This window comes from Carcharodon carcharias, chromosome 13, assembly GCF_017639515.1.
Source record: "Carcharodon carcharias isolate sCarCar2 chromosome 13, sCarCar2.pri, whole genome shotgun sequence".
Taxonomy (NCBI): Eukaryota; Metazoa; Chordata; class Chondrichthyes; order Lamniformes; family Lamnidae; genus Carcharodon; species Carcharodon carcharias.
Window position 1 is genome coordinate 122,920,329 of NC_054479.1, and position 60,948 is coordinate 122,981,276.

General features: G+C 43.5%; 1 protein-coding gene across 1 annotated transcript; it reads right to left on the reverse strand.

Moving 5' to 3' along the window:
- Nucleotides 1–6,971: 6,971 nt before the first annotated feature.
- On the reverse strand, nt 6,972–54,711 carry chkb (choline kinase beta). Its single transcript, XM_041202576.1, has 11 exons — nt 54,045–54,711; nt 28,752–28,860; nt 26,409–26,522; nt 24,805–24,938; nt 22,356–22,460; nt 22,061–22,119; nt 20,165–20,252; nt 19,863–19,971; nt 16,472–16,578; nt 12,166–12,247; nt 6,972–9,695 (listed from the first exon to the last, which is right to left on the reverse strand). The coding sequence occupies exons 1-11, from the start codon at nt 54,338–54,340 to the stop codon at nt 9,639–9,641; spliced, it is 1,260 nt and encodes a 419-aa protein (XP_041058510.1). The 5' UTR covers nt 54,341–54,711; the 3' UTR covers nt 6,972–9,638.
- Between the last annotated feature and the right edge of the window lie 6,237 nt (nt 54,712–60,948).

Sequence of the window (60,948 nt, forward strand, 5' to 3'; positions counted from 1 at the left end):
TGAAGGCGCTGTAATTCCAGTACGGACCTCCTGGTGGCACTGCTGAGACTAAGTGTTCCTGTACCTCAACAGCATCATCTTCAGGTCTCTGGCAGTACTACAAGTGCACTGAATTGGAATCATCGAACTTTACGGCAGCAAAGTAGACCATTCAGCCCATTCTAAGTCTGACAGTTCTCAGAAAGAGACATTCAAATAGGGCTGAATTATCCTGCCTTCATGGAGACTGATTTGGAGCGGAGAGCTGGGAAAATAAAATAAAATAAAATAATTATATCTTCCTGACATGGATGTGGCAGAATGAGGGTCACAACCTTCCTGGACCCAGTCAATTAAGAAGCTGCCACCGAGTCCCCCATTCACTGAATGATGGCGGGTACATGAGGGAAGAGGGACGCCCAATACTTCCCAACCTGGTCCCACTTCCAGAGGAATTTCCCAGGGGCAGGTTGAGAATAAGTTTGACATTAATAGGGAATAAGTAGGGGCTGGTTAGAGGTGATGGCAGTTTCCCGCTGCCATAGTGGTTCCTTGCCACATTGGAGCCTGCCAGCTCCTTGGAGGCAGCCTCTTGCCCGGAAGTTCACAGGAATGAGGGTCACAGCCTAAGGGGCCAGAGGCAGCAACAGGCATTCTTCCGGGGAGCGGGGTTAGCCCTCTACCCTGAGGCCTCTCACACTAACTGTGCCTCAGCAGAAGAATATGGCCTCTGTTGATGTCTCCATTTTGAGGTACAGCCTCAGTCTCCCTCATCTCTCTGGGTGGGACTGCCAGCTGGGCATCACTAGAGTCCCTCGTATTGGGCGTCCCTCTTCCCTCATGTACCCGCCAGTGAATGGGGGACTCAGAGGCAGCTTCTTAATTGACTGGGTCCGGGAAGGTTGCGACTCTCATTCTGCCACATCCATGTCAGGAAGATATAATAATTTTATTGGAATTTATTGTGAAGTAGAGTAATCGTGGTATCTGTGATTACGTCTGTGTGTGTAACTTAATTGAATTAAAGGTAACTGGTCTGAAGGCTTTGATGTAACAGAAGATAAGCTAGGTTTGAAATGTTAAGTAGGTAATCATGGGGGTAAAAGGGACATTTGCATTTTAAATAAGCCAGACTAGCCTGAATTCAAAGAGAGGGAGTGAAATATTACACCTAGCCAGGAGAAGTTAAGAAACAGTGTGTTTATTTTTCACAAAGGTTACTGTTAAGATTGGTACGATGATAGATTTTATTATTAGAGAGGTAAAGCCCAAAGACATTGTGAAACAATGGGAATTTGCATTCAAAAGAGAAAATATGGATCAAGGAGAGAAGGCTGTGTGCAAGATAAGGCATTCTAAGATCTAAAACAAGTTTGAAAAGCCTTCAGCATCCAAGCGTCAAGCTGCTGTCTACAAAGAACTGAAGTTAAGAAAACTCACTTTGAATTCGATTGGTTCAGGGTATTTTGTGTTACTTTGCCTGGGTCTTTTAAAATCTGTGCCTTAACAAAGGCATAACCGGGAGTTCGATTAATTAGGGGATTTAGAAGTTATCAAGGTAGTAATTTGTAGATCTATGTGTGTGCTTAAAATTATTTCTAATATTAATAAAGGTTTAATTTAGTTTTGTAAGAAACCTATAAGACTCAGTGGTATTATTACTACTGAATTCAAGGCACGCATCTCGAAATTTATACAGATTGCAGAACAGTTGTGGCAGTTGTTTCAAGTGTCCCTCTGGGATTTGAGCAGCTCAGCATTTACCATCGGCTGTGTCATAACAATCCACTTCATGGTTCCTGACCCAGAATTAAGGCCGATGTCAGGATCATAACCCTGCACCCAACAGAATTCAACCCATGCTCTCATTGCCCTGCCCTTTTCCCCATTCAGCACGTCCAACCTATACTGGCTCCATAAAGCTGCAGTTGACTTGGTTCAGTGGTAAGTTTTACAAACTCAAATTGAAGGCATTCTTCGAGGTTTGATCATTGCCGCTTTGGTAGCACCGACCCATCATTGGGCCTTTTTCCCGGGGGGAGATCAGGGACAGAAGAGCTTAGTACTTTGCAACATTTCTGTTCTCCAATAAATGTGGAATGTTGCAATGCAAGAGGGATCCTTCCATTTCTTCAACAGGACGCTGGCTCCCTCAAAAGCCACACCATATGAGGTTGTGCCTTACCCATGCAGTCCAATGTCTTACTGGGCGTAGGGAAATGGTAAGGACAATGAAGGAAGCAAATATTCCTTTTTACTGTTTGTGTATCTGTAGCCCGGGTCCCTTTGTTACCTTATTTCATTTGGTCTCTTGCTTTCCAATGACTTAGATACCAACTTTTGCTTCCTACCAAAATGGACCACATCACACTTATCTATATTGAAATTCATTTACTAATTAGATTTACCATTCTGCAAGTTTAATGTCTTCTTCCATCATATTGCCATTCTTCTCAGTATTATTTATATCCCCAATTTTGTATCTTCTTATTTTGAAACTTTACTTTTGATTCTTGAGACCAAATTATTGATGTAAATAGTGAACAACAATGTCCTAGCCCCTGATCCTTTTGGAGCAGCGCTTCCCACCTTTTGCCCATTTGTTTTGTAGCCAGTTTAATATCCATTCTACTGCTTTACACCAAACCCCAAGTGCTCTGATCATGAGTTGACTATGTGTCACTTATATATCTATATTACCCTTGTTGTTGCTGTTACTTCCTCAAAGAAATTCATTGAGTTTGTTCAAATGTGACCCTCCCTATTTATATCAATGTTGCCTGCTGTATTTGGGGTTTTAGAGATTTTTCTAGTTCATTTTTCAGTGATGATCCCATTATCTGCCCTATCACTGACAATAAGCTAACTAGTCTATTGTTCCCTGGACCTATCCCTCTTTTTAAAAATGGAAGATAGAACAACAGCTTTCTGACATTATTCCCTTTTCTAATCAATTGATAATATATAAAATACACACACACAACACCTATGTAATAGTGCCTTTGCTAATTCCAGCCTAGCTTCCTTAAAATGCATGGATGCAAACTATCTGGACCAATAATTTTATCCTGTTTTATTATTTTCAGTTATCTACACCACCACCACCCCCCTCCCACCCCCCACCACCTCTCTAAATGCCATTATACCTAGATTTCTTCTTCCACTGGCGTATTGCCCTCATTGTTATCACTGCTAAAAAAAACGAGGTAAAGTAACGATCAACATCCTGCTATTTCTCTGTCATTACCTGTGAATTTACTCTGTGTATTCCTAAGAACATGTTTGCTATCCTAAAATTTACTTGGTTATTTATATGTCTGCAGAAAACATATTCTTTATTCATTTAATTGCACAGCTGCTCCTTGCTTTCCTAATTTTTGATTTAACATCTTTGCATTCTGCTTTCATATTGTCGCCTTTGTAGTCTATGAACATAGGGAATGTCTTTTTCTTTAGTTTCAGTTGTACCTGGTCAACTGAAGGGGATCCCCAGCATGTAGTACTGACACCACCAAGGTGTTTCAACTGATGACCACATGAAAGGGTAAAGGGTCAGCGCATGTGGGAGGCTTCTTGGCTTACAAGGGCCCTGGCAATGATCCTTGCCTCCCTGCTCCTGCAAGATTCCAGGGGCATAGAGGCAGCCTGGGGTGCCCCTGCAGATGGCAGGGGTGTACAGTCTTAACAACTATGAACCGCAATTAAACTACATCAGACCTCATTAAAGTACAAGTGTAGTCTTTTTACAAAAGTGTAAGAACATTAACAATTATAGTGCACCCATGCCACTTCTCCTAGGTCCTCCCCTGACATTCACAACAGCGGTTGAGGCAGCTGCTGATTAGTTTGCCCTGTTGTCTGGAAGATCTTGGTGGGCATCTTCAGGAGTCCTGAGGTCTGGAGGACCCAGCTTACTTTGGCTGTCCTGCTGTGGGGCAGCAGCTCCCTCTGTGGTTACAGAGGATGAAGCTGAAGGGGGTCACGGGCAAGGGGAGTTGGTAGGGCTGGACACCCTGAGAGAGACCTGAGTGGAAGTTCCAGAGGTGCCCAACTGCCGCTCCTCCTCAATTTGCATGCCCGAGAGCCCCTAACTGACTCCTTAAGGAGAAGGGAAACCTGAAGGGAGGTCAAGGTGCCACAGCAAAATCGCACCTCTGGCTACAGCAACGGAATGCAGATCTGTGCGCATCTCCAACATTGACGTTCTGCTTGACAAGATTCTCCATCCTCCCTATGGAGACCTCAATGTACACACAGATCAGAACCATATCACTGAGTTGGCAGGTTCTGCCTCACAAACCCACTCTACTGAGGGCCTCCAACACTTCTGTGTAATGTTCCCCCACCTCTCGCTGCATCTCCAGCATTTCATGCAGGGCCCATCCCAGAGGCTTGTCATCCAACTGGAACGTCGCAGATGCTGGTGAATTTGGATGGCCCTACCTCCTCCTGCTGCAGACATGTGTCCATGCGGTGACCACCAGAAAGCGAGACCCTGCCTGAACTAGATCAAGTTTCCACCAGTTATTTGTCTCTGGGATAGCGGAGGGTGCAGTTGTCTGCTGACAGCTCTACAGGTGCACTTTCTTCATCCTCTCCAATATCCTCAGTCCTCTGTGGGGAGGACTTGGACAGGGCTGCTTCTTCATGCTTTCCCCTCTTCCTGTTGGCACCTGTAAGAGAGGAGCGAGCTAGTGACTGCATGAGCTGCTCCAACATGGAGGAACCCATGACACATAGGTTTCTATGTAACTACTTTAAACATGGATCCTTACTGGATGGATGGAGGTCACAGTCAGCATCTCCATCTGCACAGGCTCCCAGCTCAGCTGCCCGCTCTTCGAAATTTGTTAAGTTCCTCAATTCAGGAGGGATTCCCCCCCCCCCATCTTCTGTTTCTCCTGTTGTGCTGTAACTTTTCCAGTGTAAAGAGAGATGGGGTTGAGAGCAATTGGGTTTCAAGTACTTTCCTTGAGCTTCCACTCAAAAATAAACCACTGAGTTGCGTGGCATGTGATTGATGAACTGCAGATTGTCCACAAGTGCTCTGGACCAGTACCCTCCAGAGCAGTGAGCCTATGCAAATAGGACAAGGCTCGCAGCGGCATGTCATTAGCAGTGCTTGCTGGTACCCTCTCCATGCCAACTCCCTCTCCCCCCACCCCAAAGCCCCCAGGTAACATCTGAGCTCTCTTTGCGGAAGAGTCAAAGACCCACAATGGCCTCTCCACATACAGACTACATGCAGTGGGGCTATGAGGCATCACCTCATCACGTTGAGGTAGCCCTTTTATGCACTGTCGCACTGTTATAACCACATCCGATGTTAACTGCTGCGCAAACCATATCCCAGAGGGAAACTTGGATTACGGGCTATACCTTTTTTTTGTATTCTGAAAATGAGAAGAAAACGTACTGATCTCAGCAGCAAGAAGACCAGTAACACTTCTGGGATTTTAAAAATTAAAAGTTTTATTAACAAGAATAAAAGAAAACTTAAGCACACAAGGTCACAGTTGCACAATTAAAATTAGTCTTACAAAACATTCCCCCAAGACTCCCTACTTGGTCAGACCCACAAGTAAACACCTTCCAGGCAACTCCCTTATAGAAGTTTAACTATAAAAATACAGTAATATTACCCAAGCTTTAATAAAGGCATACCATATGACATCTCTCTTCCACTCTGCTGTGAAAATCCAAGACTTCAGAACAAGACTGCTTGTTGTAGCCCAAGACTTCTCTGGCTTGACTGGATGACTGATTCAAATTGCATCTTCCCCAGCCTACAGCTAACAGTTCCAATTACCAATAGCTCAACCCCTAAAGCTCTCGACAGTAACTCCCTCACCCTGTCATCTCAGATTGTTCTCATAACCCTTTGAAGCTCAAATCCTTTCAAGTATAAAATCTTTCACGCTTCTATCTTGTCTTTGCTTTCGGGTCAATAAAATGTAATATACCCTTTCCTATTTACCTAAGGAACTCCTGCAAGATGTAAATGTGTTTGTCACCTCTGACTTCCCTTTGATATTCAAAGGAACACACAACTCAACTAAAAATGCAAATGTCAGATCCAATCTATTCACTTGTACCTAAAACTTAAAACTTCTATCCTTTCATGTTTTAAACCCGTCTTCTTGTAACCTTAGCCCAGCTTAATTAAATCATACGCACACAGTCTTCTTCACAAATATTCCCCAAAAATATTTTTTTTTAAAAAATTTCTCACAACACAGATGGTGTCCTTGCCACTGAGGCCCATGTCCTCACTTGCGTTCAGTGAGATGAGTGTGAGCAGTTTATTTACCCTGGTGGCACGGATGAGGTCATTCATCCATTTCAGGCACTGCAGTGCAGTCCTCTGGCGGAGGCCGTTGACATTGACCACCGTGACAACTTCCTCCATGCAGGATTGGTCACAGGGCTCAGCCTCCTCATTCCACCGTTGGGGTACAGGAACCACCTCCTGGTCTCCATTGCATTGAGCAGCACATCGAGGAAAGCATCACTGAATCTGGGGGCCAAAGCTCCCTGGGATCACCAGGCCATCTCCTCCTTCCACGCTGGGTTTGCGACAAAATTGCTGACATCCAGGCACCTTTCAAATATGGAGCTGGGATATGAGGGCATGAGGGCAGGGCGCACATGAGCCAGCCTGTCCCTATTGCACAATGTGTCAGGAAATCCCAGGCAGCATACTTAAAGAGCTCAGCATCATGTGATTCAGCACAAGTTCCCACTGGGCTCCGCAGTGGGAAACACTCCCGGTTTCTGCCCACGCCACAGGACGTAAGCCCAGAATGGAAAAGCTCGGCAACAGACTTTGCTCCAGTTGTGTGAAGTCTCCGCATGGGGGAGGAGACTGTTTAACTCTGGTGGTGAGGCCTTGCTGTTCACCCCACACAGGAAAATCCAGCCCAAGGTAAACTCAGCTCCTTCACGCAGGAACTGTCCAAAATATTGTCAGTAACACACACACACACCGATTAGACACAGGAAGTGCCCCATTTTATTTACAAGGTGAAGTCATGAATCAAGATAAACGTAAAATTTATCACAGACACAGACTCAAACAGATTGATCTATTGCAAATATTTCAGAAATAGCAGCCCGATTCAGAAGGGTAAATGTTTGATTCGATTTTTCTTTTCCAGCGATTATTGGTGGATGGAATGGTCTGCCCTGTACTCAGCTCTTGCCTTTTGTTTGTTCCCACAAAAGTCTCTGATGTTAAAAGAATTGGTACTTGTCCATGGTTCTTGTTCAGGAATGGATTCAGTGACTTAGTCTCTCAGCAAATAAATATTACTTCATGATCTATGTATTTGATGCTGTGTGAGTCTAGTTTATAGCAACCTTCCTGTCCCACTGTAGCTTCCCACCTGCCTCTTCACTCTATACTACATTAGGAAGGTGAGACAGATATTATCAAATTGACTTTCAATGGCTACCAGACATGGTTTTGGGGGAAGGATATAGTTTTATTAGAATGTAATTGCTCATCCTTGAGCCAGTCAGGTAGATAAACTGGGGAATCCCAAAGCTGTTCTCCTTGCAGCTGAAAAGACTAACAAGAGAATTGGAGGTGTTTAAGATCAGAGTTTACATAGAATAAATGAAGAGAAACCTTTCCAATGGTTGAAAGGTCAATAACCCGAGGACATAAATTTAAGGTGACATAAGGAATTTTTTTTTTTTTTTTAAACACAATTAGTTAGGATTTGGAATGCACTGCATGTTGGAAGCAGATTCGAGAGCCTTCAAAAGAGAACTGGATAAGTACTTGGAGAAAAAATTACAAGGGCATGGGGAAAGAGCAGAGGAACAGGGCTAACCCAATTGCTCTTTGAAAGACCAAGCATAGACTCAAACAAGTTGAATAGCCTCTGTGATATGCTATGCTAGGATTCTATATGTCTTTGAAAGACTAACTTCATTTAGTTTAATTTCACCCCTTTAAAGTAAATATTACTGAAAGGACTCGGTCAACAGAAGATGCAACAGTTTTAAACCTGTATTATATGGAGTGTAGAAATGTATACTTCCAAAATTAACTAAGCTAAAAAAAACTCTGTAGTTTGTCAACAGGACAATTAAAATGGGAAGATCGATCAACAAACCATACAGGATTGCATGGAAATAGGAGCCCTAGGACTAGAACAATTTACTGAACGGGATGAAAAAAGAGATGGGGATAAATTAATTAAAGAAAATATTAACAACAATACAGCTCCAGTGCCAAGTACTGGAAATATGCACTTGTCAGACTTGATATCCTTTTATTCACTGAGCAGTGAGTCAATTCTCCAAATTCAGTCATCAAACTACAAACTCACGCCAACACAGAGTCCGGCAGGGGAACACCCTATACGCACATTGTCTGGCCAGGGGAGCACCCCACATGCACGTACAGAGTCTGCCCAGGATAGCATCCCACATGTACACGCAGTCTGGCCAGTGGAGTAGCTTTTTGTACTGGCTCTGGATCAGTGGGCCCCAAGACAGCACAAACTGAGAGGCAGTGACAGCTGGGCTGTTATCTGCCACACACATCAAAAAATAAACCCAGGGGAGACCTCCCTAACTGGTCAGTTGTGTCTTTTCTAACTCCAGCTTTATCTATTTAGTTCAAGCACTGGCCTCTCTCATGTCGCTTTCCAGGCACCAGTCATGTTATCCTTCTTCACCCATTAGCCCTGATAGCAAGTGTTGGTGGAATATTTGGCCACTCAGGGGTTTATCAGAGGCCCAATTTTATCTTTCCTCGTCATTCCCTATGGATCACCAGCGATCAGAAGCAGGAACCCGGGCTGATTTCCCCTCTTGCTTACCCAGGGGGGCACCGGACAATGATCAGGAGAACGCCAGCTGATTGCCACTCTCCCTAGGCCAAGGGAAAATCACCCCCCACCGCCCCCCCCCCCGCCTCCGAGTTCAATCAGCAGACACCAAGCCTTAAAGCAAAGATCATCCTAGTTTGTATGACTCAGATACAATATGAAGGTATCATGCTACTATGTAGGGTGTGGTTTTATTAAAAATCTCCTTATTTATCATATACCTGGATGGTTATGTGTCACCAACAGTAGAATCCATTTTAAATGAATCTTTAGAAGGACATGAGTGATGCAGCAGTTAATCTTAGAAAGCCCTCAGGGACTGCCCAACACAAACCATATTGGTCATGTGTTGCCATTAATATTTCACCAGTAAAGTACTACAATCAGCTCAAAATTAATCTGAACAATAGATTGCAACTTTTAAAAAACCTGTTAAACTGTACTTCTCTGCCAGTTAGAAGACTGATGGGCATAAGGAGGATTGAGGTAAGCAGTACAAAAACAAATTACACAAGCATAGGAACACACCAAGGATCCTTGAAGAGCAGCTGTGGCCTTGGGCAGTTATAGAAAAGATATTTTTCCTTTCTAGTCTAAAAAATATTCATTGATCTCGACACCTGATTGGACTTTGAATTGAATGCTAGTCTGTGGCTGAAGGAGACGTATAGGTAAAACTGATCGGGTGTGAAATGGTCGCTGACCAATTCTGAGTGAATGAAACGTACAGTATTTTTTTTAAAAAGCAAAGAAAGAATAATGGAAACATTTTAAATTCAAGTATGAGGTTTGCGGGTGATTCCCATCTACAAGGAGTTAAGCGAATATTCTCTTCTGTTCAAAGTAGGCTTCCAGTCTGTACAGGGCATAATCCTGAAACACACACACACAGATTTCACTTCAACACCTCTCTTTACATAGGGCACAAACCTAGAATGACAGCAAGTAAACATTTACAGTTTGTCCATTATAAAACATTATTTATTGTGGTATTAAACCATACAACTGTATAGAATGGGAACAACTGGCCCTAATGGAAGTGTGGAAAAGAGGATACTCTCCATAATATCACCAGAGGATTACAGCTTTCATCACCAACCTGTTCAGAGTTAGCGTAGCTCAGCTGGGTTCGCAGTCATAATTGACCTCAGTCACCCTTGGGATGGTGAACATTACAGAAGAATAAACAGATCTGCCAGTAATCCTGCTTAGGATCCAGTGAATCTTGCTGGAAATTGTTTGACATCTGCATGTACAGTAAGGGTGGATGGAGCTCAGTGACTCAGTATCAGGGGCCTGTAGCACTCAGCACTTTCACCAGGAGGGCAGGAAGCTGGGGAAATAATACTATCCAACTAAAATTAAAGTCCCATTAGCACCTGACTAAACTCATCTAAGGAAGTAAATGTGAGGGGAGGGCCTACTGAGGTGGAGTTGACTGTGGGGCGCTGCCAGATGAGGATTCTGGATGCCTGCATATAGAAAATGAGAACAGCAAGCTTCTAGAGCCCAATGCCATCTTGGGTCCAAGCAAGTAGCTCATTTCTATCAAACCACCACAGAATAAGTCAAAGGAAATAAAACCCAATGGACTACCTGGTGTTGTCCATGGTACTAGATATGGCAAAGGGACACCCAGCATAATTGACTCTGCAAAACCCTTGGATATTAGTAAGGAGGGCATGCCAAAATTGGAAGAGCTGGCCCACAGACTAGTAAACCAATAGTAAACTAATAGCTATACTCAGAATGTTGGCCAGCATCCCAGACAACTCCATCACCATCCCTGGGAATGTCTTAACCGACTGGCAGGGCAGGCCAACAAAAGGTGCGAGGCAGTGGTATACAGTCAGAAGGGAACTTGTGTGCCCCAAGCCAAACTGCTCCAGCATAGCTGCAACACTGGCATCTACCAGACAATATTGAAAATTACCCAGATATATCCTATCCTTAAAAAGCGGATCAAATCCATTCCAGCCAATTTTTATCCCAACAGTCAACTTGATCAGCAGCAAAGTGATGAAAGGTATTGTCGACAGTGCTTTCAAGCAACACTGACTCACCAGTACCCTACTCACTGGTACTCTGTTTAGGCTTGGGCAGGACCACAACTCCAGATCTCATTCCAGCCTTGGTCCACACATGGACAGAAGAGCTGAATTCCAAATGTGAGGTCAGCGTGACTGTCCTCGAGATCAAGGCAGCATTTGACCAAGGAGCCCTAGTAAAATTTAAGTCGATAGGAAGAGAGGAAAAACTGGGAGAAGTCACATTCCGCAAAAAAGATGGTGTTTGTGGTTGTTGAAAGCCAATCACCTCAGCCCAGGTCATCGCTGCAGGAACTCCTCAGGACAGTGCCATAGGACCAATCATCTTTAGCTGCTTCAATGACCTTCCCTCCATCATAAGGCCACTGATGATTGCAGAACGATTCACAACTCCTCAGATAATGAAGCAGTTTGTTACTCACATGTAGCAAAGCATGAACATTACTCAGGCTTGGGCTTAAGGGTAACATACATGCCACAGAAGTGACAGGCAATGACAATCTCCAATAAGGGAATCTAACCACACCCTATTGACATGGAATGTCATCACCATCGCCAAACTCCCCAACAGCAACATCCTAGGGGATCGCAATTAATCAGAAAAACTGGACCAGCCACAAATACTGACTACAAGAGGTCAGCAGCTGGCATTCTGCAGCGAGTAACTCACCTGCCAACTCCCCAAAGCCTTTCCAATGGCTACAAGGCACAAGTAAGGAGTATGATGAAATACTCTCCAGTTGCTTGGATAGGTGCAGTTCCAAAGCTTGACAACAGGACAAAGCAATCTGCTGAACTGACAGCCAATTCTCCACCTACACACATAGTACACACTGTATCCAAACTGCAAGATACAATGCAGTAACTCACTAAGGCTTCTTCAACAGCACCTTTTAAACACAGATACCTACCACCTATAAGAACAAGGACAGCAGGTGCATGGACACCACCACCTACATATTCCCCTCCAATTCACACATCATCCAGACTTGGAAGTACTTCATCATACTCCTCACTTGTGTTTTGCATACACTGGCAAGGCTTTGGGGACTTGCCATTCCTTCACATCCTCTGGGTCAAAATCCTGGAACTCCCCACCTAGCAGGACTGTGGGTGTAACTGCAGTAGTTCAAGGAGATGGTTCACCACCACCTTGTTCAAGGGCAATTAGGGGTGGGAAATAAATACTGACTTTAACAGATAAGCCTCCATCCCAGGAACGAATTGGGAAAAAAAAAAACACATGAGCAGAGTAGAACGAGAGAGTGATCCACAACGAAACAGAGGCAACTCACCAGGTAACCAAACTCGATAATGGAAATCTTCGCCTGTAAAATAGCCCAGAGCGCCCACAGGTAGTGAGAGGCCAGGGCATACCTTAAAAAGCAAAAGCTAGATTAGTAACTCAGCCAAAAAAAAACATTAGTAGATGGTCAGGCAGCAGCTCTATCTAAACGGTTTCATTTTATTTTACACAAGGTTTAAAAAATAAATTCAACTTGCTAAACACTTAGCTTCTTGAATCAACCACTTATTTACATATATACAGGCCTTGGATCCACAGGATTGGAACAGCTCAGGCAACAAGCAACCAGCCCCAAGCACAAATCTGCCAATCTCAAACAGGTTGGAGGGATGAGAGGATAAAAAAAGAGACCGGGGAGCTGGAGTGGTGTCAGAAGCCAGAAGCGTGAGAAAGCTGCAATTTAGGTACTCCTGATGTAGGGATCACCGATCAAGGCAAGCTATTTATTCCAGCAAAAGAACAGTGAGACAAGGATTTAAGGAAAGAGATGGATAGTGCAACAGGGAGATGGGCGGGGGCGAAGAGAGAAACCTCAGAAACACTGAAGCAAGTAGTAGCATTAATATGGAAAGAGACAGGAGAAAAAGTCAGGAGGTGAGAAAGGAACAGTTATCGTAACAAACTGTTCCTCATTTCATGTTCAGGAAAAAGTTAACACTTCCATCTCCTGCAGGCATTACCTGGCTCACTGGTAATTCTGTACACATCTCCGCCCCTCGACCTTGCTTTCCTCATTTAAGAAGCTCCTTAAGATCTGCTACTTTAACCAAGCTTTGGGTCATTTGACCCAATATGTGGCTCGGTGTCATACTTTGTTTTATAATACTCCTGTGAAGCAACTTGGGACACTTATATTACATACAAAACAGAAGCAGGCCGTTCGGCCCCTCAAGCCTGCTCCAGCACTCAATAAGATCATTGCTAATCTGTTTGTGTTCTGAATTCCACATTCCCAGCAACCACTGATAGGCAAGGGGATCAAAGGCTAACAAGAATCTGTCTACCTCTGTCTTAAGAATATTCAATGGCCTCGCCTCCACTGCCTTCGGAGGCAGAGAATTCCAAAATCACACAACCCTCAAAAGAGTTCTCCTCACCTCTGTCCTAAAAGTGCTCCTCCTAATTGTAAAACCATTCTGGGCTCACCCACAAGAGGGAACATCATTGCCGCATCCACCTTGTCAAGACCATTCAGGATCTTATACATTTCAATCAAGTCGCCCCTCACTCTTCTAAACTCCAGTGGAAACAAGCCTAGTCCGTCTAACCTTTCCTGATTAAAACAACCTGCTCATTCCAAGTATCAATCTAGTAAACCTCCTCTGAACCACCTCCAACACATTTACATCCTTCCTTAAATGAGACAACAAAAACTGCACACATTTGAGATGTAGTCTCACCAATGCCCTGTATAACTGAAGCATTGCATCCATATGTTTATATTCAATTCCTCTTGTAATAAAGGATAGCATTCCATTAGCCTTCTTAATTACTTGCTATTTCTGCATACTAACTTGTGACTCATGCACGAGAACACCTAGATCCCTCTGCACCTCAGGATTGTGCAGTCAATCACCATTTAGGTAATACTCTACTTTTTTTTATTTTTCCTGCCAAAGTGAACAACTTCAGATTTTCCCCAAATTTCATTCATCTGCCAGATTTTTACCCATTCACTCGACCTATCTGTATCCGTCTGCAACCTCCTTATGTCCCCTTCACAACATACTTTCCCCACATACCTTTGTGTCATCTGCAAATTTAGCAAACATGCCTTCGTTCCCCTCATCTAAGCCATTGATATAAATTGTAAGAAGTTCAGGCCCCAGCAGGACTCCACCTGTCACACCCTGCCAATCAGAAAAAGACCCATTTATTTAAACTCTGTTTTCTGCCAGCCAGCCAATCTTCCATCCACGTTAATGTTACCCCCTACACTATGAGCTTTTATTTTCCACAACAACCCTTGACATGGCATCTTATCAAATGCCTTCCAGAAATCCAAGTGCAGTATGTCTACAGGCTCCCCTTTATCCACAGCAAAGAACTCCAATAAATTGGTTAAACAAGATTTCCCTTTCACAAAGCCCTGTTGACTCTTACCGACTGCCTTAAGTTTCTCTAAGTGCCCAGTTATAACCTCTTAATGATCGATTCCAACACCTTCCCCACGATAGATGTCAAGCTAACTAGCCTACAGTTTCCGGTTTTCTGTCTCCCTTTCTTCTTGAGCAGACGGGTTATACTTGCTACTTTCCAGTCTGATGGAACCTTCCCAGAATGTAACAAATTTTGGAAATTAACACCAACACATCTGCTACCTCATTAGCCACCTCTTTTAAGACTCAAGGATGAAGTCAATCAGGGCCCAGGGACTTGTCAGTGCGTAGCTCCGTCAGTTTGCTCAGTACCACTTCCCTAGTGATTGTAATTTCTCTAAGGCCCTCTCTCCCTTCCACCTCCTGATTTACAGCAATTACTGGAATGTTTTTTGTATCCTTTATAGTGAAAACAGACGCAAAATATTTATTCATGTCATCCATTTCCTTATTATCTACCATCAATTCCCCATTCTCACTCTCTAGAGGTGCACTCACTACTCTTTTCCTTTTTAAATACATGTAGAAACTCTTGCTTTTTTTTAATATTTCTAGCTAGCTTCCGCTCATACTCCAATTTCTTTCTCCTGATGAACCTTTTAATCATTCTCTACCATTCTTTATATTCTGAGCAATCATCTGACCTGTCGCTCATCTTTCAGCATTAACATGCTTTTTCCTTAAGTCTGAAGCTTTCCTTAACTTCTTTAGTTAACCACAGATGGTGGGCCCTCCCCTTAGAATTTTTCTTTATAGTTAGAATATACGTATTGAGTATCTTAAATGCCCCCTTAAATATCTGCCACTGCTTCTCTGTCGACCTATCCTCTAGCCTAGTATCCCAGTTCACTTCAGCTAGTTCAGCTTTCATGCCCACTAGTCTTGGGCCCACTCTTCTACCTTTCAACTGGATGTAAAATTCAATCATATTGTGGTCACCGCTACCTAGAGTGCCTTCGCTCTGAGGTCATTAATTAATCCTGTCACATTACACAATACCAAGTCTAATATAACCTGCTCTCTGGCTGGTTCCAGAACATGCTGCTCTAAGAAACTATCTCAAAAGTATTCTATGAACTCCTCATCCAGGCTACTACTACAATCTGATTTTTCCAATTTATATGTAGATTAAAATCACCCATGATTATTGTTGTCCCTTTATCACAAGCACCCAATATTCTTCTAGTACATTTTGTCCTACATTGTGGTTACTGTTAGGGGGCCTGTAGACCACTACCACTCCTGACATTTTTTCCCTACTAATCCTCATCTCTACCCAAACCAATTCTACAACCTGATCACCTGAACCAAGGTAATCTCTAGCTATTGCACCAATGCCATCCTTGATTAACAGTGCTACCCCTCCACTTTTACCTAGCTTCCTAATCTTCTTGCATGTCATATAGTCCTCAATATTCAGGACCCAATCCTTGTCATCCTGCAGCCACATCTCCGTAATGGCTCAGACCATATTCATTTACTTCAATGCGCACTATCAATTCGTTAAAGGTGCTTTTTAAAATAAATTGACATTCTGTGAATTAAGTTCTCATCAGGTTGCTGATTGATGCCAGGGGATAGAACGTTTCAGCACAGGCACCCATTGCCAGCAAGTATGGTTCGAACATTGTTGCGATGAAAGCACATGGCAGGGAGATTAGTTTTGGATTGTTCTAGTAAAAATGCTGGTGTAGGCATGATGGGCTCACTGGCCTCCTCCTGCATTACATGCTTTCATGATTCAAACAGCACTTCGAAGTAGAGCACAGCATGGACGAGATACAGTAAACTCATTACTTTACACCCAATGTACCTCAGTTCAAACATACCACAAAAATTACTGCCCCAGTGTACGATCCTTCTACTAACCCACACCTGCCATTCTGCAAGCCATAAATGCCATTTTGGAGCCAGTTAGTGGTCGTTTTGTGGAATGGATCAATGCTCTGCAGGACTTTGACACCTGCCCAGACTCAGAGAACCTTTACAAACAGCATGGACGAGCACCTTTAACCCCTCAGTTTGGGACTAGATACAAATGTAACCCAGAAGTAAGCAGCCAATGTCCAACCCACACAGTGCTCAATCTTCAGGTTTCTAGCAATTAAGCTTTCCTTATTTTGCATTTATACTTAATTTACTCTCAGCTCCTCTTAATATTAAAGCCCCCCATGATAATCCACAGTGAGCATTCACCTGTTAATCTCAATGATCATCTCTTCTTCAATCTTTGTTTGGTCCTCATGCATGGAGTCTCCCTTGTTGCCAGAGTATTCAGATAGGTAGTGTCGGATAAAGTGAAGCTGTGGAGAAATAGGAGAGAGTGAAATGGTGTTTTGTGAAACAAGAAGCTTTCACATTATATCTGTAGATCATTTTTAAAAGAAGTAGTACACTATAAGTGGTTCTTCCAGTGCTGCCAATATTGATCTCTCAAACATCACACAAAAACCTGGTTGTTATCACTTTCACGTGTTTTTGAATGTTTATATTGGCTGAAATGCTTTGGGATGTTAGGAAGCTTATATAAATACAAGATTTTTCTTCATGTACTGGCAGGTCAAAGAGTGGACTAAACCGTAACAATGAGGGATCACGTTGTTCTTACTCCTTTAACATATTTACTCAGACAGTTAAGGATCACCAGTAAATGAGAGCCATACAAACTGGTCAGGTTGCATTTTAACAATGCTGGGTCCATTATAATCATGGAGGTTTGCAAGTATTGCTGGAGAAGGTTTAAAGTAGTTTGGTGGGGGAATGGGAACCAGAGCAGAGATTTAGAAGGAACAGAAGAAAGGCTAAAAATACAATTTGGAAATTGTAAGTATGTATAAAAAACAAAAGGTTATAAAGGTAGACAAAGGAATTTGGCTGTGCTTGATGGTATATACTCCAATGCAAGGCGTCTAGTGAACAATGCAGATGAGCTGAGGACATAGATAGACAACTGGAAGTATGATATTGGAGCTTTTAATGAAATATGGCTTAAGGAGGGCAGCAAAACTTGGACAACATTCAGGCTTGGACCGATAAGTGGGAATAACATTCATGCCACATAAGTGCCGGGCAGTGACCATCTCCAGCAAGACAGAATCCAACCATCTTCCCTGGACTTGGCATTACCATCACTGAATTCCCAGTTATCAAAATACTGGGGGGTTTACCATTGACCAGAAACTGAATTGGACTAGCCACATAAATACTATGACTGCAAGGGCAGGTTAGAGGCTGGGAATTCTATGGCAAGTAACTCACCTCCTGACTCCCCAAAGCCTACCCATCATCTACAAGGCACAGGTTGGAAGTGTGTGATGAAGTACTCTCCACTTGCCTTGCACTCCATCTACCACCTTCAACATTCACTCCCCCCATCGCCAGTACACAGTGGCAGCAGTGTGGCCCATCTACAAGATGTACTGCAGCAACTCATCAAGGCTTCTTCGGCAGTACCTTCAAAACCCGTGACCTCTACCACCTATAAGGACAAGGGCAGCAGATGCATGGGAACACCACTACCTGGAAGTTCCTCTCCAAGCTACACACCATCCTGACTTGGGACTATATTGTTGTTTCTTCACTGTCACTGAGTCAAAATCTTGGAACTAACTTCCTACACCACATGAATTGCAGCATTTCAAGGTGGCAGCTCACCACCCCCTCTCAAGGTCAATTAAGGATAGGAAATAAATGCTGGCCCAGCCAGCAATGCCCACATCCTATGAAAGAACAAAGGAATAGAAGCTCAACATTCCTGGTTACAGGTTTCACAGGCAAGATTCTTGGTGGGGGCAGAGGCAGTCACAATATTGGTTAAGAAACAATCTCAGTTGAGAAGGTTCATCACATGAGACCATATAAGTTGAATTGAAAAGGGGCAATCACACTACTGGGCGTGTAGGCATCATTACAGACCAGTCAGCCTAACCGCAATGATACAGATGTAGTAAATTGTCACTTAGAAAGGCACAGATTAATCAAGAACAGTCAGCATGGCTTTGTTGAGGGCAATCATTCCTGATTAACTTGATAGAATTGTGAGGAGGTAACAGGGAGGGTCAATGAGGGTAACGCACTTAATGTAGACTACATGGACTTTAACAAAGCTGTTGATAAGATCTGACATGGCAGACTAGTCAGAAATGTAAAATAGGATCAAAGGAAAAGTGGCAATCAGATCCAAAATTGACTGACAGGAAACAAAGTGAAATGGTCAACGGGTATTTGTGGGACTTGGAGTTCTCCAAGTCCCTTGCTTTTTGTGGAGGTCAATGATTTAGACTTAAGATGTAGGGGGCATGATTGAGAAGTTTAGATGATAAAAATTGATTGCCTGCTTAATAACAAGGAAAGAAGCTTTAGGCTGCAGGAAGATACCAATTGAATGGTCGGGTGGGCAGAAAAGTAGCAGGGGAATACACAATAAATGGTAGGATGCTGACAAACGCAGAAGGACAGAGCAATCTTGGAGTGTGTATTCACAGGTCCCTGAAGGTAGCAGGAGAGGTGGATAAGGTGGTTAAGGCATAAAATTAGCTGAGATTAAGTTATGCTAGAACTCTATAAAAACACTCGATAGGCCACAGCCAAAGTACTGCGTACATTTGTGGTCGCCACATTACAGAACAGATGCGACTGCACTGAACTGGAGAATTTTAGCTATATGGGAAGATTAGATAGGGTGGGGTTGTTTTGTTTGGAACTGAAGTGACTGGGGAGATATTTAACTGAGGTTTATAAAATTATGGAGGAGGCTAGATATCCTGGATAGGAAGAACCAATTTCCTTTATCAGGGAGGTCAATAAGCAAGGACATAAATTTAAAGTAATTGGTAGAATGACTAGAGGGGAAAATCAGCAGAAATCTTTTTCACCCAGAGGGTGGTAGGAATCTGGAACCAGGGGGAAACTGTTTTAAAATCAGGGGTCACTCTTTTAGGACAGAGATGAGGAAAAAATTTTGAGGCTTGTGCATCTTTTGGAACTCTACCTCCAAAGACAGTGAAGGCGGGGTCATTGAATATTTTTAAGGTGGAGGTAGATTGATTCCCTTGCCCAACAAGAATCTAAGGTTATCAGAGGTAGATGGGAATGTGAAATTTGAAACAAAGACAGATCAGGCTGGAGGGGCCTAATGGCCTGCTTCTGCTCCTACTAGTACATTCGTATATACCTAGAAAGGGTGGTAGAGGCAGAAACACTCATTGCATTTAAAAAGTACTTGGACATGCACTCAAAGCGCTGTAAGCTACATGGCAATGGACCGAGAGCTGGAAAGTGGGAATAAGCTGCATGACTATTTCTTGGCTGAAGCAGGCAAAAATTGGCTGATTGGCCTTATTCTGTGCTGTAAATTTCTATGATACCTAGTTCAAAGTTACTGATTGTTTTCTGGTAAGATGCCCAAGACAGAATTCCCTAATCCCAATGTTTTTTCACATACCATAGGACAGTCTAATAATAAACACATGATAGATCTGTTTACATTCAGGAGAGAGAGGACTGCTTCCATGCATTGCTGGCACACCCATAGGCACGCAAGATCCTTGTGTCAAAGAGACCCTCCAACTTTCCTGGGATGCCCTACCTGCTGCTGCCGGTTGGGATACTTCTCCATACTGGCTTTGAAGAACGGCCACTGGTCATAAGTGTAGTCATACATCCACTCACAGAAATGGTTCCCAATATCAAAACCCCTGCAAAGACACAAATGAGTATCAGCATTTGGTTAAGCCAGTGCCTACCCTCCACTAGATGCCAACAGTAACCCACAAATACCCATCAACTCACTCACAGCCAAAAAGTACCCTCCCCCTCCTCCCCTTGCCCCGTCCTTCCAACCCCCAATCCCAGCCAACTCCAAACGTTACTCCCAGAAATGACCATTACCTGTAGTTATAACTGCTGTACTCAAAATCAATCAGCATCAGTTTCTCTGTGGATGAGGAGTCTTGGCCTGCCAAATAGAGAATGTTACCTGGAAAAAAATTGTTGCTCATCAACAACAATAGAGGACAGAAAGATTCAGCACAGACAGAAAAAGCAAAGGCACATTAGGCTGTGCAGGTGATCCACTTTACCCCATTATCTCCATTAATTTCATCCTCACACCATCACAGGTAAAATCTTAAAAGTAAATCCTCAAATCCAAAAGCTAAGGAAATACTTTCAGATGAGCATTTTTTGAAAATGCAAGAGACTTTCACCGATATTAAATTTCGATTGTCAACTGGTAGTGCATTTGAAGTGTAAAAGGGTAAAGATCGGTCCAAAGATGTTCACTAGGGCTGCATTATCACGGAACGAGGACATTCTATTCACCAAGCTCATTCTTCCAGACACAACCAGATTTAAACATCACTGCAATTTTCAGCAGGTGACGCTTGGGATTGCTTAGGAGGAATTTTCTCCTCTCCAAAAATGTTCAGGTGTGGGACCACTTTTCGGTCCTGACCCTGTAAGGGTCTGCAGTTTTCTGACCAAGTGCAACCTTCAGGAGACAGCCAATTCAGAGGCCACCTCAGCTTTTATCGGGCGTGGCGGCCCACTCCAATGGGGACAGCGGCTACGTTGAGACACCAATGGGAGTGCCTCAGAGCTAGACTGATGGATCAACAGCAGGGAGGTACTGCAGCTGCAATACATGTTCATGCTGTGGTTGTAAAATTTTATGCATATGGCTATCAGAGTTGTCCATCTCCACTCATTGGCAGATAGCAGCCTTCCATTTGCTGCAAGTGAGCTCTTCGTCAACCTGAAAGTAACAAGGCTCTGACCTCCCAGTGTGAAACCACCTCCACTCACCTGCTGGAGAGGCCAACACAGCAGGGGTCTCACGGCACTCAGTTCAACCTTTCTAATTGGCATTTAAATTACCTCAATTGTCTACCCATTGCTGCTGGACAGGTAGCAACTGTTTCAAAACAAATCCGCACTCTACGTTTCCAATAAGTGCAACATTTAAGTACCGTTTAATGGTCTGCATAGTAACAGCAGGAATATGGACAAGTGGCAGGAAACAAGAACTACTGAAGAGAAGTAGAGTGATTCATGCACATATCTCTTGTAGTATCAACTTACTGTACAGCTCAAGTTCAAATACAACAGCTCCCAACTTCTTACTCCCTGACTTGTGTCTGAATCCTTCATAGATAGTGACCAAAACTAAATCAACTACAGCATTAAAAAAGTACAATGCAATTCACTAAAAAAATATAAAGAGATAGGGAAGAGTACAAAGGTCTGGGATTTAATCCTGTATATTTCAAGAGGTGGGAAGCCCGCACTCACTTTGGTGCATTCAGGGAGGGTGAACTGAATTTTCCAAAGAGAGACAGGCATTTATATAGTGCAGATAGAATATCCTCAATGTCCCAATAACCTCACAGCTAATGAATTATTTCTGAAGTTTCATCACCGCTAACTCATGACCGAACTCATGCCCATCATCTGTAGGCACCTGCCTCTGCTTCATTGATGGTCTGGTCTTCAAACAACGCCTCAGCCCGTTTAAAAGCATCAAGTTCATTTTGATTGTACAAGCAGCCACCACACCCCACCCACCACAGCTCTGGTCTGGTGTCAATCTATCTCCTTTCAGGAGAATGTTATCACATTTAGACATATGTTGTCCTGTGAAATCACTGGCAGAGAACTGAGGCTCTTTGGTAGAATTATCCTTTGTGGATACATCCGCAACCCACCAGACAATGGCCACAGAAATCTGTTCATCTCTGCCATTTAAAGCCAGGCCACGAGTGTCTTTATCCCACACATCCTCCTTACCTTCCTGAACATCATTGTGGCAAAAAACTACCGGCGACCAAGTGGCTTCTAGCAGTGACCTAAAAAAGAGAAAACACCAATTTGACAAAGGACATTGATCCCAACAGTTAAAAACAAGAAACAGTAAAGGAGAGGAAAAAATATTTCAGAAACAATATAATGTACTTCCTTCCCTTTGCAACACAAAAACCAACGTTCCTGCCAATTAATAGGGTAGCTTCAAGCTGTACTTGCACCTTATCCTGTCTAACAGTCCAACACTAAGGTGGTGATTTAATAACCATTAAATTCTTACCTTAAACTTGCTAACTCTGCTGGCAGGTTGAAACTCTTCAGCTTGTTGAACTTTTTCACATGTGTCTCTCTGATGAATGTCAGCCCCATTATCTGTTTGAGATACCTTCAACACACAAACTTTCATTAAAACTATTTCAAGTAAGATCTTAATAAGAACAATTGCCTACTCCTGACTGATGCCCCACCCAACACCAGCACCACTGCCCACTTAGACATCACTTATGCTGAACAACTCTTCAGGAAAATATCAAATCAGGTTAGGTTTATAAAATTAAAGCATTTTCTCAAATATAAAGAAATTGCATACATTGCTGATACAATGTTTAAAGATAGAGGAGACAGTTGATCATGTATCTGCTTTTAGGAGAAAGGAAAGGTTGAGATACAAAGAGAACAATTAATAATGGTAAGTTGGATACTTAGCTACAACAGTTAGATTGCAGGTTTCAGGGTAAGAGTTAAGCTATAGTGTGGGCAGCCTCCCACTTATTCAAATTTCATGGTGGGCGGAGGGGGCTCTGTGAAATGTAAGGTGGTCAACAGGGGGTCAGAATCAGGAGATCCAGCTACAGGCAGAGGGACCAGGGTCAAGTCTCAGTTAACTCAAAGCACAGCAGTCGTTAACTTAAGATGTATACCGAGGATCGTCAGCCTGAGGTTAGGGAGGGCAGGCTGAAGAAATGCAGTCAAGTCACAATTCAGCTCTGCAGGTCAGAGGAATTAGGATTGGAGCTAAGAAGTGTCTATTGTGGGAAGGATGGACAGCAGGGCTCAGGATACTTCAACCAACAAGATCTCGGATGTCCACAATGTTCTAGCAAATACAGCATCACATGGTGGGGTGTTTTAGGAATGCAGTGAACGCTCAAATAAGCAGATTTACAGTGTCACTGCAGGGAGTCCCACTTGAGCTAACCAGACACATAATAGCTGTAGTTTGCTCTGTGAATATGACAATGCCATTAGGGTGTTGTGATCACGCGTTTATATTTTAAAATCAATTTTCACACATTGCATTGCACGCAGGGAATCAAGGTCCAAGTAAATTTCTCAAGTCAAACAGGGTTAGACAGCAAGGGGGTGGGAGGTGTGGGGTTACAAAGGAAAAAAGTAGTATTTTACAGAGGAATGGTTTTGGCGGAGTGGGGGGGGGGGGGGGGTGGAAACGGGGACGGGACTGATCACTTACCAGTAGAAATAATTAGTAACGGACAAAGTTCAGGGGAAGTACTGGAACCAACAGTTCTTAGAATATGGGATTGCTATCATAAGGAGCTGCTAGAACTGTGTTACTCAATATTTGAAAAAAATTAGAAAAACACTTGCAGGAAGTTCGTGAAAGGGTTTGGGATAAAAGCTGGAAAATGGGACTGTATTTGTGGAAAAGGATGGTGGTGCAGGGTAGGAAGGATAGACTTCACAGTCAGGGAGTCAGGAGGTAACTCATCTCCTGACTCCCCAAAGCCTCTCCACCAACTACAAGGCACAAGTCAGGAATGTGACAAAATATTCTCCACTGCCTGGAAGAGTGCAGCTCCAGCAACACAAGAAGCTTGACACCATCCAGGACAAAACAGCCCACTTGATTGGCACCCCATCCATAAACATTCACTCCCTCCCACCACTGACATACAGTGGCAGCAGTGTGTACCATCTACAGATGCACTGCAGGAACTCACCAAGCCTCCTTAGATAGAACCTTCCAAACCCATGACTGCTACCATCTAGAAGGACAAGGACAGCAGATAGATGGAAACACCACCACCTGGAAGTTCTCCTCCAAGCCACTCACCATCCTGACTTGGAAATATATCACTGTTCCTTCACTGTCACTGTGTAAACATCCTGGAACTCCCTCCCTAACAGCACTGTGGGTGTACCTACACCACATGGGCTGCAGCGGTTCAAGAAGGCAGCTCACCACCACCTTCAAGGGCAATTAGGGAATGGGCAATAAATGCCAGCGAAGCCCACATCCCATGATGAATGGAAAAAAAAAATACCTTTTAGTTACGGACTATGATGACAGGGGGTTGGGGAAGAAGGGTTCAGAGGGAGACTTGTACACTGCTAAGCAGAGCAGTGTAGATGGCAGAATGACACCTTATGGTCAGTGGGACAGCGAAAAGGTTTGCTGAAGCCTCTAAAATCAGCTGAGTGTAGCAGTATCAGGGAAGGAGAAAGTGAGACCTGTACTTCAGAAAGGGAGGAAAATAGGTCCATGGGAGGACAACAGTTCATGTGAGTGTATTTAATAACAGCATCCTGGACTAATCCACCAAGGCCGCGGTTAGCAAAGTTAGTGTCAGGGTTAGAAGCACAAGGTGCGCTTCTTAGCCTCATTGAGAGAGACAGCGATTTGGGTGATTTATGTTACACTGGGTAATTCAACAGCCCATCCTTAAGCTTCATTCCACCCCACCTCATGCATATTCTCATCACTGTACCTGTCCATAGTCTCAAACAGCCACTTTGGTTCTTTGTTGAAGGGCATGACCATTCCATGGAATCGAGACATCTTCACAGCAATTTCTGCAGAAAAATCCGGAAACGCCAACTCTTCAGTCAGCAGCCGACGGCTCTGGTCACAGACACATTCGGAGGAGGATGCTAGTTAAACATTTGCAACCTTTTAGCCTGTCCTTAACAAAGGAGCTTTCCCTCCACAATCCAACATCTGACATCCCTCTGGGGTGTTTGAGCATAAAGTCGGGTGGGCAGTGGTTGGGGGACAGGGCGGGGCGGGTGTGGTGACGAGGGATGACAAAGAAAATCTGTACTTCATTTCCGGCCAGACCACCATTAACAACAAACATTGGAAGCTGATCCAGTACCACCTGACCCAGTATCACCAGACCCAGTATACCCTAGGTTACTGCTGCTCTAAGATGTACAGGTACAGTTGATGATGGCACGCAGCTCAATTCAGCAGAGAGAGAACCGACCTCTTGGATTTGTGCCAAGGAAATGGATAATTTCAATTTGCTTCCACTATCCTAAACTCAATACTTCCACCAGACTGGCTGCCTTTCCATAAACCAAGGACTTCTTGCCACTATTCCAAGTGTAATCAGCAGTCAACTAGGTAAATTCATGAAGTAATAGATCACTGAGTCGTCCAAATGTGGCCAGGCTAATCAGTAAAACAGGATAGGTGCTCTGGTTGATAGCTACACCACTGGGCTACAGGGGTTTTGGGAGGAGTGAAATACCTGCCAGACTCCCACTCCAAAACACAGACCAATAACTGAATAGTGTACAAGCGTGGACACCAGTTAAGAGTGGCATTGCCTCTCTCAGGATACCAGGTGGTGGTCTGGCCCATGGATCCGTAGCTCCATAATAGTTTTGACTCTTCAGGGTGAGGGGAAATAAACAAGATTTGTTGGGGAGTGGGGTAAGGGTGGAGGAGTAAAAGGGTAAACAAGTTCTGGAAAGTAACAATGTAGTTGCATCATAAAATGAGGGACAAAGCTCTCAGATCTGCAGAGGTTATTGCCTCTAACAGCACTCGTGACAATGATTTACATCAAATTGGGCACAAATCAACCTGGACACAGAGGGGGTGTTCTTGAGGATAGGACAGTAATCCAGAGCAAGTAACTTCCACTCACATTGTCAATAACTTCCACCAAAAATATTTTATGAGGCAGGATAGTAAGCATAACAGATAGCTTTGATCCACTCCCCTGCAGAGCTCTCAAACCCAGCTGTGCTGCAAAGTGCTAAATGGGCACAGTGCAAAGAGGACACAATCTCCCACTAGGCATTGACCACCATCAAGAGTGGCAAGGAAACACAGATTAACTCCATACACAATGGAGCATGGCCTGGTGTGCCATCCCTAATGGAGTAACCAATCCCAAAGACATCCATGTTCAGCAAACCCAACAGCATCCACTTGTTAGCCAAAGCCTCTTATGTACAAGGACATTCTCACAAGAGGATTAATGGTGTGCACAGAATTCATGTACATTGCCTTGAAACTGTTTCTCAACAATGAGAGATTCAGCCCAAAAAACGTGACATGGAACAGAAATAAAGTTCATACTGGAATGTACTGCTCCAGACGCCCCTGTGGAAACACTCCGTATAATCTTGGTCCCAAGGCACGTTCTGCCAAAACAGCAAACATCACACTCTCTAGTATCAGAGAATCCACACCCTACAAAAGAACAAAACAAGTCAATTTAATGGTCACACCAATAGCAAAAAATCACAAGTGTTAACAGAATTCATTTTTTGTGGTAATAAAAACAAAAAAAAGGAAATACTCTCCACAGACACTGCCTGACCTGCCAAGCATTTCCAACATTGTGTTTTTATTTCAGATTTCCAGCATCTGCTGTACTTTGCTTTTGTGGTTACTGAAAATGCTTTCCAAGGGACATATTCACTTTGGGTAAAAAGGTTAATTTTAGCCACATCACATCTCAGCATACGGTCAGGACATTAGATTGTTTCAGCAGTCCTGGGCTCAAGAAAGGAAAAAAAAACAGGGCTCCCATTCAAAGGTCACTGACCACCTAGAAATACGCATGATTAGATATCATGGGAAAACGGGCTCCACTATGAGTGAGGCATCTTCGCATAGCTCTTCAAAATGAGACTGGCTACTTAGGATATGGTGACTGTAGAACCTATATCCCAGAGTACCATAGCTTGAGGTGGTATGAACTTTTATGCTCAAAGGAAAGAATCTCAGAATTGCACAATTAATATGAAAGTTCCTATACAACACACAGTTAAACACTCCCAGAACAGGTACACCAAAGGCAAGATACAGAGTAAAGCTCCCTCTACACTGCCCCATCAAACACACCCAGGGCAAGTCCAGCTTAGACATGATACAGTAAAGGCAATTTTCATTCAATGTTCACGGCCAGCTATTCTGGTTTAATTAAACAATTGGAGATGTGCTGTCTCCCCACAGGGATGGTCTAAAATGGAAATCATGCTGACTAACAGCTCAGCAGATCAAACCCAAACCCAAGTCTTAAAAAAATGTCAAGTAAATGCAATATGCCTGCAATGGAGAAACAGGACCAGTTAGCTGTGGAGTGAAAATATGTTTACACATATAGCAACATATAGGTGTTTATTATTTTTAATTGGAGGGAGAGGCAGCTGTCTTACACTTGGTGGCAAAGGGGAATCAGAGGCAGCTTCCCAGACTTGGAGCCAAGGGTGCAGGGATTTAAGGAGGGGGTTGGCGGCAATAAAAAGTAACTGGAAGTCTAGAAAGCTGATCTCACTCCAAAAACCATCTTGCTCATTTGTGTATTTAACATGAAAAGGCCAATGTTTTGGCCTGCAGTTATGTATAGTCTCAAGAGTGCATGCAGCATGTGATCCTGCAGTCTCAGTGTGCACAGTTCTGTTACAATCCCCAGCTTGTGCTACTGTTTAACGAGAAATAGTAAAGAGGGAACTCTGGATACTAGGGGCATTAAGTTTGCTCACAGAAGTGACTGAAACAGAAAGAATATCTACGCTAAAGCTGAATAGCAAGATGTCCCAACTTGAGATAAGCACCCTGGTTCTCTACGCAATATCTAGAACAGGCACATCTTGTTTACAGTGGGGGGAGATGGGGTATAGGATCATTGGATAACTCTTTGAAAAAGCCAGCACAGGCTCAATGTGCTGAACGTTCCTTTAGTGCCATACAATTCTACGAGCCACAAACTGCAAGTCACACAAGTGTGGATAACACTTGCCCAGTTTTGAGTTGTAGTTTGACGCTTACTTGCAATGTAATGCCCTCAATTCAACTCAGTTGAGGACCTGCCTGTTGACAAACTGGAGGCTTCCACTGCAGCCAGGTGCTGCGGTTAGCATACACATTGCAGGAGTTTCCCAAACCAAATGCCAGAAATAAAGCAGAACAACCAAAAAAACTGAGCTAAAGCAGTTCAATTCTGCAGTATTAACAGACTCACACTCCTTTCCAAGAATCAGAAGTTTAACCTAAATCGAATTTAAAACACAAAGCACAAAAACTACAAGTCTGAAAATTTAGGGTCTAGAAAAAAAGAAAATAATTTGCCTCTGCCCTCAGGGAGTGGAAAGGTATTCCAGATATTCAATCTTCAGCCCTGTTAAGTCAAGTGTGCATATGCACAAGGGTCAGATTAAGATGAGGTCCCCACGGCCAAGCAATTTGCAGACATCATCCAGTCTTGGGTGAGATTGTATAGAGGGGCAAGCCCCTATGGAATGATATCCCAGCAAGAGTCAGCAGGTTCCAAAGAGGAGGGAAGAGAATGGGGGATGTAAAGAAATAGGATTGGGGATTGTTTAAAAAAAAACCTATATAATGGAAAAAATGTCCAGCAATGTCAAGAGGAGTTGGTGCTTTTCTGGTGGTCCTGAATCAGTCAACAGCACTTACCTGTAAGATGGCACCATAAACACGGAGCAGAACCCGGCGAGGTTCATCCCCCACACTCAGCACGTGGTCCGGCAGTGAGCAGAGATACAACAGGTTACTGAGGCCACCACTACAGGGAAAGACAGAGACACAGAGGGAGAGGGAGGGGTGGGGGGCAGGGGTTGGGGGGTAGAGGAATGAGAGAAAGGGGCCAGGATTGTGAGGCAGGGAGAGCCACAGAGAGTGTTAGCCATTTGGAACAGCTTTTCAGAGGTTTCGTTAACATGTCACACTTTCTTTGCAGCAACCAACTTACTTGCCACCAGGTACAATAGAATGGTGCTTATGCTGCGCTAACCAGATTTACAAGTTCAAATCCCACTGTGGCAGTTTATGAATTTGAATTCAGTTAATTAGCTAAATGTTGGAATAAAAATCTATCAATTAAAATGGTGACCACACTCAGGAAATCAAATCCTACATTTGTCAATGTCACAGATTCCTCTGTCAGCATCCCATCCCACCAGCAGGACAAATCCATGAGAGGTGGAGGCATAGTCATATACAGTCAGGAGGGCGTAATCTAGGGAGTACTCAACGTTGTCTCTAAATCCCATGATAGTTCATTGCAACAGGTCAAACGTGGGCAGGGAAACTACTGCTTACCACCTACTGTGCTCCCTCAAGTAACGATTCAAAACTTCTCCATGTTAGTCATCACTTGAAGAATGCATTGAGGATAGCGAGGGCAAACAATGTATTCTGGGTGGGGGACTTCATGTCCATCACCTAGGGTGGCTCAGTAACACCACTACTGACCAAACTGGCTAAATACCAGAGGACAGTTACCAAGCTAGGCTTGTGGCAGGTGGCGAGAACCAACAAGACAGAAAATATTACTTGACCTCATCCTCACCAATCAGCCTGTTGAGATGCATTTATCCATGTCAGTACTTGTAGCAGTGATCACAATCTTTGTTAAGATGAGTTCCTGTCTTCACACGGTCGACACATTTCATGTTGTGTGGCACAACCATGTTAAGAGGTAGATTCAGAACAAATCTAGCAGCTCAAAATTGGGCATCCATGAGACACTTTGGGCCATCAGCCGAACTGTATTTAACCACAATCTGTAACGTCAACAGCAGGCATATCCCTCAATCTACCACTACCATCAAGCCAAGGGACCAACCCTGATTCAGTGAGTGTTGGCAGCACTAGGTGTACCTTAAGGAGAAGTGCAAAGCTACAACACAGAATTACGCGAATGCAAAGTGGGGTGTTATGACACAGCAGTTTGTAAAGGCTGCGTTATTTAAAATCCCAGAGGGAAACTTTAAACAACCATCATAACCTATATTTTCAATTGGTATGTTTGAGATGCAGCTCTAAAGTCAGGAATAAGGCCACCAGTTGAGAGGTTTTTATATCATACAAATGAAACATTTATTAATTTATAAAAAAGTAAACACATACACATGGCTACAAAACACATACACATTCCCAAATTAATCTCCGCTAAGGCAAAAATAACCAATAGGCTTAATCAGACACCAGGCAAAGCATTTTCACATTATGAATTCAAAATAAGGTTCCTTTCAATTTGGTTCCTTTGCAGACTGTTGTAGGTTAACAGGCTTTGATCTTACAGGCCTTTGGCCTGCACACACAAAACTCCTTTCTGTTATACCCGTCCTTCCCCTTTGAATGTAAATTTTCACTGCATTACCAGGCCCTTTGAGCCCCTATCATAGCACCAATTTTATCAGCAATATAAACATCGCTTGGTGTCTCCTAGCTAGGTACAAGATTTCACTCCCCCTCTTGAATGCTCTATTCAACAAAATGCAAATGTACTCTCTGCCTCTGTTTACATCTCAAAACTACTATACATCAAAGCACTCAGGCTAGCTGGCTTTAATCCAATTAACACACAGACTAAACGTCTATTTAAAAAATAATTTCCAATAACATTATATACATTAATATCCCTTCCTGACAGGGAAAGCAGCATGCTATAGACAGAACTAAGCAAACCCATAACCAAAGAATCAGATCAAACTTCTTACAGTCATGAATGGCGCTGGAGGATTAAAGAGCTATTAGGGGAAGGAGGTTCCATGAATATCCTCAATAAAGGCAAAGCCCAGCATGTGAGTGCAAAAATGACACTGAAGCATTTACAACCATCTTCAGCCACAAATGTCAAGTGGATGATTCATGTTGGACTCCTCCCAGGTCATGGCCTTCTTCAGCCAATGAACAAACAGCTGAGCACACTGGATACTGCAAAGGCTATGGCCCCCAACAACATAACAGCTGCAGTGCTAGAAATTTGTGTTCTACAACTAGCCACACCTCCAGCCAAGCTGTTCAAAGTGTGGTCTAATCATATTTCTGCACAAATTTAACAAGTTCAATTCTCTTTTAAGAAAAAGAAACATCAGTGCTTTGCTTGCTTGCTTTTTTCTACAAAAAAAATTGCTTTATTAATTGTCACTACTTTTAGTGATTTGTGCATCTAAACCTCAAGATCCCTTTGTTCCTCTACCCCATTTAGATTCTTATTTTCCAAGAACTAGGTAGTTTCCTTATTCTTTCTACTGAAATATACCACCTCACCCTTATCTATGAAGTCAATTTGCTGATTACATGCTCACTCTGCAAGTTTATTAATGTCTTGGATGTATTTTGTCACAGTACTCCCCAGTATTACTTACACTTCCAATTTGGTTTTGTCTGCAAATTTTCTTTCTATAATGGGTACTCAACACTGCTAACTTTATCCTGAGCAACAGTCTGCTCAAGTTAATTGCTTTTTCATTTTTGTATTCTGTGCTCCCACTTATAATCAGGAAATGCTATTTGCCTTTATTGACACTCCAGTGCATTACTGAAGGACCATCCTTCAGATCAGACGTTAATTTGAGATCCAGTCTGCCCTTTCAGATATAGGCAAAAGATCCCAAGGCACTAATTCAAAGTCGTGGAGTTATTCCCAGTGCCCTGGCCAATGTTTATTCCTCAACCAACGTCCAAAAATAGATTATTGGATCTTCACCACATTGCTGTTTTTGGGAGCTTGCTGTGTGCAAATTAACTATCACATTTCCTATGCTACAATGCTTGAATATTGATGAAAGAGAGAGATGTCAAAGCTTTTCGTCTTACACTTATTTATCAGGACACTAATAGGATAAGGAGAAAACAATAATTTAAACTGTATGTGCTGGTTGGTTGCCAAGTGGACTCTGATTGGTAGAGACGTTGCCATGGTAAATGTACCAGTAATAGTGACTGACAGTTAACTGCCAAGCTTTGTTTGAAATTTAAGCCAGGCAGCTTGACCCTGATTAGTCAAGATAGTGCCCTAAGAAATGAATCAGTGAATGGCTGTCACTTATTTTGCTTAGCTGAAACAAGCGCAATGAGTCTACATGTTCTGTCTGTCTAAAAGAACAGGCCCTGTGTGTTAATATATGTAGCTTCCAGTACATGTAAATGCGAGCCTGATTGACAATCTTAAATTGGTTGTTAGCGTAATTCTTAGCAGAGGATTATTTAGCAAATATTGTCCAATTGCGGAATCACATCTAATAGTGGACACTTTTGAATTTTGCAAGCACGGGCTGGTTGGGTACGGTCTGTACCTTGCCCGTTGTGAACAGTGGATGGCACAGGCTGTTTGATATCATCCACCAATCTTTGGGACATACGGCCTACATATCTAGCATCACACCGGCACTACTCATTTGTGTGATAGACAGAACATCTTTTTGGCTTGACAGCATTCTGTTAGTGACGAATACCACTCATGCTGCTACTGCATAGTAACAGGGCGAACGAACTAAATTCACCTGTTGCTCAAATTTTTGAGATACCTTGCTCTTCCAGAATCACCTGAGGTAGACTGGGCACTTTTCAGGGCCGAAAATGATGGCCTTAGGCACATTCATGAGTTTGCATGACACACAGTGCAAAATGATCTGATCAGGGTAGCCATTATCCCAAGGATGCCTTTGATGCGCCATTTTTAAGCATCAAGCTTGCATGGTGAGCAAGTGGCTCGGACCCTATTTACAAGGTTGCAAATAAGACCAATCTTATAGCATGTGGAACTGTAAGAATCCCAAAGTGTATACTGACCACTGAAGGCAGGCTTGTGGTAGACCATGGTAGAGAACTCCCTGGCAGATTTCTCAACTAGTACATCAAGGAAGGAGAGTTCATTTAATATTTCAAAGGTGAATTTGAGCACAGGATGAAGCCCATTCAAGACATGTAAGGAAATGATAACATGCAACTGCAGATTTAAATATAGCAAACGTATCATCCACATTTCGTAAATATGTGAAGGGGTAGGAGGTTAAGTGTCACTCCATCAAAGACATGCTGCTCATGGAACCCAACAAGATGTTTGTGAGAGCTGGGCCTAAAGAGGATCCCACGGCAACACCATCTATTTGGGCATACATGGTGTTATTAAAACTGAACTAAAACAGTGATTACACAAGGGTGTGTCATTAGCTGCAAAGTGCTTTGAGGCTTCCTGTAATGGTGGTGAAAGGTGCTATATAAATGCAAATCTTTCATGATTTCCTTAACTCTCCGCCTCACCCCACCCACCCTACTCCAACCCCACCCAAAATGGCCCCTGGTCTCTCTACTCATCCACACTGTAAGCCAGCATATTATTCACCTTTTAACTACGATCACTTTTTCACCATGTAATGGTTTATTTCTTTTATATTAATATATGTAGAATGGATGCGGTGTGGACAGAGTTGTCAGGTGGTGGAAGATGGAACAGAGCTGAAAGAAAAACTCGAGACCAAAAGCATCAAAATAACTGTGCTGCATGGGCAAAGAGAAAGACATGATGGTTATTTTAGCCAAGACAATGTTTTACTAGAATTTGCAAGTCTTGCAAAATGAATTAAACTGCAGAAGTGCTTGCATCAGGAAAAAGGTTCAAACTTCCCCTCATTAAGGCTAAAAGATATGCCTCCTCCTCCTCCTCAGCTTTGGAGATTGATAACAGTGTTAGGGATGACAAAGTGGAGTCAAGCTGGTTTTGTTACTTCAAGCATGGCCTTAGGGTTCCTGCAAGGGGGTCCAGCCAGGGCCCCACTGACTTGTATTGGGAAAGGATAGTGAGGTAAATACAGACCAAGCGAATGAGCTAAAAACAGGTTTTACCTTACATGGCACAACAGAGCCAAAAAAAACAGTATAACGACAGCACAGACAAAGACATTGTTGCTGCAGTGGGTAGGGTGACCTGGTCTGTCACCCAGAAGGCTCATCACTGAACTGACCACTGAGGCAGATTCCGGCTTGCAGGGAAACTAAGAGACTAGTATTATTGCGAGTAAGTACTACTATTTAGTGGTTTAATAAAGGTGCACCACATTTAGTGCAACAATATCCACGTTGTTGTGTGCCATTGATACCCAGAGTAAAGGCTAGAACTTTTCGGCCAGGTAGAGGGTCTTACAACACCCTTCAAGCTTTCGTCCATTGCTTATACCCTCTCATTCCCTGCTTAATAATAATTATTACCTCAGTTATTCACATTATATTCCACCTTTCTGCCCATTCCGCTAACATAGCTCAGTATTTTAGTTCCCTTTACGGTTTGGCAAACCTCCTATGCCAAGGTGTCCCTTGTACCCAAAACCAAAAGTCGAATCCTGGGGTAACCCACTTCCATCGCTAGTCTAGTCTGAGCAACACTCTTCTACCTCAACTATTTCTTGTTCAGCCAATTTTAACTATACTGTTACATTTCCTCTTGTATCATGTGCCTGAATATTTCCAACAAAGGTGTATATGAGAATTTTCTTTTCATAAAGAAAGCTTGGCTTAATTGAAGTGGAATACTCTGCCAGCAAGGGTGCTGGGCACATATTCAAAAGCAACTTCAAAGAGGAGCTGGATATATACTTAAAAGGGGGAAATTTATAAGATCATGGAGAAAAAGCTGAGGAGTGGATTGGAAGGATTGCTCTTTGAAAGAGCAAGTACAGGCACAATGATCTGAATGGCCTTCTTCACACTATATGATTTTATGGTTATAAACCTCAAGACACTTGATCAAATGCTTCACGAAAATCAATGTACACAGAATGCTCTCTTTCATTCCAATTGGTAACAAAGAAACTCAAATGTGTAGAGCATGACTTGCCTTAAAACAAATGAGTGTTTTGCTGATCTTCATTAATCCATGTATGTCCAAGTGTTTATTAGTCTTATGTCAAATTACGGATTCAAAATATTTTTGTTCAGCAGACAATAACATAGCTGGTCTATAGTTTCTGGTACATTCTGCTCTCTTGAACAAAAGGATTAGTTCCATCAAAAGATACTCTCCAATCCCCTGAAATGTATTTTCATGCCTAAGCAGGATTGTAAAAGTGAGACTAAAGCCTCTGCTGTCACCTGACTTCTTTCACTGAACGTGCAGCCAGTGACTGATTTCCTTCATTTATTTAGTGAACCAATTCCTTTTTCACTAGTTATGTCCATCAGTTGTTCCATATCTATGATTCACGCATCTCGTGTGCCGTGGTTACTAACTTGTAGAGATCTCAGCTTAAAATCCTGCAATTCCTGCTTTTAAACTGATATTGTAATAAAATATGGACAATCAACACACACATGGCCTCGCCTACTTTATAAAAATAGTATTAACAATATTGTCCTTCAGTATACTTGCATTCTCACCTCCACCATTCCTTTGCAAAACCCTCAATATTAAATATCTCTGCTTTAGCTTCAGCCTCTCCAATCAGACTCCTTCCTTCAGTGATTAATCTTAACTGTTGACATTTTTTGGCTTTTATATGCTTAAAGAAAATCTTTGCTTTGGCTCAATGACAACACTTGCCTGAGAGTCAGAAATTCATGGGTTCAAGCCCTCTACACAAAATTTTGAGCTGAGGCTAACACTTCAGTTTATTACAGTACTAGTGGACTGTTGCAATCTTTCGAATGGATCATTAAACATAGGCACTCTCTCTCTCTCTCTCTCGAGTCGACAGAAAAGATCCCATGGAGCTACTGGAGAACAGAAGGGTGTAAATTGGCTGCTATGTTTCTTGCATTATAACAATGACCCTATTTAACAAGTAGTAAATCACGGGCTGTAAAGCTTTATGGAATGGCCCAACGTCATAAAAGGCACTACATAAATTCAAGTTATTTCTCCTCCTTTAATACTATCTGCTAGCCCTTTTTAAAATAGCCTTTTAATTTCTTCTAATTTCCCTTGCCACAGTATTATCCAGTGAATCTTGCTGGAAAGCACTTCTGGGTGTGTATATTAGGGGAGTTTGAATAGACTGCCGCCACTCATGGTAAGAACTTTGGAGTGAAAGTCAGCTGCCTTTTCCAAGTTTTCTGACCCTGTTCAACTCATTGAGAAGCACTTAGTCCCTGTCAGGTATACCCAATGCAAATGCAGAAGATATTTTGGATTGTATGGTATTAGGGCGAAGTACTGTCACAGACAGAGGGAGCAATCAGAGGTGATATACTGAACACATCATACACAATTATCACAAATGTAAAACTCATATGTAAAGCACCAGGTCAAACCAGTTATCAATATGGTAGTCCATGTCCAAATTGAGCAAGACCTGGACAATACCCAGGCTTGGGCTGACAAGTGGCAAGTAACATTCAGCCACACCAGTGCCAGGCAATGACCATCTATAACAAGAGAGAATCTGCCCTTGGCATTCAATGGCACTATCACTGAATCCTCCACTATCAATATCCTGGGTGTTACCATTGACCAGAAACTGAATTGGACTAGCCATATACTGTGGCGACAACAACAGGTCAGAGGCTAGGAATCCTGCAATGAATAACTCACCTCCCGACTCCCCAAAGCCTGTCCACCATCTACAAGGCACAGGTCAGGATTGTGATGGAATACTCCTCACTTGCCTGGATGAGTGCAGCTCCCACAACACTCAAAAAGCTTAACACCGGCCAGGACAAAGCAGCCTATTTGATTGGCACCACATCCACAAACATTCACTCCCTCTGCCCCGAAGCACAGTAGCAGCAGTGTGTACCATCTACAAGATGCACTGCAGGAATTCACCAAGGCTCTTCCAACCCCATAACTACTACCATCTAGAAGGTAGAAGGGCAGCAGCTAAATGGGAACACCACTACCTGGAAGCTCCCCTCCAAGTCACTCACCATCCTGACTTGGAAATATATTGCCGTTCTTTCACCGTTGCTGGGTCAAAATCCTGGAACTCCCTTCCTAACAGCACTGTGGGTGTTCCTACACCACATGGACTGCAGCGGCTCAAGGAGGCAGCTCACCACCACCTTCTCAAGGGCAACTAGGGGTGGCAATGAATGCTGGTGCAGCCAGCGAAGCCTGCATCCCATGAATGAATAAAAAAGAAACTTCTGTAGCCCAGAGTTGAAGAACATGCTTGGGCAGGTTTGCAGCCTGACACTTTAATAAATACACTGGAGATAAAGTTGTCAAACAAAAATGTGGCACGACTCAAAATGGCTACAGAAACTGGGCTGTATGAAACAAACAGGGAAGCTACATATATTTTTCATTCTCATGATGTGGTTATCACCAGCAAGAACAACATTTATTGCCCATATGAGCCACTGCAAGTGTTGTGATTTGAGAAAGTGGGATTTGCTTGGCCACTTCAGAGGGCAGTTGAGAGGCAACCATGCTAGCTTGGGGCTGGAGTCACATAAGTCAGCAGACAGAGCAAGGGTGACAGGTTTTCTTCCCCCAAAAGGAAGTGAACTCATTTTTTTTTTTGACTGCTTCCATGGTCACTTATTGAGCCTAGCTTTTTATTGCCAGGTTGTTTAAATGTATTTAAATTCACAACCTCCCATGATTTTAACTCACGTTTTCTGGATTATTAATCCAGTATCAACATAATACCACTCCCCTAAAGTGTGGTTTTACAAGGTACTAAAGGACTAATAGAAGCAGCCAACTTGTATTTAATCAGGTTTTAAAGATTTGTTTTGAAATCTTAAATTTAATTTCCTGCACATCCTGCTGGCAGTGCTACTGGACTGTACAGAACATGAGGTTCCAGCCTCCATTTCTGCTGTGTTGATTTGAACTAATGGGATGATAGATACAATAATTGGCTATTGATGCTCAGGCTTGCAATGAAAGAATGCCATCTGATAGGGCAACCAGTGCCAGTTGAACTGCATCCCAGCAAACACTCTACCCTGTTAAGAGAAAGACTAAGAGGCAGGGAAGGAACAAACGCCACCTCCTTTTTGAGAGTGTTTTCAGCTGAGCAAAGCCTCTACAAGTGCCACAAACAGCAACATCAAGTAGCTTAGCACGGAACAGATCAAGCATTAAGCGAAGCATATCCCTGTCTGTACAGTTTAGTGCCATATTGAATGGTGCCTTTATTCAGGCCTCACTGTGTTCTGCAGGGCTAAGCATTTTTAAATTATTCATTAATTCATTGGATGTGGGCGTCGCTGGTTAAACCAGCATTTATTGCCCATCCCTAATTGCCCTAGTTCAGAGGGCATTTAAGAGTCAACCACATTTCTGTGGGTCTGGATTCACATGTAGGCCAGACTAGGTAAAGACAGCAGATTTCCTTCCTCGTGAACCTGATGGGTTTTACGACATTCGACAATGGTTTCATAGACATTATTAGACTTTTAATTCCAGGTTTTTTGATCTGCCATGGTGGGATTGAGCCTGGGGAACTCTCAAAACCTGGGATATTCCAGGGCAATAATGAAACGTGTCCATCCACACAGCTGCAAACTAGGGAGTGAAATTTATATCCTCAAGTGCAGAGTTAGGCAGGTGCCCCAGCAGGCACATTCAACAGCCCAAATATCAGCAGTGTTTCAAGTGGTCACTAAGCTTAATCAGATCCAGTAAGCTTTACAAAAGGTTTCAAATGCACATTAATATGCAAAAGCCTTCACTTTGCACTGAAAACTTTGCCTTCACCAGCAGTCACAGGCCTGTAACTATCAGTGCCATCACTGTATCTCCTCCACAAACACCACCAGCTTTTGGAAAGGTAGAATGAAAAGCTGTACCACATTTCACATGGACTCTTTATAGAATTATACACACCTAGTGCTCTGTTTGGAACCTGAGTGACAGCACCAACAGGAGAATGGGAGTTGCTTTTGTTCAAATACACTTGAGACATTCTGAAAATGCTCACCATTGCACAGGTGCAGTAAACAGTGAAGGCTGGGGTAGTGTTTGCAACAACCACTGCTGACACAATAAACAAGAAAACATAAATAAAGCTTCCAAGGTTCACCCCCACCCTAGCTCTGAACAAATATCTTTGTCCAGTCTGTCTTCTATCTCCAAATGCTTTGACCAAGCTCACCTTTCCCCATGATACTCGCCTCCTGCTATCTCAATGCTATTCCCAATTAACTGCTGACCACCCGTGGCTCCCACATTAGCTGATATTGTTAATTGTCCTCTCTCCACATGTAGTTTTGACAAAGAGGTGAATAGTACAATCACTCCTCTCCTTGCACCCCTCCCCCCACACCAATTTCTCAGTGACATCCAAACAATGTCAGTTTTCACATTTATGCTGATTCCACCCAGCTAAAGATCACAATCTCTTTCAACCCCATCTGTCTCTAAACTGTCAAATTGCTCATTTTTAAAATTCATTTTATGGGATGCGCGTGTCACTGGCTAGGCCAGCATTTATTGCCCATCCCTAACTGCCCTTGAGAAGGTGAGGGTGAGCTGCCTTCTTGAACCACTGCAGTCCATGTGTTGTTAGGGAGCGAGTTCCAGGATTTTAACCTAGTGAAAGTCGTCGTAGTCCCAAAGGATCATAGGCTGCTCTCATTAGAGAGAGACCACTAATGGTGAGTTTGACCTGAGTGTCACCACACCTCAGGCAAGAGGCAAGGTTGAGAAGGCAGGGCCTTCATAGATGACCTCAGCCGGTACAGGAGTTGAACCTACACTGTTGGCGTCATTCTGCATCACAAACCAGCCATCCAGCCAACCGACCCAATGACAGTGAAGGAACAGTGATATATTTCCAAGTTAGGATGGTGAGTGGCTGGGAGGGGGACCTCCAGGTGGTGCTCCCATCTGGCTGTGTCCCTTGTCCTTCTAGATGTTAGCAGTCATGGGTTTGGAAGGTGCATCCTAAGGAGCCTTGGTGAGTTCCTGCAGTGCATCTTGTAGATGGTACACACTGCTGCCTCTATACGTCAGTGGTGGAGGGAGTGAATGTGGTGCTAATCAAGCAGGCTGCTTTGTCCAGGACTGTGTCAAGCTTCTTGAGTGTTGTGGGAGCTGCACTCATCCAGGCAAGTGGAGAGTATTCCATCACACTCCTGACTTGTGCCTTGTAGATGGTGGACAGGCTTTCAGGAGTCAGGAGGTGAGTTACTCACTGCGGGATCCCTAGCCTCTGACCTGCTCTTGCTGCCACAGTAAGAGGCTGGTCAATGGTAACCCCCAGGATGTCGATAGTGAGGGATTCAGCGATGCTAATGGTGTTGAATGTCAAGGGGTAGTAGTTAATTCTCTTTTATTGGAGATGGTCATTGCCCGGCACTTGTGTGGCACAAATGTTACTTGCCACTTGTCAGCCCAAGCCTGGATATTGTCCAGGTCTTACTACATTTGGACAACAACTGCTTCAGTATCCAAGTCATTGAGAATGGTACTGAACATTGTGTAACCATCAGCAAACATGCTCACTTCTGATGGAAGGAAGGTCATTGAGAGGGCAAGGACACTACCCTGAGGAACTCCTGCAATGATGTCCGACATCCAGTACTGGATGAGCAGAAATTTCTTCCAATTAAATATTAAGACCAATGCTATTGCCTTCAGTGCCTACCATAAACTCCGCTCCCTCACTACCAATATCATCCTTCTCCCTGGCAACTGAGTTTGAACCAGACTATTCGCAACCTTGGTGTCATATCTGGCCAGGAGATGAGCTTCTGACCTTCACTGTACTGCCTATTTTGACCTTTATAACACTGCCTGACTCTATCCCTGACTCAGTCTATCTGCTGTTGAAATCCTAATCCATTATGTCAATTTCTCTCTCCACAGATGTAGCCAGACTTGCTGAGTTTTTGCAGCATTTTCTTGTTTTTATTTCAGATTTCCAGCATTTGCAGTATTTTGCTTTTATTTTAGAGTTATCCCCCATAACCTGGTCAATGTTTATCGTTCAATCAACATCAGAGAGAGATTATCCGGCCATTATCGCATTGCTTTTTTTTGAAGCACAGCAACATTGACATTAATGACTGGAGGAGCTTGCCACCAATTGTTCAAAATGGTGCCAACTGGTCCATCAAGCTACATCACACATTAAGTCATAATGTCTTAATGATGAGGCAGAGCAGCAGCAGAGTAAGAAAAAGGAAGCATATCCTGCACTGCACACCCCACTACCTCGCAGGACATGAACCCCCCCCCCCCCAGCAATGTGAAAATCTAAGAGCCAAAAATCATCTTGCTCAGTCACAAGACCACCCACGGCACAAAACTCACAACCCTGATTAAACGTCATGCTCAAATTGAGAGATAGCTAATGATCACACTGTTCTCTATGGGAGCTTGCTGTGTGCAAATTGGCTGCTGCATTTCCTACATTACAACAGCGGCTACACTCCAAAAGTAATTCATTGGCTGTAAACACAGACATCCAATGGCTGTGAAAAGGGCTATATAAATGCAAGTCTTTCTTATAAAAAAATACCATAACCTTCACTTGGTTCATGGCAATGCAGTTTGTTTTGTCCTGTTGTGTTCCAGTAAGCCAGGGTGTAGAGAGAACATTATCAGTTGCAACAGCAAAGTTCAGGCACTGCGTGAATCACTCTTAACTTAGAGCAAGCTTCTGCCTTAGATATTTCTTTCCATGGTTATAAACAACATGCAGTTAAGTGATTCATGTACAGTTGGACAGACTTTAACCCATTTACAGACTCACAGTTGTACCGCAATACATCGTGAAACAGTCCATTTTAAGAGAAATGGGATCAAAATGCATCAGCTTGGTCAGTAACAGAGTTTGGAGTACACCGTATTTTATGTAATCTGTCAACAGCCAAATAGCTGACTTGCCAGACACCCGTGCAATTGAGTCAGATCTTCCAAAATCGATCCCTCAATGTCCTTCGAAGTCTGGATAGATGCCAAAGACTTAAATGGACGAAGGTTAAGGTAGCAATGAGTCAGCAGCCACGTTACAGTTTAGCTCATTGATTGCCAATAATTCTCCAATGAATGTTTGCCAATCACCTGCTGCAGCTGCTGACTCATTTGAAACAACATGAACCTAAAAGAAAAAGCTTACGATATGCATAAAATGGCAGAAATCCTGATAAATGGGAAGGATACAAAAAACAGCAAAGGGTGGAAAAGCAAGCTGTAACAGCCAAAGGCATGTGAAAAGGAGCTTGCAAGCGATATCAAAATAAACGAAAAACTCTTACCATTACATTAGGAAATAGAGGATGGTCAGAAGCAATGTGGGCCCGTTGAAAACTTAATGGCGATACTGTCAATGAAAATCAAAAAATGATGGGATATGGTGAACAATTACTTTGTGTTAGTATTTACACTAAAGGAAGTAGTCAGCATGCCGGACATTCTAAGGAAACAAATATTGAATCTGGGACAGGGATTCACCAAAGTTAACGTTAAGCAATATAACAGCAATGGATAAAATAGTGGCATTAAAAAGAGTAATGAAAGATCAGATGATTTCCAGCCCAGTGTTTTAAAGGAAGTAGGTGAGAACAATAGAAGATTATAGCTTGAAAAATTGTGCAGCTCATCTGGCTATTTGAGAGGAGAGGGAACCACAGAATTATAGGCCACTCAACCCAAAATCTGCTGTCAGGAACTTGCTAGAATCTACAATTAATGATAGGATGACTAAACATCTTGACAATTATCAGCTGATCAGAGAGCCAGCATGGATTTGTAAAGGGTAGGTCATGTCTGATGAACTTAATTGAATTTTTTGAAGAGGTAGTTAAAGTAGTGGACTGGGAAATGTCTATGGACATTATTATTCACTGTATTAATTAACAACTTGGATGATGGGATAGAAAGCCACACATTAAGATTTGCCATTGACACAAACATGGGCAGCATTTCAAAGCAGTTTAGATAAAATTATAAAGACATAGTAATTATGTTTATAAGTGAAGACAGAAGACTGTGGCAAGTGAATTTCAAAGTAAGAAAATATACGAGGTCATCCACTTTGAGCCTTATAAAAAGAACAAACAGGATACTTCCTAAATGGGAATAGTTAGAAACAGTGGTGGCCCAGAGACTTAAGTTCCAGGTGCATAGATTATTAAAATGTCATGATCAGCTTCAGAAAATAACCAAAAAGGCTAATGCAATGCTAGTCTTTATATCACCCACTTGTATTTTATTGCCGTAGAACTCATGTTTCAGCTATATAAAGCCCTAATCAAACCATATCAGAGTATTGTGAACAACTCTAGCACCACGCCTTGAGAAAGATGTAATAGCCTTGGTGAAAGTGCAGCATAGATAAACTAATAATAATATCTGGACTCCGGTGGTTAAGCTATGAGGAGAGATTAAGCAAACTCCACGTGTCTTACTTTGAATGGAAAAGGTTATTCAAAAGGTCGAACGGCCCACTCCTGCTCCTAATTCTTATGTTATGGCGTGATTTGATTAAAGTTTTCACGATATTAAGCTGACAGAGCGGATAGGGAGAAATTATTTCCGCTAGTTGGGTAATCGAAAACTGGGGGCTGGAGCCTAAAAATCATGGCCAGACCTTTCAAAAGTGAAACTGGGAAAGTTGTAGAAGTTTGGAACTCTTCTGCAAACAACAATTGTTGCTAGATCAATTGTTAATTTTAAAACAGAGAATGATAGATTTTTGTTAACCAAAGCTGTCCCAGAATAAAGGGCAATGGTGGGTATATGAAGTTAAGCTGCAGATTAGTCAGTCAATCTCATTAAATAGCAAAGGAGGCTTTAAAGGTTAAACGGCCTACTCCTTTTATGTTAAAAACAAAAAAACTGCGGATGCTGGAAATCCAAAACAAAAACAGAATTACCTGGAAAAACTCAGCAGGTCTGGCAGCAACGGCGGAGAAGAAAAGAGTTGACGTTTCGAGTCCTCATGACCCTTCGACAGAACTCGAAGGGTTATGAGGACTCGAAACGTCAACTCTTTTCTTCTCCGCCGATGCTGCCAGACCTGCTGAGTTTTTCCAGGTAATTCTGTTTTTGTTTTACTCCTTTTATGTTCCTATTCACCATTCATGATGTTCATCCACAATCTTATTTCTGCCCATTCTCATCACTTCATAATATCACTGATGCCCAAGTAGCACCTCCAACTCTTCGTCCTTCCAAATTTCTTGACATCTATCAAGCTCTCCTCCGAATGCCCTTCCCTTGCTCCTCAAACTCCAAATACCCCATCCAACTTAACACTCTTCCTCCATCAACACCATTGATACCAGATCACACTGTCTCTGAATCGGACTCATGCCTTCCAAAACAATGGAACTCCCTGGCAAATTCACAACTGACGAGATTTAACAACTGAAAACCTGAAGTTAAATCATGGAAAAGTACAGCACTAAGGAGGAGGCCATTCAGCCAATTGAGTCTGTGCTTGTTCTTTCAAAGAACAATCCTGTTCAAACCCCTAAGTATTAATTTCTTTCCAGGGATAGGAACAGGAGTAGGCTATCCAGCCATCTGTTCCATCATTCAATTATTTTTGATCGGTACCTCAACTTCATCTTCTGCCATAGCTTCAAAACCCTAGATACTCTTAGCCAGCAAAAATCTATTCATTTCAGTCCTGAAAATTGTAATTACATCCATGACTTTTTGGGGGGGGGGTGGAAACAAAGTTCCAGACTTCCAAAGCCCTTCCTTCACTTCTAAATAGCCTGGTTCTAATTTTGACATTATGCCTCCTTTTCTGGACTCTGAATAGTTTCTCAAAATCCACCTTGTCAAACGCCTTAATCATTTGAAAGAATTGAATTAAATCATTCCTCAATCTTCTAAATTCAAGAAAATATAAACCAAGTTTATACAACCCACGGTCATAACAGAATTCTTTAAGCCCCATTTCATAAGTGAATTCCCTTCCCTTTCTTCAGCTAAACGCTTCAAGTCTCAACCAACATTACAGCCAGATGTTATTGTCTGAAGAAGCACAAGTGGGGGTCTGCACCCAAATGCAGAGTGGCACATTGAGCTCATTCTTAAGGAGCAAGAGGATCAAATCTACAGTCATTCCCTGACATTCAGCACAACTTCTTAGCTCAATGGTTTGCTCAAGGAAAATGGGTTGTAACACCATTTCAGGACTGGTTGCACTCTTGCAATAGTCTTGCACTCAGAGAATACGGCCTTCAGCTTCCAATCTGATTTGCCCTCGTCCTGCTTCCCTTAGAATAATCAAGTCTAGAGGGAACAAAACCTTGGGACAGTGTTGGGCTGGGGGATTTGCTGGAGGTAGCCAATGAGTAGTATATGGCACTTGAGGTCAGCAGGGGCACTATCTGAATTCATTCTAGGGCAGTCATGTTGAAAGTGGAATCCTTTCAAAGGAACTTTAATCTGAGTTTCTATCTCTCCATTCCAATGCAGATTACAAAGATAAGTAAGAGAAGAGTGGCCAATCAGCCTATCCCTCATTCTTCCACTGAAACTCAAGGACTCCCACAGTCTCTTCCAACCTTTGGAATGATTCCAGAGATTTTGCCCCCACTCCCCTACCGAGCCCATTCCAGGTATTAATCACTGAACCAACACTTCCTGACATCAGCCTCAAACACTGTTTAACAATTTGCCCCTTCATCCCTTAGCCTTACTTATTGTTTAATTTGAAATAGAAGGTAGGGTTAAACTTTTCATTCTAATTTAGAAAAATAAAATACACATATCTGCATAATTTCATCACTCGCTATTGTACTCACATCCTCTGCAGTTCCTTCAGCATCTCAATTCAGTGGCATGTGCAAATCAGGCCATTCTTCATCGTATAATGGGAACTGCGTTTGCATGCTGGACCAACTAAAACCATGTGGCTTTCCTCTCAACTAATGGAATTTCGACCAGAGTACATTCAAAAGGCAAATGAACTCTAACATTTGCAATATTTGAAGGAAACGCTTACCTCTTCTGGTTAAGAAAAACAAACAGTACTGTAGGCAAGTCAAACCAGGAACTTAACTAGTGCAGAAGAACAAATCCATAATAACAGTATGGATTCAAATGGTTGCTAATTTCTCGCCAGTAAAACAAACCATACTTTCCCTCCTGAAGTCCAGCACCATTAGTCTTCCAGAGAGGAGAAAAGGGTTTCTAGCGGTACAGCCAAGGATTTCTAACCATGAATGGTGAATAGGAATTGACCTATAAAAAAAGACCTAAAAACTAGCTACAACGAGAATACTGCATTCTTCCAAAAAGTCTTGCGTTAGAAAGTACTTTTATTTTAGAGAGATCGAGTTAGCTGGTTCACAGTCAATTGTCAGGAAAGAGACACAAGGCAGGGCACCTAAATGCTGAGTGGCACACTGAGCTCATTCTGAAAAGAGCAAAAGGGATCAAATCTTCAGTCAATTCTCTAGCATTCAGCACTTCTTAGCTTAGAGTGGTTTGCTCAGGATAAACCTGTTGTAACACCATTTCAGGTCTGGTTACACCCTTGCAACAGTCTTGCCTTCAGAGAATGTGCTCTTCAACTTTCAATCTGATTCCCCTTCTGCTCCCTCCCACCATTCGACACAGCTGCTCAATGCTAGAATTTATGGTGCCTGATTCAGACAATTACCTCTTCCCCCACTGATAAAAGCAAGGCTATTCAAATGCTTGTTTGAGCAGGGAGTCACCACATTCCAGAACATTAAATATCATCCTCCAGTCTCATGGCATCAGACCAAATACGGGCAAGGAAATCTCCTGATGACGACGTACCATCCCCCCTCAGCCAATGAACTCCTTCTTGTTGAAGTGTCCTAGACCTAACCATCTTCAGTTGGAAGAAGCACTGAGGGTGGCATGGCTGCAGAATGTACTTTGGGTGGGGGACTTCAAAGTCTATCACCAAGAGTAACTCAGTTACACCACAACAGGGCAGGTTGGCAGAGTCTGAAATAGCACAGCTGCCAGACTGGGTCTGCGGCAGGTGGTGAGGGAACCAACAATAGGGAAAAATATACTTGACCTCATCCTTGCCTACCTGCCTGCCACAGATGCATCTGTCTACGACAGTATTGGTAGGAGTGACCACCACACAGTCCTTGGATACGAAGTCCCGTTTTCATTAAGAATACCCTCCATCATACTTTATGGCACCATTAGCATGCTAAATGGGGTAGGTTTCAAACAGATCTAACAACTCAAGGCTGGACAACCATGAGACACCGTGGCCATCACAGCAGCAGAATTGTATTCAACCACAATCTGTAATCTCATGGCCTAGCACATCCTCCCCTCCAACTGGTTCAATAAAGAGTCCAGGAAGGTATGCCAGGAGCAGCACCAGGCATACCGAAAAATGAGGTGTCAACCCAGTGAAGCTACAACACAGGACTACTTGCATACCAACAGCATAAGCAGCTAATAATAGACAGAGCCAAGCAATTCCACAACAACGGATCAGATCTAAGCTCTGCAGTCCTGCCACATCCAGTCATGAATGGTAGAGGACAATTAAACAACTCACTGGGGAAGGTGGCTCCACAAATATCCCCATCCTCAATGATGGGAAAGTCCAGCAAATCAATGCAAAGATAAGGCTGAAGCACTTGCTACAATCTTCAGGCAGAAGTGCCGACTGGATGATCCATCTCAGCCTCCTGCGGAGGTCCCCAGTATCACAGATACCAGTCTTCAGCCAATTTGATTCACTTCATGCGATAAAGAAATGGCTGCTGTCACCAGCTATGGGCCCTGGCAATTGTAATGAAGACTTGTGCTTCAGAACTTGCCACGCCCCTAGCCAAGCTGTTCCAGTACAGCTACTACACGGGAATCTACACAGCAATGTGGAAAATTGCCCAGGGATGTCCTGTACACAAAAAGCAGGACAAATCCAAGCCAGCCAATTACCGCCCCATCAGTTTACTCCCGATCATCAGTAAAGTGATGGAAGGGGTCATCAACAGTGCTGTCAGGCAGCACTTGCTTAGCAATAACCTGCTCACTGACGCTCAGTTTGGTTTCTGGCCTAGTCGATCAGCTCCTGACCCCATCACAGCCTTGGTTCAAACATGGACAAAAGAGCTCAACTCCAGAGGTGAGGTGAAAGTGACAGCTTTGACATCAAGGCAGCATTTGACCAAATATGGCATCAAGGAGCCCCAGATAAATTGGAGTCAATGGGAATCAGGTGGAAAACTCTCCGCTGGTCAGTCATGCCGAGCACGAGGGAGATGGTTGTGGTTGTTGGACGTCAGTCATCTCAGTTCCAGGACATCACTGCAGGAGTTCCTCAGGGTAGTATCCTAGACCTAACCATCTTCAGTTGCTCCATCAATGACCTTCCTTCCATCTTAAGGTCAGAAGTGGGATGTTTGCTGATGATTGTGCAATGTTGCAACTATTAAAAACTGCATTACATTCACTCAAACCCCTATGAATAAGGGCACCGCAGCACCATTTGCGACTCCTCAGATACTGATGCAGCCCATTTTCAAATCAAGGCCTGAACAACATCCAGGCTTGGGCTGACAAGTGACAAATAACAATCACACCACACAAGTGCCAGGCAATGACCATCTCCAACAAGAGAGAATCTAATCATCGACCCTTGATGTTCAATGGCATTACCATCACTGAATCCCCCACTATCAACATCCTGGGGAGTTACCATTGACCAGAAACTGAACTGGACTAGCCATATAAATACTGTGGCTACAAGAGCAGATCAGAGGCTAGGAATCCTACAGCAAGTAACTCACCACCTGACTCCCCAAAACCTGTCCACCATCTACAAGGCACAGGTCAGGAGTGTGATGGAATACTCTCCACTTGTCTGGATGAGTGCAGCTCCAAAAACACTCAAGAAGCTTGACACCAAAGCAGCCCGCTTGATTAGCGCCACATCGACAAACATTCACTCCCTCAATAACCGACACACAGTGGCAGCAATGGGTACCATCTACAAGATGCACTACAGAAACTCACCAAGGCTCCTTATAGACAGCACCTCCCAAATCCAAGACCACTGACATCTAGAAGGTCAAGGGCAGCAGATAGATGGGAACACCACCACTGGAATTTCCCCTCCAAGCCACTCACCATCCTTACTTGGAAGTATATTGCTATTCCTTCACTGTCATTGGGGTAAAATCCTGGAACTCCCTCTCTAACAGCACTGTGGGTGTACCTACGCCAGATGGAGTGCAGTGGTTCAAGGCAGCAGCTCACCACCATCTTCTCAAGGGGAATTAGAGGTGGGCAATAAATGCTGGCCTAGCCAGCAATATCCACACCCCAGGAATGAATAAAAAATGTTTCTGGCGGGGCCAATGCCAACTGTTGCAACTATGCAGGCAGTATTGTGATGCACATTTTCTGGCCCTTAACCACATTAGTGTTGTCTTAGAGAAGCTGGAAATCTGAAAATGAACAGAAACTAAGCAGCTTCTTTTTTAAAAAAAACAAACACATTTGTTCTTTATGGCTGCTTGTTTCCTATTTTATTGCTTTGTTGGCCCTAGATTGCTTCAATACGTAAAGTGGGTTATCAGGTCAGGTCTGATGAGAAGAGGAATCAAGTATATGGTGTGGGAATGAAGTCACATTTAGCCAAAACGGGCTCCTTCCCTGACGGGTATTAGTTTCTAATGATAATCCAACAGCTTTCAGACATTTGCAGTCGTGTCTGTTCAAAGATATGGGGATTTGTTGAAATAAATCCCAAATCACCACAATGCAGAAAGGTGAGCTTGTAGGGCTCTTTAAGATGATGACGGGGTTCAAAGGGGTAGACAAGGCATTTCCGCTTGTTGAGCGTTCAAAAACTAGGGGCCGTATATATAAAATAGTTCCTAATAAATTCAATCGAGAATTTGAGATAAATTTCTTTACCAAGTGGTGAGAACGTGGAAGATGCACCCACATGGAGTAGTCAAGTTAATTTACATATATGCATTAAACAAAAGAAAATAGAATTGAGCAGGTGATTTGAATGGTCAATTTCTGTGCTGTAAACCCAATGTAACACGTCAGACTAAGATCTGAACTCAGCCTCACCCCAGGGTCATAGCCACAAGGCCAACTAAGCTTTAAGCTACACAGCCATGCAGCAACCAAAATGTACCGGTGCAGGCCACATACAAATTGCCTGCTTTAAAATGCTGCACGTGCACAGCCACACAAAAAATCTAAGGGATCAGTACACTTCAAGGAAAGTTAGAGGATACACCACGCCACACTACAGAACCCAATCCACCCCTCCTTTGTTGAAGGCTTGAATGCATTGTAATGATATAGCTCTATGAGCATAAAAGAAAGACTTGCACTTATATAGTGCTTTTCAGGCTGTAACTAGTGGAGTGCTGCAAGGATCAGTGCTGGGACCTGAGCTATTTACAATCTATAATAATGACTTAGAAGAGGAGACATAGAGCAATGCACCCAGATCTGCTGACAATACAAAGCTAGATGGAAATGTAAACTGTGAGGATACAGAGAAGCTGCAAAGAGATATAGACAAGTTAAGTGAGTGGGTAACAAGATGGCAGGTGGAGGTTAATGTGAGGAAGTGAGAAGTCATTCACTCTGGTTGCAACAATAGAAAAGCAGAATTTTTTTTTTTAAAGGAATAAAACTTGTAAACATTGATGTTCAGCAAAACTTTGGGTCTGCTTGTACAAGGAACACAGTTAGCATGCAGGTACAGCAAGCAATCGGGAAGGCAAATGGCATGTTGGCCTTTATTGCAAGGAGATTGAAGTCTTGCTACAATTGTACGGGGCTTTGGAGAGACCATAAGCGTGTGCAATTTTGGTCTCCACATTCAAGGAAGAATATACATGCACCGGAAACAGTACAGCAAAAGTTCACTAGATTGCTCCCTGGGGTGAAAGCGTGAGCAAATTGGGCCAATGTTCTCTGGAGTTAAAGAGAACAAGGGGTGATCTCATTGAAGCATTCAAGGTTCTGAAGGGGCTTGACAGGGCGGGCACAGGTTGTTTCCATGGGCTGGGGAATTTAAAACATGGGGGGCACAGTCTCAGGATAAGGGGATAATCATTTAGGACTAGGAAGAGAAATTACTTCACTCAAAGGGTTGTGAATCTTTGGAATTCTCTACTCCAGAAGGTTGGGGATGCCTAATCGTTGAATTCAACAAGACACATTTTTAGTCTTCAGGGAATCAAGGGGTATGGGGAGCGGTCGGGAAAGTGGAGATGAAATCCAAGCTTAGCCATGATGATATTGAATGGCAGGGCAGATTCAACAGGCCATATGGTCTTCCTCTGCTCTTATCTCACCTTGTGTTCACGGTCACTAGATATCTCAAGACACTTTACAACCAAAGTACTTTTGAAGTGCAGTCACTGCTGTAATGCAGCCAATTTTGCACACAGCAAACCCCCACAAACAGCAATGGGAAAATGGGCAAATAACCTGTCTTTGGGATGTTAATTAAGGGATAAATGTTGGCCAGTGCACCTGGGATAATTCCCTGCTCTTCTTCCATATAGTGATCTTTTACATTCACCAGAGCAGGCAGATAGAACCTTGGTTTAACATCTCATCCAAAGGCCGGCACCTCCAGCAGTGCAGCACTCCTTGAGTGGAAACTGGAAAGACAGCCTTGATCTTTATGCTCAAATCCCAGGGTGGGACTTGAACCCAGAACCTGTGACTGAGAGGCACAAAGGTTACTTACTGAGTCACAGCTGACATTAATGATATTATCTACAACAATAAATATTATGAGAAAATATCAGCCTCTGGAAGGAAAACGCAACAAATACAAGTTCCAGAACTCAACTGGTTAAAACCACACTAAACAGAAACTGCTCATCCAGCTAGGACCACCCTACCATTCGGTCACTAGTTTACAGGGTTATCTGGAGTTGCCTGGGAAGAATTCCAGCCTGAGGTGACAGGGGCAAAGAAACATTCAAGTCCTCGGTATCCGGGAAAAAGAAAAAGAAAGTCAGACAATAGACTTCAGAGCAAAAACAAAAATACCTGGAAAAACTCAGCAGGTCTGGCAGCATCTGCAGAGAGGGACACAGTTAACATTTCGAGTCCAAATGACCCTTCAACAGAACTAAGTAAAAATAGAAGAGAGGTGAAATATAAGCTGGTTTAAGGGGAGGGTGGGACAAGTACAGCTGGATAGAGGGCCAGTGATAGGTGGAGATAACCAAAAAATGTCACAGACAAAAGGACAAAGAGGCATTGAAGGTGGTGATATTATCTAAAGAATGTGCTAATTAAGGGTAGAAAGCAGGATGTGCAAGGTACAGATAGGGGTGGTTTGAAGGAATCGATAAAGGCTAAAAGTTAGAGATAAAACAATGGATGGAAATACATTTAAAAATAATGGAAATAGGTGGGAAAAGAAAAATCTATATAAATTATTGGGAAAAAAGGGGGGGGGAAATCGGAAAGGGGGTGGGGATGGAGGAGACAGTTCACGATCTAAAATTGTTGAACTCAATATTCAGTCCGTAGGCTGTAAAGTGCCTAGTCAGAAGATGAGGTGCTGTTCCTCCAGTTTGCATTGAGCTTCAGTGGAACAATGCAGCAGGCCAAGGACGGACATGTGGGCATGAGAGCAGGGTGGAGTGTTGAAATGGCCAGCGACAGGGAGGTCTGGGTAATGCTTGCAGACAGACAGTGTTCTGTAAAGCGGTAGAATTCAGAGAGTAGTTTGCCAAATGGCGTGCACAGGAAAGATTGACTTTGGCAAGAAATGGGGAATTTTCTCATTTAAAGAGAAGTTAATGCAAAAAAGGTCAACTGCATACAAGATAGATTGCTAAGCAGTTGGTGTAATTGCAATTTGTCCATTCCTTATGGTTTTTTGTTTACTCCAAGCTCAAGTTTTACACATCAGAATCTTAAGCCACTTACTAAAGAGTAATTGAGCTGGTTTTTTGTTGTCATCCATGTGGTCTTAATCTTTGGAGTAGCTTCTCTTAGATGCAACTAAGGCTGAAGAGTCACACCTAACCTTTACAATGAGGAAGGACCACTAGTGGGCATCAGGCATAGGTTTCCCCATTGGGCATCAACCCAGTATTTCAATACCAGATTCTAGTCTCTGCTCAACAAAGCTGTAATTGCAATAAGCAACAGGAATAAAAAAGCAAAGGAAACACATAAGCAGAATTCGAGCACACTGTTTCTGCCTCAGCCGCTGAGCATTTTCTGGTTTCAGATTCTCAACATCCACAATATATTTTTTAAAAAGCTGATGAATTTGTTGAACAAGTTCTCACAAGTTGCCATGGTGAAATTAACTCATTCCCAGCGCCTTAAATATATATTGCTCAACACCAATTAGAAATAATATTCAGAACCAACCTAGCATGTCTGGAACATCAACAGGGCACTCTGCAAAGACTGGGACAGTGTATGGGAGGTTTTACTCTATCTCACCCAAGGTGTATATGACCCGAGCGCGTTTTTTGGGACTGTGCGGAAGGAGCTTTACCCTGTACCCAACAGGCTCTGGGGGCATTTCATGGGATAATGGGTGCCTGGTATTGAAAGTACATCATCCTCCAGCAGTTACAGTGCCCAACGCAGACTGCTTTCCTTGTCACAAAAAGAGAAAATGCTGGAAAAATTCAGCATCATGAAAAAATCATACGGACCCGAAACATTAACTCTGCTTCTCTCTCTCTCTCCCACACCACCCCCCCCCCTCCCCCCCCAACCCCAACCACAGATGCTGACAGGCCTGCTTGAGTTTTTTTCAGCATTTTCTGGTTCTACTTCAGGTTTCCAGCACCCGCCGTGTTTTGCTTTTATCTTTACTTTCCTCGTTCCCTTCCTGGCTGTTTCAAATCGTGTCTAATTTAGAAGTGCCTCGGGAGGCTTTTTGCGTTGAAGGTGCAGCCTCAAAACACCACGTCTGTGACAGGAAGAGAATGACCTGGAAAAACTCAGGAGGTCTGGCAGCATCGGCGGAGAAAAGAGTCGACGTTTCGAGTCCTCATGACCGAGGCAATTCTGCTTTTGGTTTGTTTTTTTTTGCTTTTGTTTTTATATTTTTACGTCTACGACAGGCTCGCTCTTACCTGATGACCGAGATCTGGAACTCCTCCACTGTGATCAGCTTCCAGGACCCAGCCAGGAACTCCTTGCACCAGGTGTAGGACCGGAGCTTGGTTTCCCAGTCCACCTCCTCGCTCCGGCCATCCCGATACTGCTCAGCCTCCGAATCCTCGTACTCCTCCCCATTGGTGTCCGGCTCCTCTCCCCGGGGGCTGGGGTTCGTGGAGCGGTCCCTGGTCCCGACTGCGCGCAGCCGGTGAGGCTCGGGGGTCACCGCATTGCAAGCGCCGTCTCCTTTGCACAGAGCTTTCGCCTCCATTTCCTCCACGGTTGCCAGAAGCAATCCGGGTGCGCCAGTGAGGGGGGGGGGGGCAACAGGCGATTCACAACGGGAGTTTTTTTTTTAAATTGTTAAAAATTCAAATGTTTTTTTTTAAAGAAATAGCCTGAAGATTTCCACTGGCGCTAGCCGACCTCCTTATTAGGAGAGTAAGAAATTAAAAGTCGGCCCACAAAGAAATCATGCCAGCGCCGCTGCCTTTAAGGGGGCTCGCTTCCCGAGTGAGTGCTGAGGAGACAAGGAGGCCAACGCCAGGCAGAGCGATCGGCACTGCGACACGAAGTTACACCCAAGCGGGATGCCACTAGGAATGATAGAGCCGCCTTTAGGCCTCAGCCTCAGCACCTCACCGCCACTCCCCCCCCACCACCACCACCACCACCACCTCCTCCCTCCCACCCCCTGGGCTTAGTCCGTCCGCTACTCACCAGGCTCCGCCTCCGCGGCAGCAAATAAGACGAGACGGCCAGGGGGCGTGGCACCGCGACATTACACCAATCAGACGCAGGCTAATTTTCACCGTACCTGTTATCGGCAGCTGATTGGGTGGGGGTTTCTGACGCCGCGAGTGATTGCTTGAACGTCGGCGTCAATCACATGCAGCGTGGACAATGCCCTGAATGGGGCTGGCGAATTCTGATAGGCCAATGGGATCTGTCCAAACCCACTAGCGTCATCGGATCAGTCTAAAGTAAATGAGCGGGAAATTACAAAAAAAAACAGAATTACCTGGAAAAACTCAGCAGGTCTGGCAGCATCGGCGGAGAAGAAAAGAGTTGACGTTTCGAGTCCTCATGACCCTTCGACAGAACTTGCGTTCGAGTCCAAGAAAGAGTTGAAATATAAGCTGGTTTGAGGTGTGTGTGTGTAGGGGGGCGGAGAGATAGAGAGACAGAGAGGTGGAGGGGGGGGGGGTGGGGGTGTGGTTGTAGGGACAAACAAGCAGTGATAGAAGCAGATCATCAAAAGATGTCAACGACAATAGTACAATAGAACACATAGGTGTTAAAGTTAAAGTTGGTGATATTATCTAAACGAATGTGCTAATTAAGAATGGATGGTAGGGCACTCAAGGTATAGCTCTAGTGGTTTTTTTTATACATAATGGAAATAGGTGGGAAAAGGAAAATCTTTATAATTTATTGGAAAAAAAAGGGAAGGGGGAAACAGAAAGGGGGTGGGGATGGGGGAGGGAGCTTACGACCTAAAGTTGTTGAATTCAATATTCAGTCCAGAAGGAAATTACTGTGCGCCTGATTGAAAGCAGGGCCGGCTAATCAGTGATGCAGGCGACGGGAAGGGGCGGGATTCCTATTTGATTGACAGTTCTGCCGAAGGACAGCCTCATAAGGGGGGGGGGGCGCGAGTGGTATTTCGCGATCTATGATTGGTGCACTCAGAGGTAATTGGCAACAGCTTTGACAAATAGCAAATGAGAGTGAAAAGAGCGCGGAGTGGGTTCGCGCGCGGAGTGATGGAGGCGGTGCAGTCAGGTCCGGTGAAGTGAGGGCTGTTCTCATTCGGGAATGGTAGCCTGGGGGGGAAATCTTCTGAGGCCGCTGTTCGCTTCTTTGGCGTCTGACATCTAATTGTGGCCGCGGCTTCAAGCAGTGCGGGTGGCAGATTGTTCTAGAAACCCTGACCTCCCCTTCCCCCCCGCCCCGGTCCTGTCGGTGTTGCTCACAGCTGAGGGCCGAGAAGGCGCCTGTTTGAGTTTTGGAGGGTTTTTGATAGAGCGAATTGGCAGAATGATCCATATGCAGAGGACACAGATTGAAAACAAAATTGGCAAAAGAGCCAGAGGCCCCGTGAGGAAAAGGCTTTGTCACACAGCAGGTTGTCACATTGCCTTGGAAGGGCGGAGGAAGCGGGTTCGATAAAGAGTTCAGCAAGGAATTTAGATCAATACTTGAAGAGGGGAGGGGGAGGGGAGGAATAAATGCAGGTTTATGGGGAGAGAGCAAGGGACCGAGTCTCATTGAATAGCTCGTTCGAAGAGGCAGAACAGGCACGATGGGCCGGATGGCTGTGAAATGGCTTCGGTGCTGTGAAAGGCGTTTGAATGGGTGGGCAGAGTTGATGGTAGAATGGGACTGCCATGGGTTATGTGGAGGGAATGAGGTTAATGAGCTGAGCCCTTTTTTTTCTTCCTTCCGTTCTCGAGTTTCGATTTCATCCACTGTTTGATGTGGTTTTGGTATGTTATCCATGTGGCCTTTCTAAATACGAGAGTGATGAGCAGCAGGAGCTCTTGAGAGAAATTGTAGCTGGTTAACTCACCGCCTGGTTAACTCACCACCTGGCTGAGATCAGATGCACAGCCTTCCTGGGTGCTTTGATTCAGTACAAGACATGTTTACTGCTAACTAAGGAGAATTGACCATTTGGTTTTTAAAATTTCTTCTGTGACAGTTTCACACTCAAGCTTGTGTTTCTTGTTTCAGTTGACCATGCCTCGCAACGTGGAGATCAAAGCTGCAGTCCGTGACCGGGACCAGCTGATGGAAAAAGCTAAAAGACTAAGCAAATCAGAGGGAGTTTTAATATTGCAAGAAGATACCTTCTTCAACGTGTTGAAAGGACGCCTTAAACTGCGCAATCTGAAGGTGAGTAAGATTGCAAAAGGGTATCCTGGCCTCTGCATGGTGATTGGTGGGTGGGAGTGCAGGCGGAGGTTCATGCAGACCCTCCAGCAAGTGTGGCCTGAGGATTTTGGCAATTGTGTATTGATGAGTCTGATCAGGACTGTTTCTGATCCGTACAGTCAGGGTCACAATCTTTGGATGGTTGCACTACTCAGGGATACCATTGCCTATATGCAGGACAGGGCTGTGGACACCTGCCTCATCAGCCTGGATCAGGAGAAGGCCTTTTGACAGAATATCGCACACCTACATGATTGATTGTGCTCTCCAAAGTGGGGTTTGGGAAGGGAATTCACCACTGGATCCAACTACTCTACACTAATATCAGTAGCGCAGTCTCAATCAATGGGTGGGAATCAGATCGCTTTCCTATTAAATCTGGAGTCAGGCAGGGCTGCCCTCTCTCCCCTGTCCTGTTTGCGTGTTGCATAGAACCCTTTGCTGAGTCCATCAGGAAGGATCTGGGCATAAGAGGAGTGACGATCCCAGGCAATGGAGGCACTCAAGTCAAAGCTTCCCTGTACATGGACGATGTTGCGCTCTTCTGCTCGGATCCGCTGTTGGTGTGCAGACTGATCCACTGGCCTCTAGAGCCAAGGTAAATCGTGGGAAGAGCAAGGCCATGTTCTTTGGGAACTGGGCTGACCGATCCTTTGTCCCCTTCACTGTCAGGGCTGATGGCCTGAAGGTGCTGGGGATATGGTTCAGAGGGACCAGGGCATGCATTAGAAACTGGAAGGAGTGAGTGTCTATGGTGCAAAGAAAACTGGGCATGAGGGAGCAATGCTCCCTCTCCAATGCAGGTAAGAACCTGGTCATCAGGTATGAGGCACTCTCGCTGTTGCTGTACGTGGCGCAAGTCTGGTCCATTCCAGACTCCTGCGCGATGGCGATCACCCGAGCCATCTTTTGCTTTATCTGGAGGTCAAAAATGGATTGTGTCTGTAGGGACGCAATGTACAAGCCTCTAGATAAGGGGGAAAATGTGTCCAACATCGCCCTCATTCTGATGGGTACCTTTGTGTGCGGCTGCATCAAGCTGTGCGTAGACCCTAAGTAGGCAAACAACAAGTGTCACCAAGTGCTGAGGTTCTACCTGTCCCCGGTGCCGCGAAGGATGGTTCTGGCCACACTGCCGTGGAACGCTCCAAATAGTTGGACCGTGTTGTACCACCTGTCCCTCGTGGAAAAGTTTATGCAGAGAAACACCTTTGACCATAAGTCCATCAGGCAATGGTTGGCAAATAACGTCTTGGATGGCCCTGCGGGAAAAGGAGAGGGTGGATCCTGTGGGATGGTTCCCCGAGCAGACTGTCAAAATCATTTGGCAGAATGCCTCATCGCCAGAACTTTCCAACAAGTACCAAGATGTAGCTTGGCTGGTGGTGAGAAAGGCCCTCCCCGTCAGATTCTTCCAGGCGTCTCATCCCCTCTGCCCGTTGCTCTCAAGGTGGCTGTGGCAGGGACGAGACCGTTGTTCACCTCCTTGTGGATTGTGCCTTTGCAAAGAAGGTCTGGAGAGATTCATCCCGAGCAGTTCTGTGATACAGGACTCTGCTCTATGGGCTGTTCCCAGGGGGACACACTGAGAAAAACATCAACTGCAGCTGTAGGATCATCAATTCGGTGAAAGACGCTCTTTGGTCTGCCTGAAACTCGTTGGTCTTCCAGCGCAAAGAGTTGTCCCCGACCGAGTGTTGCAGATTGGCACATTCCAAAGTCCAGGACTACGTGCTGAGGGATGCACTAAAGCTTGGGGCAGCTGCCGCAAAGGCACAATAGGGAAAGGTCACTGTCTAAGACCTTTCTGCCATAGGGCACTGAGGGGCTGGGAATTGTATAAAGCCCCTCGGGCTGTACAGCTCAGAATGAGTGTATACATTGAATACTAATTGTATTATAATTGTATTGAAGCACCTCAGAGTGCAACATGATGTATGTTGATAACTCCAATACCTTTGTCTGATTGTCTGTAATGACCATATCAAAATGATTGTAATATTCATTGATTGTATTGAAGCACCTCGTGACCCATGTGTAACAGTTGAATCTGGCGGCACTTTTTGTGATGGCCATTTAGAAATGTTTTGTAATGTTCGTTCACATATTTTATGAATAAAGTATATTTTTCAAAAAAAAATCTTTGGATGGTTTGACCACCATTTGCACTTTTTTGTAGCTCTTTCAGTCTGTTGGATTCCCACTTTTCCTGGATTTGTGTAATTGGTTCCAAATACTTTCAATAATCCTACTGTCCTACCAGGTTAAATTTATTTCTGATCCTTTTGAAGCTTAATTTATTTAAAATGTAAAGCCTTCATTTGCTATTCTCCCTCAAACCTAGTATCAAATTCAATCATATTATGGTTAACTATTTACAAAATGCTCACTTACTGTCTGTATGTTAAATAATTCTGTGTGCTGTTCATCACTATGTCCAGTATGGCTTGTTCCCTGGTCAACTGTAGAAAAAACAGCCATGAGTACATTCTAGAAATTAATTACCGTTACAATTTGAGCTATTCTGCTTCTCTTTGACTGAAAATTAATTCTTCACTTTATAACCACATGGTTTTTGCTACAATGCTTCCCCTGATCTCCATATTTATACATTCTCCTGCTAATTGTAGGAGGACATTTTTAAAATTCATTCTCTGGTTATGGCCATATCTAGCAAGGCTGGTATTTGTTGCCCTTGAGAAAGTGGTGGTGAGCTGCTTTGTGAAGCCTGTGAACATCCACAGTACTGTTAGGTAGGAAGTTCAAGAGGTTTCACCCACCAATTATTTTTTTTAAAAAAAGTGGCATTATATGTCTAAGCAGGATAGTGTGATTTGGAGGTGGTGGTATTCCCATGTACCTGTGGCCTTTGTCTTAGGTGGTGGAGGTCATGGTTTTGGAAGGTGCTGTCAAAGAAGCCTGAGTGAGTTGCTGCAGTGGATCCTGTAAATATGTTATCCTGGTTTCAAAGACAGACTTGAATTTCAGGTGAGGTGAAAGTGACTGTTTGGACCAACACAACAGCAATCACTGCATGTTAAAATAATTAATTGGATATGTAATTGTACAGATGTGATATGTATTAAAAAGCCTATCTCTTTATCTCTTTTTTTTCTCTTCTTTTGTTTTCTATCTCTTATTTTCTGTGTTCTTATGACTTACTTCAAACTTCCCTTTTCCAGAATGGAGGTGGCCAGCTCATATTCTATCAGCGTGCTGATATGGACGGACCCAAGCTCTCAGACTATTCAATATCCCCTACAGCAGATCCAGATGGGCTCACAGTGGGTATTTGAGTCTTTTGAATAACCACATCTGTCTGAAATCTTTATCTTTTTCCAGTATCATTGTTGTGGATTCCGTGTGATGGGAGTTATACCAAGCCAACACTAAAATCGATCAGTATTAGTAGGGTTTTTATTTATTTGGAAGATCTTTGTGCTTTTGATGGGTGAATTGTAGAAACAGCAGCACAGAGGGAAATGGTGTATGTGTCCCCAGCTCTTCAACAGGAGCTATCTAATTGAATCTCATTTCCCAGCCCATTCCTTCTATCCTTCTATATTCCATTTTGGACTTCACTGTCCCCTTTATGGCATTCCATGTTTGGAGAGATCTCTACTTTCTTCCTGTTTTGATCATAGTTAATCCTGATTCTTTGCTTTACTATCACTATCGCCCTTCTTAATTTTGAAAAACAATATTAGTTTCTGCATTTAACTTTCTAAATTTTTAAACAAAAAGATCCAATTTTTGAGCCTTTCTTAATTATAACTTCTCATCTTGAAATTTTAGTGAATCTTTGCTGCAGATTTTTGTGATTCAGATATGCTTCTTAAAATGGAGTGTCCAGATTGCCCCAATAATCTGATTCGGAGCCCATCCAATGTGTTGTACAAATTCAACTTTTTGCATGCTTTTATATTCACTGTTTCTATAGAT

Bases quoted from the DNA above. Each gene is read 5' to 3' on its own strand.
- chkb (XM_041202576.1), bottom strand. From the start codon at position 54,340: ATGGAGGCGAAAGCTCTGTGCAAAGGAGACGGCGCTTGCAATGCGGTG. The intron at 26,523-28,751 runs GTAAGTGCTGTT...GTTCTTTTGTAG, and splicing joins TTTATGGTGCCATCTTACAG to GGTGTGGATTCTCTGATACT. The intron at 20,253-22,060 runs GTAAGGAGGATG...ATTTTTTTCCAG, and splicing joins CCACAATGATGTTCAGGAAG to GTAACATTCTCTATTTGGCA.